Below are 72,089 nucleotides of genomic sequence, written 5' to 3' on the forward strand. Positions count from 1 at the left end.
GCAGAGAAATGCTGTTTTTTGGCCCCTCAGGTCTTGTTTTTGGGTTACTTGGTCTCTGAAAAGGGCGCTCGGATGGACGAGTCCAAGGTGGCAACAGTGATGTCATGGCTTATTCTAACTACTGTTCAGGAGGTGAGAAGCTTTATGGGTTTAGCTTCATTTTATCGACGGTTCATTAGAAATTCCAGTACAATAGCATCCCCAATCAAAGATTGCTTGAAAGTAATATTATTTTGTTGGACTCCCAAGACCACAATAGCCTTTGAGGAGTTGAAACGGTGCATCACTAGTGCCCCGGTGTTGGCACTACCGAGTTTCCAAAAGACTTTCCAAGTTGAATGCGACGCCTCAGGCCTTGGAATTGGAGGCGTCCTCAGCCAAGAAGGATGACCCATTGCGTTTTTCAGTGAGAAGTTGTGTGAAGCAAAACAGAAATATAGCACATATGACAAGGAATTCTACGCGATCATTTGGAGCTTGGAGTTTTGGCGCCACTATCTCCTACACATATAATTCATGTTGTTTTTTGACCAGCAGGCGCTTCGTTTCATTTAGGGGTAGCATAAATTCAACCCGTGACACACTAAGTTGGTCGAGTTTTTGCAGGATTGTTCTTTTGCAATCAAACATAAGGCGGGAGTTACGAATATTGTGGGGGATGCCCTCAGCCGCCGGCGAGGCTTGCTTACTTCTCTCAACATACGAGTAGATTCATATGAATTATTCTCCATGCTATACCCAGTTGACCCAGATTTCTCGAATTTGTGGGAGGCTTGTCGCCTAGAGCCTTCTCAAGAATATTCACCAAATGAAGGTTTCTTGTTTAAGGGAACCCGATTGTGTGTGCCTCAATGCTCACTACGAGAATCCATCGTATTGGAAAGACATCAAGGGGCTCTCACTGGGCATTTTGGGCGAGACAAGACACTCTAGCTGGTTAAAGAACGTTTTTTGGGCCAAAAATGAGCTTGTCTGTTACTCGGGTGGTGGACCGATGTCAGGTGTGTCATGTTGCAAAGATGCAACGGACCAATGCCGACTTATACACACCCTTACCTGTGTCGAAGGGCCCATGGGAAGACGTTAGTCTTGATTTTATGGCGGGCTTGCCGCAAACTCAGCGACAAAAGGACTCCATAATGGTGGTGGTGGACCGGTTCTCTAAGATCAGCCACTTTATCCCATGTGCAAAGACATACGATGCCAGCCAAATTGCCCGTTTATACTTTGTTGAGATATTCCGCTTGCATGTGATGGGTTTTGAGCATTCTAACACTTCCTAAGTGTACATGCAACCCTAATAACCTTGGATCTATGTTTGTCTAATAATCATGCAAAGTTGTTTTCTAAGGTTATGAACCTATCTAGCATACATGGGGTACAATTTTCTTTGTATAAAAGATAGAACTACATACCATGTTGTTGAAAGTGTTCCTTGAAACCTTGTGAACCTAGCACCTCAAGTGTGATGCCTCAAATGCTTCACACAACACCAAATGCAAAGAATAAACTTGAGAGAATACTCTAACACATGCAAAATCGGCCAAGCCCTCTTATTTCTTAGTGTAGCCGATTTTGGGGAGAGTTACATTGCTTATATAGTGTGTTGCATTAGGTAAACCCTAATGTTCCATGACTCTTCATTTCTTGATCCATGGGTTAACTCCATGGAGCATCTTATGGGTGGAACCCAACTTGATAATCCATGGAGCATCTTAGTCCACTATATAAGATATGGAAGATTTACTTAATCTACCCATATATCTAATTAGTTATCTTTTGATCACTTAATTAATTCTTGATCAAAACTAATTAAGTAATATTATTAATATATTAGAACTTATAATATATTAATAAACCATATGTGTTATTTCTCTCATTTAGTTTATCCAATTGCATGGTGCCATGCAACCCAAATAGACCATGCCGGGTCGGGTCAAGTACTTACCAGAAATAGTTATGGACTTAGACACCTTATCCAACAGTCTCCCACTTGGATAAGTCTAATAACTATAGCTGCAATACTTCAGGAACCGATCGGCAATCGTAGCTCTTTCAAGGTCTCTCGGAACTGAGAAGATGTTGATACGCCATTTAAAATAAGTGATCATATAATCCTCTGTTCTAGATATCAGTCGGACAATTACATGGAACAATGTCTTACTTATTGTCCAGCAGTTTGTTTCCCGATTCCCGATTTGTTTGACAAAGAACTTAATTGAACACATCAACTTAGTTCTGACCGGGCCCGGTACATAGGTCAAAACAAAATCATCGAGGGGCCCAGATATCAGCTTCTAATCCAAGAAGGAACAGATAGACTTCGACTCATATGTTTATTCTACTACTAGTTGAATTATACACAAAAGCACGTTTTATAACATCGAGTTACCAATGCGTTTTTGTACAATCAATGCATAATCAATTCATAGGCAACAAATCATATCTCTAGGTTTGAAGACTTATATGATATTACCATCTCACGATCACTCGAGATAAAATTCCATGAAGTGATTCCAGTGAGCATGGGTTGATTCCAATACTCAGAACTTATGAGCACTCATGAAGTGTTGTCTTATATCCTGACACCTACAACCAACTTCATGACAATCTTACTTCATATCTACTCCCAACATATGACTGATTGTGGAAAAATTTGATTAATATGTGAAACCACAACATACTATTCTGGAAGTCAAAACATGCAAAAGAAATTATAGTAAACGATTGACAAAAGATAGTAACACTTTACTCATAAATAAACACAACTTTTATTCATTATCAAATGTCAATTACACTTTACAAATTTCATGATTTATCTAACTACTAAAACTTATATCATCCTTTAGCCCTATGCTCTGAGCATGCTGGAGATGCTTAAACCTACTCAGTCCCTTCGTGACGGGATCTGTTGGGTTCTCATCTGATGATACCCTCTTTGCCACGAGGATTCCTTCTTCTATGCGATGTCTAATAAAATGATATTTTCTGTCGATGTGTCTGGATCTCCCATGATCCCTTGGTTCCTTGGCTAAGGCAACAGTACTTTCACTATCACAGAAAATTTCCATGGCCTCCTTTATAGCTGGTACTACTCCAAGGTCTCCTATGAATTTCTTCAGCCATATAGCCTCCTTTGCTGCCTCGCTTGCTACTATATACTCTGATTCACAAGTGGAATCAGCCACTGTCTCCTGCTTGGAACTCTTCCAAGTGATTGCTCCTCCGTTTAGGGTGAAGACCCAGCCTGACTGAGAGCGGAAATTATCCCTATCAGTCTGGAATCCAGCATCACAATACCCTACAACTCTCAAGTCATCACTCCCACCGAGGGTAAGGACCCAGTCCTTAGTCCTCCGCAGGTACTTGAGAATATTCTTTACCGCAGTCCAGTGAGCCTTGCTAGGGTTCCCCTGATACCTGCTAACCATGCTCAAGGCAAAGGCGACTTCAGGTCGAGTACAAGTCATAGCATACATGATCGAGCCTACTGCCGAAGCATAAGGTACTCGACTCATTTATGCTATCTCAGCCTCAGTACTAGGGCTTTGTGTCTTACTCAATCTGGCATTACTCTGGATGGGTAACTCTCCTTTCTTGGAGTTCTGCATGCTAAATCTCTTCAACACCTTGTCCAAGTAGGTACTTTGACTAAATCCAATTAGTCTTTTACTCCGGTCTCTCAAAATCCTTATCCCTAGAATATAGGCAGCTTCTCCTAGGTCCTTCATAGAGAAACACTTCCCAAGCCAGGACTTAACTTCCTGCAGAGTTGGGATGTCATTTCCTATGAGTAGTATGTCATCCACATACAATACCAAAAAGCTAACTTTACTCCCACTAGCCTTGACATACACACAAGATTCATCTTCATTCCTAGAAAAGCCAAATTCCTTGACTTTCTCATCAAAGCAAAGATTCCATCTGCGAGGTGCTTGCTTTAATCCATAAATGGATTTCTCAAGCTTACACACTCTATTAGGGTACTAGTTACTGATAAAACCTTCTGGTTGACTCATGTAAACATCTTCAGTCAACTTTCCATTAAGGAAAGCGGTTTTGACATCCATTTGCCATATTTCATAGTCATGAAATGCAGCTATGGCTAACATAACCCTAATAGACTTAATCTTGTCTACTGGAGAAAAAGTCTCATCATAATCCACTCCAGGAGTTTGAGAGAAGCCCTTTGCAACCAGTCAAGCCTTATAAGTGTGTACATTACCATCCATGTCGGTCTTTTTCTTGAAGATCCATTTGCACCCAACAGCCTTACGACCTGGTACATTCTCAACCAAGTTCCAAACTTGATTGTCATACATGGATTGTATCTCGCTATCCATAGCCTCTTTCAATTAAGTAGACTTAGGGCCTGCCATGGCTTCCGTGTAGCTATTAGGTTCATCCAGACCTACTAGTGTCACATCACTAATAAGTGTCTCACCTTCCGCAGTAATATGGAAACCATAGTAACGCTCAGGTGCATTCCTAACTCTCGTGGAACGCCTCAGAGGTACAGACTCGTCAATTGGCTCAACAGGAGTTTCCTCCTCAAGTTGAGGGATAGGGTTTGAAGTTCCTTCACCACTTGACTCTTGAAGTTCTTCAAGGTTAATTTTCCTCCCACTGTCTCCTTGGCTTATAAACTCTCTCTCTCTCTCTCGAAAGACTCCTCTTCTTGCTACAAAGAACACATTATCACTAAGTCTGTAGAAGAGGTAACCAAAGGATCTTTGTGGGTAGCCAATGAAAATACACCTCTCGCTTCGGGGTTCCAGCTTATCATGAGACTCGTGCCTCACAAAAGCCTCGCAACCCCAAATCTTGATGTGGTCTAGTTTGGGTACTTTACCAGTCCACATCTCATGAGGAGTTTTGGCAACTTTCTTTGTAGGGACTAGATTAAGGATATGAGCGGCAGTCTCTAAGGCATACCCCCAGAATGAGATTGGTAGTGAAGCTCGACTCATCATGGATCGAAGCATATCCAACAAGGTTTGATTACGCCTCTCAGCCACACCATTCAACTGCGGTGTCCTGGGAGGTGTCAATTGTGAGACAATCCCACATTCCCTAAGATAGTCGAGGAACTATGAACTAAGATACTCACTGCCTTGATCGGATCGAAGCATCTTAATGTTCCTGCTCAATTGATTCTCGACTTCCTGTTTAAATTCCTTAAACCTTTCAAAAGTCTCTGACTTATGCTTGATTAAGTAGACTTATCCATATCTACTGTAATCATCAGTAAAAGTAAAATAATAACGATTAGCATCCCTTGTGGCATGCTTGAATGGTCCACACACATCCGTGTGTACAAGATACAACAAAACTTCACCCCTCTCACAAGAACCTGTGAAGGGTGACTTTGTCATTTTTCCATATAAGCATGATTCGCAACTATCATTTGACTTTAGGTCAAATGACTCCAAGACTCCATCCTTTTGAAGTTGGCCTATGCATTTCTTGCTTATATGTCCAAGACGACAATGCCATAATGATGCTTTATCCAAGTTATTATTATTAAGAGAATCAATACACAAAACATTATTTCCTAAGTTATCAACCACATATACAGTTTCATACACACCATCACAAGGTAATGCTTTAAAATAAAGAATATTATTAAAGAAAGCATTAATCGAACCAACTTCATTATCAAATGAAAAGGTAAAACCTTGTTTATACAATGCATGAAAGGAAATAATATTTCTTGCCATTTCTGGTGAATAACAACATTTATTCAAATCTAAACTAAACCCACTACTTAGCGATAAAGTATAAACTCCAATCTTGGTGATAGATGAAGCTTTCCTGTTTCCCATGATCAAGTTTATTCTTCCTTGCTCCACATTCTCACTTCTTCTTAGTCCCTGCAAATCAGAACAGATATGAATACCACAACTGGTATCAAGGACCCATGAGTTAGAATGGGGTGAGTTATTAGATAAGATAGTGTAAATACCTGCATGGTTGGGTTTGACTTTCCCATCCTTCACATTTTGCTGGTACTTTGGGTAGTTCCGCTTCCAATGTGCCTTTTCATGGCAATAGAAGCATTCAGCCTCTTTTGGGTCAGAAGAAGGAGTGATGAAACCTTTCTTGGTTCCACTTGAAGAAGAGCCATCAAGGGTCCTAGCCTTGGTACCCTTCGAAGAACTCTTTCTATTCTTCCCTCGTCCTTTCCCGATTGCCAAGACAGGGGCGGAGTTGGTAGGTGTAGGAGTAGTAACAACCGCCTTACCCTTAAGACCACTTTCCGCGGTCTTTAAGAGTCCTTGAAGTTTGCTGAGAGTGACCTCTTCCTTGTTCATGTGGTATGTCATGCGGAATTGATCATAACATGAAGGTAAGGAGTGCAAAATAATATCTATTGCAAGCTCCTCGGGGAAGTTCACATTAAGCTTCAGCAAACGGTCCACAAATCTTTTCATTTTCTGCATGTCGCCCATGATGGGTTCACCATCCTTCATTCGGGTTGTTATCATGGAGGAGATGATTTCATACCTCTCTTGTCTTGCACTTTGATGGTATCTTTCCATCAAATCTTCGTGCATTTCAAAAGGGTAAAAGTCCTCGTAGGACTTTTGGAGGTTGGGTGTCATAGTGGCCATCATGATGCATGCCACCTTGGTGGCATCCCTTTCATGTGCCCTAAAGTCAGCGATCTCTTGAGGAGTAGCAACTGTCTCATCAATATCCTTAAGCTCCTTATCGAGGACATATTCTTTGTCCTCATAGCGAGTAATCATTCGAATGTTTCTGATCCATTCATTAAAGTTGGATCCATCAAAAGTGACTTTCCCACACAAGTTCATAAGGGTAAAGGAGCCATTAGGATTAGAGCCAGAAGCAGCACTGTTTGCAGACATCTGAAAAGCAGAAAAGTTTAGTTTAGAAATAGAGATATTCCTTAATAAAACACCCAAATGTAGTATTAAGGCTAGGACCCAATCACAATATATTATAATTAGAAGAGGTATTCCGTAATCTAAGTAATAACATATTTGAGAGGTATGTGAATGACGATTCACCAATTTCCACCAAAGACAAAATATTAAAAAATATTTAATTTGGTTCTTAGAAACTCCTAGATTCTTTTGAGATTCAATGAACTTTTCAAAGGCATGTTTCAATCTCGAGTGTTCCCTCCAAGTTTTGTGACTGGGATGCCGAGGATCACAAAACGAGGTGTGAAGTAAACATACAAATTACTTGGTACCCTTAATGTATTACCCTTTAATCGATGTGCCGGTTAACCACACACACTCCATCGATACTATGATAAACATTAAGTCACCCTTTACCTACCTTGTTAAGTTCAAGTTAGTGTGTTGGTTAACCACACACGCTCCATTAACGACTTAAACAAAGTGTAAAGTGTAATTTCATGGATTAGCACCTTATTCACATTTTTCCTAAAGTAACTAAGATTGGGAATTTAATAAAACATTTAGTTACTTTATAATTATCATTATACTTTTAATAAGAATTTATAAGTCCTTGTCCGACCCGTTCGGCTAACGACCCTCCACGAGTCACGCAAGCGGTGGGTGAGAGTGGACACCCATTAAGATGCCATTTTATAGGCAACAACCTTATACCCACCTTATAGACTGGCTTCGTCAATGAGGCATACTAGCGGTAAGACGACTTTGATCTTATACATATATATATATATATATATATATATATATATATATATATATATATATATATATATATATATTATGAACTTATAATATTATAAGTATAAGGGATGAATTTTAACTTTTAAAATTCTAAGGGTTGGAACTAAAGTTTTAAAATGCACCTATAAGGACTTCACGAATGCCAAACCCCGATCTTCAATGGTACTGGTGGGGTTATGGTGTTAAGGCAATGGATTGAAAAGATGGAATCTGTCTTTGAAATCTGCGCTTGCCAAGAGGGCAACAAGGTCAAGTTTGCAGCTTTTACCTTCTCTGACAGAGCACTAACATGGTGGAACGGCCATGTTAAGTATCTGACTTTAGTGGTGGCTTATACCATCAGCTGGGAACACTTGAAGGTCATACTGATGAAAGAGTACTGTCCTCGAGGTGAAGTACAAAAACTCAAGCAGGAATTATGGGCTCTACAAATGGTTGGATCTGACATCACAACCTACACAAATAGGTTCTGTGATCTGGAAATCCTATGCCTTGATATGGTTGCTCTCGAGAGCAAGAAGATAGAGAGACATATTTGGGGACTGTAGCCCCAGATCCAGGCAAGTGTGTTAGCTTCCAGGCCTATCACTTTCGATAGCGCCAAGGAACTAGCACAATCTGTCATAGATCACAGGAAACCTCAGAACCCAACAAACCCTGCACCAGTGCCACAAAAGGTCAACAACAACAAGAAGGGGTGGAACAAGAGGAAAAGAGGGGCTTCGCAAGAATCCTCCAAGAGACAACAACTTGTGGCAATCAATGCTGCCACGGTAACTCCAGTTGTCCCTGCGAACCCCTTACCAGCAAAAACATATGTTGGAACCCTCCCGAAGTGCACCAAGTGCAATTTCCACCACCACGGACCTTTCAAGGAGATGCAGTGCTCTAACTGCAACAGGAAGGGGCACAAGTCCGTTTCTGCAAGACTCCAACAACTCAGGCCGCCTGAGTCCCTAATGTCGGTATGGGCCAAGCTTGCTATGGTTGTGGCGAAGTGGGCCACTACAAGAGGAACTGCCCTAAAGCAGGAATGGCTGGAGGAGTATGAAGAGTTATGGCCCTAGGCCACGAGGAAGCGGTAGCTGATCCCACAATAGTTACTGGTACGTTTCTCCTCGATAACTCATATGCTTGCATACTTTTCGACAGTGGAGCAGAGAAAAGTTTCGTAAGTCACAAATTTGCACACCTGCTTAAACAAAAACCATGTGCATTAGATAATTCATTCACGGTAGAAATGGCTAATGGGAAAACGGAGAGTACTAACTGCATATACGTAGGTTGTACTTTAACTTTAGATGGCCATACTTTCAACATAGACCTCATGCCGGTCCCAATTAAATGTTTCGACGTTATCATCGGTATGGATTGGTTGAGTCTTCTTCGTGCCGACATCTTATGCTTTGAAAAATCAGTTCGTCTTAACCTTCCTAACAACGAAACTTTAGTTATCTATGGCGACAAACCTAGTACGAGCCTTCGCATCATTTCGTGCATTCAAGCCCAGAAGTGCTTGCGGAAGGAATACCATGCATTTCTCGCACACGTCGTCGATACGAGTCAAGAAATGAAAGACATTCAGAACATCCCAGAAATACGCGACTTTCCCAACATCTTCCCAGAAGAACTTCCCGGTTTACCATCACCACGCCAAGTCGAGTTCAGAATCGACTTAGTGCCAGGAGCTACCCCTGTAGCCAAATCTCCTTATCATCTGGCACCGGCCGAGATGCAGGAACTTTCCAATCAGCTTAACAAACTTCATAAGAAGGGACTCATTCGACCAAGCTTCTCACCTTGGGGAGCACCGGTCTTGTTCGTCAAGAAGAAAGATGGATCGTTTCGCATGTGCATCGACTATAGAGGACTCAACAAGCTTACCATTAAAAATCGTTATCCGTTGCCCCACATTGACGATTTATTTGATCAACTTCAAGGATCCAACTACTTCTCGAAGATAGATCTATGATCCAGATATCACCAACTACGAGTGCTAGAGGAGGATGTTCCCAAGACAGCCTTCCGCACTCGTTATGGACACTACGAGTTTGTAGTGATGCCGTTCGGATTAACTAACGCGCCCACAGTATTCATGGATCTGACAAATAGGGTGTGTCGTCCTTACTTGGATCAGTTCATCATCGTCTTCATTGATGACATACTCATCTACTCTCGAAGTAAGGAGGAACATAGTCAACATCTTCGTAGAGTCTTAGAAACATTACGATCAGAGAAGCTCTATGTGAAGTTCTCCAAGTGCGAATTTTGGATCCGACGAGTCAAATTTTTGGGCCATGTTTTCAGCGAAGAGGGAATACACGTGGACCCTTCCAAAATCAAGGCCATTGAGAACTGGTCAGCACCGAAGACACCTACAGAAATTCGTCAATTTCTAGGTCTAGCTGGCTACTATCGCAGGTTCATTCAGAACTTCTCCCGCATAGCGAAACCTCTTACAACACTGACCCAAAAGGGCGTAGCCTTTGACTGGGAAGAGAAACAAGAAAGAGCGTTTCAAACGCTCAAGCGAGCGTTATGCACCGCACCAATACTATCCCTCCCCGAAGGGATAGAAGACTTCGTTGTCTATTGCGATGCATCAAATCAAGGACTCGGATGTGTTCTGATGTAGCGAGGTAAAGTCATAGCCTATACCTCGAGACACCTGAAGACACATGAGGTTAACTACACCACCTACAATCTTGAGCTAGGAGCAGTTATGTTTGCTCTGAAGATCTGGAGACACTACCTGTATGGTACAAAAAGCACGATCTTTACAGACCACAAGAGTCTACAACACATTTTCGACCAGAAGGAGCTCAACATGAGACAACGACGGTGGGTCGAGCTACTCAGTGATTACGAGTGCGATATTCGTTATCATCCGAGTAAAGCCAATGTAGGAGCCGACGCCCTAAGTCAGAAAGAATATGCTGGTCGTAGAGTCAAATCTTTGACTCTAACTATCCATTCACACTTGTCCATGCAAATTAAGGAGGCTCAGCTCGACGCTTTGAAACCTGAAAACGTGGCTGGTGAATCCCTTAGAGGAATGTATAAGAACTTGGAAGTCAAGGGTGGCGGAGCCTTATACCTCATGGATCGGATCTGGACACCGAAACACGGTGGCTTCAGAGACTTGGTCATGACCGAAGCTCACAACACTCGATATTCCGTCCACCCGGGTTCAGATAAGATGTATCTGGATCTTAAAAAGTTGTACTGGTGGCCTAACATGAAAGCAGATATTGCTACCTTCGTAGGTAAGTGCCTTACTTGCGCGAAGGTGAAGGTCGAATACCAGAAACCCTCCGTTCTTCTACAGCAACCGGAGATACCAGAATGGAAGTGGGAGCGGATCACTATAGACTTCATAACCAAGTTGCCCAAGATGATGGGTGGACTTGATTCCATATGGGTCATCGTCGATAAACTGACCAAGTCTGCACACTTCTTGCCAATCAAAGAAACAGACAAGATGGAGAAACTTACAAGAACTTACATTAGGGAGATTGTAAGACTGCACGGTGTTCCATTATCTATTATCTCGGATAGAGATAGTAGATTCACTTCGAGGTTCTGGCAGTCATTACAAAGTTCCCTAGGAACTAGGCTGGACATGAGTACAGCCTATCATCCACAGACCGACGGGCAAAGTGAGAGAACTATTCAGACCTTAGAAGATATGTTGTGCACCTGTGTGATTGACTTTGGGAAAGCTTGGGATACCCATTTACCCCTCGTCGAATTTTCTTACAACAATAGTTATCACACGAGCATAAAGGCAGCTCCATTCGAGGCCCACTATGGCCGAAAGTGCAGATCCCCTCTGTGTTGGGCTGAGGTGGGTGATACCCAGTTAGCTAAGGGACGAGTTCCCGAAAGCACTCTCACGGGTCCGGAGATCATTCGGGAAACGACAAAGAAGATCGTTCAAATTCATGAATGATTGAAAGCCTCTAGAGACTGACAGAAAAGCTACGCTGACAAGCGAAGGAAACCATTGGAATTCCAGGTGGGTGACCGAGTCCTACTGAAGGTCTCACACTGGAAGGGCTTGATACGCTTCGGAAAGCATGGGAAACTCAATCCAAGATACGTAGGGCCTTTTGAGATCCTTGCCCGAATCAGCCCCGTAACTTACAAACTCAATCTACCGCACGAACTCAGTAACGTACATCCTACCTTCCACGTCTCGAACTTGAAAAAGTGTCTGTCCGACGAGACTCTTGTTATTCCACTCGATGAGATCGAGATCAACGAGAGCCTCAACTTCGTAGAGGAACCAGTAGAGATCATGGACCGAGAGGTCAAGCAAACAAAGCAGAGCCGTATCCCGATAGTGAAGGTTCGCCGGAACGCAAAGCGTGGACCTGAATTCACTTGGGAACAAGAGGAGCAGATGAAACTGAAATACCCTTATCTTTTCGCTTAGTTATTTGTAACTTTTAATTGCTTAATTTCTAATTTCGGGACGAAATTCCTTCTAATGGGGGGATGATGTGACAACCCGAAATTTCCATTCTGTACAAACAATATCACTTCAATAGAAGTTATAACAATCACAGTAAATTTTCAGACTTTTTCGTATAAGTTTGAGTAATTCAGGGTTTACACTTCAGGAAATATCAAGAGAGTGGATGCACTAGGGTTTTGTGCAACACTGTTATTCCAACACTCTATTATATTAGAGATCATTTCGGGAATAAAATATTTTCTGCCAAAAATCTCAGGACTATAAATAGAATTCTGAACCAATTTCATTCATTATTCACATTTTCAACTAGAGAAAAGCCATTTTCTCTCTCACGGATCTTCGGGTTTCCATCCCAAATCATGAGTACATCTCTCTAGTAGTGTTATATATCTCTTAATGTGTTTATAACATAGATTAGATAGCTAAACAACTAGATTTAGGAGTTTACTCCCCAAGGTGTTCTTGGGCGGTAAACTCCCGGAATGATGCCTAGCCTTTCCCCATGATATGTTACTACCTTAGGCTTGTATATAGGTGTAATTGGGACAAGAAAACAACAAAGAAACACCAAAGTTTGGGTGTTCACGGCCCAAGAAGATCTTGGACCGTGAACTCCAAAAACTTGGACCAAAGTGTGCTTTTAATGCACCTAAAGCCTTGGACATTTACATAGAATTACTTCCACTTAAATCAAGGACTTTAACACCTCAAAAACCCCTCTCAAAGAGAGATTACGGCCCTAAGATGGTGCTTGGGCCGTGAACATCAATTAAGGGCACCAAAGTGTGCCTAAGGCCTTTATTTGCCTTAGAAAAATATCTAGAACCTATCCTACATGTGCATGGGACTTGAAAGCATCAAAAACACCCCTTCCATATGAGTTTACGGCAGTAAACTCAAAGGGAATTGGCCTTGGGGCCGTAAACTCCTTAAAGGAGTGTATTAGTGCCCTAAACCCTTCCATGAATTAATCCACCAAGTTGGAATGCTTCTAGGGATCATTTAGAACCTCAAAACACCAAAAGACATTAAGCCTAGGAGTTCACGGCCGTAAACTCAAGGGTTTACGACCGTAAACTCCTTTTGTGAGGTTATTGGAGAGTAAACTCATGTATAGGGTCCTTTGGAACCCTAAACCCAATTGCCATGTCCCACAACAACTTAGATGCAACCCTTAGGGCTTATAACACTTATATAAAGTGTTTATCATGTTCTAGGATGCCTTAACATTTACAATTAGTAATTTAAGACTAATTGGGTGCATATATGTGTGATTATATGTTCAATAGGATCATAGTGTGTGTACAAGTCCTCACTTGACACCTAATAATCCTACACAGTCCAGTTCATCCACACCACCATCTATAGGTGAGTTCATACCCCTTAATCAATGTTTTAAATTATTTTAAATGATTTAATAGGGGGAATACAAGTAGAAAACAATATGTTATTAAATCACTCTTATGTATATTATAACTGTGTTTTCACCCAGTGGATTTCACTTACTTCAAAATATGATACAAGCAATGGTTTTCTATCTTAAAATACCTTGATAACAAAAGTATTAGTTTTGAAATGTTTATTAAAATGACATCAAGTCACTCTTAATTATTGTTCAAAACTCTTAGATATCTTACAAAACCATTATTTTTACCTTCTTGAACAAAACTATACTTATACACTTATGTTCTTATATATATTGATGTTATAGTTTTCATCTTTCATTCAGTTTCCCATACTCTTGTGTAGTAAGGGTGTATAAACCTACTTGAACAACCAATTACCTTTCAGTTAATTATCATAGGGATAGTTAGAAGATACAAAACATTATTCCTATTACAAGGAATCACACAAGAGTCAGTTCATTCATGAGTCTATACCAGTACATTACCTGATACATGAGTACATTTACATATACTCACATGATACATGAGTACGTTTACATATGCTTACATGATACATGAACACGCTTACATGAATACATTACATGAGTACCATTACATAGATACATTTTCCTGTATTCACTTACCTAGATATTTGTACCTAGAGTTACGAGGAAGATTTATTCGTACCTTCTGTGTAAATTTTCCTGCCTATCCCAGTTCAACAGGATGTCTAGACGGGACTAACCATTCCAGAGCCCAGCTATTAGCACCAGTGGGTGATGAGCATCTACGGATGCCTACGGTTACTACGTATATTAGGAGCCAATTACGGGACTAACCCTTCCTCCACCCTGCTGCTGCTACAGAGGACAATTGGACAATCTTCGGATGTTCATTAGGTTATACATTTTGCTTACTGCGATGTTGTGTTAGTCCTGGTACCCAAGGATAACACTTACATTAGTACTTTTTCCTATTTACTTTATTTTGTGATACAATCACATAAACGAGGAGTTAGACTAAGTACTTTTAGTACTAGTCAATAGAAAGGAAAAACTATCATTTTACTTACTAAACATTCGGGTCTTGGTAGAAGACTACAACTCATACTAATAGGAAATAAGGGATTTTCTAGGGTTTTTCATACTTACATCAGCTTCTTCATTTAAAGATTTACATGGCATTCATAACAGCTTTTCAAAACAAGACAATGACACTTACATACTTATGAATTCACCAGCTTAAGCTGATACTCTCTTTCAAAATAACTTGTATTCTCAGGTCACCAATAGATAGGTACGATGGCCAGGTTTTTGAGAAGACGGAGCACAGACAAGTCTCGTCTTTTATTTTGATTGTATATTTTTGGTGTCTTATTACAATGAAAGAACACACATGTATTAAACAGTTACTTATAATGCAATGGATGATGTTGTTGCTTATTTACTACTTTACACTGTTGTGATACAGTACATGACGTCCTCCACCCCGGAACGTTTCCGTCGTTCTTGGTTTTAGGGTGTGACATAGTTCCCTCGAATACAGACACTACCAATGAAGATTACAGGCAAGAAACAATTTATGAATGGATGGACTTGTATTTTTTAAGTGTGCAAACCAACTAGTTTAAATGTACAAACATTATCAAATGTAAAGAAACAATAGAAATTTGGAAAACAAATATACCACCCATCCAATAGCCAAAAAACAAGATTGGAAATGATCCATCAAATCTGTTTTGATGTGAGTGTGAGTATGCGGGTTGGTTCGCCATAGGTTATGAAGGTAAACAGACAAGTTGTTAAAGCTTTCTTCATGCTCACTGTCAGAGAAACTCATTTTGAATTAGTTATAAGAGACAATTACCAATTACTTAGTGTGCCTAAGGTTGTGGAGGTAAGGGGCTTACCACATGAGGACACATATGTATGTAGGAGCTGGAAAGGCAAGGTCCATAATGTATTGTCTTTTCGAACAATATATTTGTCGTTTCAAACAATATCTCCGTGTAAGGTATCTGACAATTGGACTACTCTTTGACATTTTTTTACTATGGTTTCATAGACTTTGACTACTGCTTTGTAGCCTGCATAATGTATTGTCTTTTCCAACAGTAGATTTGTCGTTTCAAACAATATCTCTGTGTAAGGTATCTGACAATTAGACTACTCGTTGACATTTTTTGACTACGGTTTCATAGACTTTGAGTACTGCTTTGTACCCTGCATAATGTATTGTCTTTTCCAATAGTAGATTTGTCGTTTCAAACAGTATCTCCATCTAAGGTATATGACAATTGGACTACTCTTTGACAATTATTTAACTACGGTTTTATAGACTTTGACTACTGCTTTGTAGCCTGCATAATGTATTGTCATTTCCAAAGTCTATTTGTCGTTTCAAACAATATCTTCGTGTAAGGTATCTGACAATTCGACTACTCTTTTACAATTATTTGACTACAGTTTTATAGACTTTGACTACTGCTCTGTAGCCCGCATAATGTAGTTTCAAACAATACTTATGAGAATCCACCTAATTGTTTGTCAGTCTTTTTTCTTATTTAAGTACTCCTATAAAATTAAAACAAAATAACAAACAAATTTACAAAAAATGGCCTCCAATCAAACAACTTCTTCCTATACAGTTGCTTCGTCCAATACTCCACATCCATGGATAATAAGAGTGGTAATGGTGGTAACACAATGTTGGATGAACGTTTACGAGGATGTAAAAACCATGGTTAACTCTGATTGCTTTGAAGGTGATGAATGGACCCGCATAACAGCTATGTTTAACCTCTCGTTGGGAGAAGGAAAACACCGAACACAAGAAGGTATTGTTGGTAAGTGGATGGATTTAAAGGAAAAAATCACATGGTTCAATCGATGATATCCTCATCTTAAAATTAGGTATCGTTATCCAAACAACAACGAAGATCTTTTAGAAATGGTTAAAGATCATTACATTTTGGAGCACGAGGGAAGTGACTTCGAGTATAAGGATGCATGGATTCTAGTTAAAAATAACAAATATTTCATGTAGAAGGCTCTTATATGTGAAATGTCTTATGTAATGTTAGCTACTGGTGTATCTCGCTTTCTATAATGTTTTATGTTTGTGTTTTATTTTTCATGGAATAAAGTAGATAAAAAGTGGGGTACTAGATTTAATTAATAATGTCAGAAGTGCAGTTTAATACAAGCAATACAAATTACAAATACGGGAATTCATTTCTTTCGTACATTAATCTAAGGACAATTTAAATCAAATGTGCTATTGAAATCAAAAGTAGGGTACACGCTTTCGTTCTGTGACCCGCTTTCAGATGCGAATTCATCAGTCATTATGCCCTTTTGTGTCGATTCCCCCCCAAATTCGCTTCCCGATCCCCTACATGTACAATCATTCCTTGTGTGTCCAAAATGACCACATGTAGAACATTCATGTCGTATGGGACGCTCACCTTGCGACGGAATACGATCAATGTTTCTTGGCCTACCAGGCCGACGTCTTTCCATTATGGGTGGCTTTATTATCATCAAATCATCGGGGATCTCCCACTCAGATGGACTTCGTAAGGGGTTCACAGATTCCTCGTAAGTTTTCCTCAGTGTCTTTATAAAGTAAGCTTTTAAAGCAAATTACGAAAAATCTTCGTAACGGTTCATTGTGAGCACTTTTATGACATGGCCATAAGGTAAGCCATCTATTTGCCACCACCTACATGTACAGGTTCTTTGTTGGAAATCAACAATGACACTTTTGTGAGTAGAGCTTTTCACTTCAAATCTAGTATTTGAGATAGGATACACCATCCAATTATTACAAGCATTATTATTTGCTTGTATAATCGTTTCAGCCCATGGGGTGAGTGTTGTTTTTTCTTCAGCTAAAAAAATAGACATAATTTCATAATATCATATGAGTAGTAAAATTACATTTCAAGTACTATTATATATAAAATATTAGTACTTGCAACATCACGTTTTTGAAAACTCCATTGTTGTATTGTTGCACGAAAATACGCAATCAACATCAATATTGGCATCTTACTTGCAAATCTTGACATTGAATTTATCGACTCCGCACTATTTGATGTCATAAGAAAATACTGATTCCCAGGAAAATGTGCCTTGGCCCATCTTTCTGGATTGATGTTTTGTAGGTATTCCTATACACGATCATTTACCTTTTTAATTGTTTTCATCCCATTACAGAATTTTTTAATAGTATAGGCTTTGCATGTCTCCCAAAATCATGCATGTATTGTATCGCTGCTTCCAAATTTTACTGAAATGTTGAAATACAAATGGATACCACATATTCCATGATAGGCGTGAGGAAATATATTTTCAATTGACGTCGCTATGGATGGAGCCCTATCAGATATGAATGTAAGGTCTTCCACGTTGCCTATACATTCACGTAGTTTTCGAAAGAACCAAGACCATGTCTCCGTACATTCATTTTTGCATATGGCATAAGCAACATGCATGATTTGGTTTTGACCGTACATTGTCACTGCGAGCAACATCGTACCCTTGAATTCACCGTTTAGGTGACCACCATCAATTATTAGGGTCGGCCTACAATATTTGATGAATGCTTGTACCTACAATTATTTTTTATGGCATTAACAAACACTAATTAGGATTCATATGTTATATTTGTTTTAAAACATTATCACTGCTTACCGAGGAACCTAGCGTGATATACACGAACTTAAACCGATCATCATCATCTATTCTATCTGAGTAACAGTTCCTGGATTATGCTTGACCAAGTTGTGCAGATACGTTGATAATTTGGTGAATGAATCCTCCTTGGTACCTCTTAACATCAACAACGCATATTGTTTTTGCCCGTCATGCCTGTTGGTATGAGATATTGATTGGAAATTTCGAATTGATGTCCCTCACAATTTCATTACCCCGATAAACTCTATTATAATCTTCGGCCAATACTTCAGCGATAATGTGGCCGAGTACCTTTTCTTTGATTGTCGATGATTAGACTCCAAGTTTGTTGCACAACATGTGTGTTGGTCAACAACTTTTGTGACTTGGAAAACAGTAGTCGATTTGATTCTTGTTGCCCTAACCTACCAAGAACAATTTTCTACCAAACAAACCACCTCAAACCTTTCTTTGCTCGATCTGGGAGTCTTATACTGCTTACATTGTTACATGCATTGTCTTCTAATTGCAAGCTTGAGCAACTCTTTGTCATCAAAAATGTCTAGAACCTTAATCTCTTCATTTATATCCACCCTCTGACATGGAATGTTCACATCATCGTTTACAAGACACGAATGCAAAGGGGGCATACCATGAAACATGGTATCTGAATAAATAAGTTTAGGTTCATCATCAAATTCTTCTCCGTTAGAATCACTCTGTAGGCCGGATATATCCAACTTGTCACAATCCGCAAACTCGTCATATCCTTTTAGTTCACCATCATGCAAAAATGGAACTTCTTGTTTTCCAGATTCATTACCAACCTTATTCCCCACGTCTAGTGCTTTTTTTGGTCAAAGTAATGATTTACACCAACATCATTAACATATGTACCAACATCATTATCACCGATATACTTATAATTTTCCGATGTAACATACATAATCGGTTCTAGCACTACATTTACATTTTCAGCGACACTATGATATTAACTTTTATTTGGACTTTTAAAATTACCTATTGGGTTGTTGCTCCCTTATCCACTTGATAAATTAGCTGCAGATGCCTTTCCTCTATCATCCACTTTGTTACGCCAAATGCCTTCTTCAACCACCACACACACAGACACATATTTATCTCCAATGACATTTATTACCTTGATCAGCTTTCTAATATCACGATTATCAACAATACCACAATAATAGAGTTGTCATGGATTTTGATAACTCAGACTGACTTTTGATTCTTCGTGAAGACTCATCTTGCACTTCACCAAATGAACAAATTCGGTGAACGTGGTGGTTTCGTAAAATTCAACACCTAAATAAAAAATTCTCGGATTGTATCCCAGTGGCCAACCATATGATAATTAGGAATTAACAAACTCTCATCTTTCATCCATAATGAGCAATACGAAATACTCGTTACAACTCATTATCTTAATTTTGAGAATAAAAAGCTAGAAAGAAGAAAATTACCCAAATATGAAATAATTCCAAAAATATGAAATACTTAACATATATAGGGTAGGTTCAAAACAATAATCAACTCTAACAAAAAAGTAGTCAAGTTTAACAAAAAAAAAAAAAAAAAAAAGTAGTCAAATTTAGCAAAAAAAGTAGTGAAATTTACATATATATATATATATATATATATATATATATATATATATATATATATATATATATATATATCAATTTTTTTATTTGTTAAAAAACTATTTCATATTTTACAAATCTCAAAAAAATTTAACGAAATAATTGTCAAAATAATTCTATATTTTATAAACATCTTTATAATGAAAATAATTCTCAAAAAAATACTCTCTACTTAAAAAAAAAAATTAAAATTAAAACCGTAGTTTTTTTTTTGACAAAACCGTAGATTATACCCCGAAACCGTAGATTAAAAAAAACCATAGAATTTCCAAAATCCGTAGCCTACGGTTTGGGAAACAGTAGGTTTTAGAGAGTAAACCGTAGATTTTACAATACCTACGGTTTATATATTGAAAATGAAAAAAAAAAATTATACAAAACACGAAACAATAGACGATTTTGCAAAACAGTAAACGAATAAAAATACCTATGGTTTCGTGGGCTATTTTGGGACATTTTCTAATTTTTGGCTAAAAATTGCTAATCACTTCCTTAATTTGGCTAGATTAGTAATTATGTCATAATTATTGAGGCAAAGGCAAGTTATTGCTCAATAATACATGTCTTACTATATGTTGCTCACTTAAACCCTTTATTGTTTGAAATGTAATGTGCATTTACTATGGGAATACTACACATATCTTGATGCATTCAAAAAATGAATTTCTAATGAGTTTCTACAAACGGGACAATATTATTGTTTTGGTTAAATCTTTTGGTCATAAGCATAAGCATTCACTTAGTAAAGGTTGATGACTTGTGTGATCAAATGTCATCGGGGTATCTAATTTTTTGGTGATGTGATGGCATTTCAGGTAGGACTCACTTGCATGTGAGGTAAGATACCTCTCGTGTGGTCATTTGTGATGGCACATGACCCTAACATTTAGAATCCATATGTGTATTGTGTGCTGTGTACTACCTTTACACATGTTATTTTTCATTTAACTTTGGTGAGGTGTTTTGGATGTAAGATTATTGGGAGTAGAGAGATATGTATTGCATTATTTTGAGGTTCTTGACTTATTATTGATGAGTTTGATGTTGTTTAGAAATGCTTAACATTGAAATTCTTTTTACTAAAATATTGAATCTACATAAATATTTTGATGTTTTGAAAACTTTTTAAGGGGTTTGGCTTTTATGTTTGAATTGTCGGTTTATTTTGAACCCTTAATAGTTTACCTCGGTAATGCTCACTATAAGACTGAACCAACTTATTTTTTATATCATATCATATGATACTATATTATAAAGGAATCATTTTTCCTTTCACCACATTCATTTGAAACTCCATGCAATTTTCCTTTCACCACATTCATTTGAAACTCACATGACTTTTCAATTTCTTTCTAATAATAATTATAAGTTGGTTAATAAGGTTAAATAAATATCAAACCTAAAGTGTAATCATATATAAATTAAACTTCAATATTAAAATAATATCTTTACTTATACTTATAAAATTATGTTTTGTTAACTTTCAACATATTATACTTAATTTATTAGTTTTAATATATTGTTAGAGGTAAACCATTATCATTTTAAAGATACAATTTTGGAAAAATTTGTATAAAATTTAAATTATTAATTTGAATATAACATTACAGGTTCAATCTAAATATAAATTTTATTTTAACTTAAAAAACCCAACGAATATTTTGTAAACAGTTAAAAGTGATGAATTGTAGTGTCTTTTTAATAATGATCATAATTTGATTAATAATGTTAAATAAATATCAAACCTAAAGTGTAATCATAAATATATACTAAATTTCAATTTTAAAATAATCTTTGTTTCTACTTATAAAGTTATGTCTTTAATTTTTAATATATTATACTTAATTTATTAGATTTAATATATTGTTGTATGTAAAGTATTATCAGTTTAAAGCTACTACTTTTGAACAATTTGGACAAAATACTTAAATTTTTAATTTAAATTTAACATTACAATGTCAAATTAAATATAAATTTCAAATCCACTTAAAAAACCAAAAAATATTTTATAAATAGTTAAAAGTGATAAATTGTAGTGATAAATGCAAAAAACTAAATTGTAATCTCAATTTAACTAAAATATTTCATAAATATATTTTTATAATCGTTAAAAGTTTTCAAATAAGTAGCTTAAAATAAATTACAATCATAATAGTTAAAAATAACTCTATATAAATGATTATATTGTTACCTTTAAAATCAAAAAACAATGTTTGATGTTTTAAATAATTATAATGGTTGAAATTAAAACATTATGCAAATAAATTTTAAAAATTAATTAACAATAACAACTATAAATAATATTAAACCATATATTATATTTAATTTTATTCATGTGTAACTTGCGGATCGAAGTCATTCAAGCATTTGAGATTATACAGTTATAATAGACGTATACATTATCAAATAATTCAAAATAATCAATATATTATATTAGTTTAGTATATATGAATTATTATATCAAATTTAACAACAACGTTATATCTATATTTACAAAAAAAAAAAAAAAAAAAAAAAAAAAAAAAAAAAAAAATGTTTGTAAAGAATTCAATTATATATGTGTTTCTGTGCAACGCGCGAGCATTCGCCTAGTTTATTCGTATTGGAAGACTTGGGCAAAGATCAAAGATAAATTTAGGTTCTGGAAATTTAGAAGATGATGTAATTAAGATTTAAGATGGAAGAAAGTTGTTTACTTTACATTTGTCTCTGATTATCTTGTTACACTCTGTGTGCGTTGACAATTCAAAAAAATTTAAATGTTAATGACTTGATATTTTGAGACATCAGTAAGTTGATTTCTTAAATAAATAACATTTTTATAGTAAAAAAATATTTTAGATTTGTTTTAAATGACTATTTCAAACAACTAATAAATGTGTTTCAAAGATCCACCCACATCTAACCCAAGCATGCCACCACCTAAGTTTTCTTTTTTTTTTTTTTACAAATTTCGCACCAATTTTACTTTTGTTCAAACTTTTTCTATAAATTTCTTCAACTTATTCAGAACTTAGTTTTTATATGTTTTTTTAAACATTTTTATATCTATTTTAGAACTTCCCTTTTTACAATTTATTTTTGGCATATGCATTTAAAAAAATTGTTTTCCAAAGGTTTTTCGTACTCTAAATTATGTCTTGCGTATTACATATACATAAATTTTTCGAGGCATCATACGAGTTGCAACCACTTATTCATGATAAATAGCAACCTAATTTTTTTTTTCAATTGATACAAAAGGACATGTCTTTAATTATATATAAAATCAACTTGACATTTTATTGATCAATTTGTATTTTGCTATAAACAATGAAAATAATATAAGTTCATCATTGTTTCTAGTAGAAGAAACATAGTGCCTATACTTGTAAAATAAGACAAGTAAATTGTTATCTTTCATGGAGATTCAAAACTAATGGTTCAAGTTCTCTTTGAAACAAATATATAGATTCAAAAGTAAATTATAAGATTTTTGAGTCAATTGTTCGAATGATGAGTTTCCAACAAAACTAATTATACACACAATAATTTGATTAGAAAGATTATTATATTTGCTAGATTAAGCGATACATTCCAAAACATCTTTGAAAATACGCTTTTTCTTTTAGCTAATTCCAAAAACAAAAATCTTACCAATAATAGTTCACATTTCACATAAAACAATATAATAAATCCAAAATTCATAATTCTTTTTTTTTTTTTTTTTTTTTGTAAAAGATTTACTTCTTGTTCAATCGAGACTCTGGGGTGTTTTGTTTCAAAGGAGATAATGCTTGCCTTGGTGAACCCGATTCAATGAAGTCAATTTTCTTCTCAATTGGACTATTTTCTCTTGGACTACATTTCCTTTTATTATTATTCTGCACAAAAATTCATATAAAAAATCAGTTTTCTTTCTTTAAAATGAAAATATTTTTTTTTATAATTAGTTTTACCTTTAAGGATGCACTACTAGTCTTTCCACCAGAATCATTATTCACTTGTCTTTCTTTTTGGAGTCGCTTCATCAATCTCCTATTTTCTTTATCCAAAATGTCATTTTCTTCATACAAGACTTTAACCTATTATGCATACCCAAGTTTCATTAGTCAAAGAAAGTCAAACACACACACACACACATACACAAACATACACACACACACACACACACCTCTTCTTCTGCTGTTGTGAGATTATTCATTAAATGATCTTTTTCTTGCAGTAGTATCTTCACCTCAGAAGCAAGTGCTAAAACTTTTTGTGTTGAAGGCTTCAAGCTACAATTAAACAATACAAATTTTGGTAAATTTACTTGAAATTTCTCCAAGAAAAGTTTCAGATTTGAAAACATTACCTTTCCCAAATTTGTAGCATCTTTTGACACACTTCAACCCCACTATTTGCCTCTAAGAAAGAATGTGCAGTTGATGGAATGTTGTCTTTGGTAATCAAAGTTGATAGCAATGTATCAATAAGAAAATGTTCTGAAGATGCAGTTTTTGTCACTTCACTAACCTTAAATCAAGTAAAACAATGATATAAATGTTATTGATCCTTAAATAAATACTTATGTTCAGATGAAAAGATGAATTACTTGTTGGGTCTCTGATTGATGCTTATAGAACTGGAGTTCTTCAGACAATTTACTTAATTGATCTTCCAAATCATGAACACGAGACTCTGCCTCCTTAGCTCTGTTATCTGCCTCGTTCCCAAAGTCCATTAAAGCTTCTCGATCATGGTCATATAATGAACACTCCTTCTCCCATTTCTTACACTGATTTAACAAATTAGAACATTCTGCAGCCAATTTTTGATTCTCTTCTACGAATTTCTTTACAGCAAGTGCATTCAGACTCGATTCAACCTACATACAAATCAAAGGAAGAAAATCTAATAAATATCCAAAAAGTTTCTCTTTGGTTTCACTCTATGCCATGTTACTAAACTGAAGAATTCTACGCCGCGTAAATAATGAACATAAAAAGTGTAATTCAAACCCTAAATCCTAATTACGCAGTTCATAAGAAGCCGGTGAAATTGAAAGCAGCTTTTACAGTAAGGAATTTTCAGGTGTTAAATGTAAAGAAGAATACAAACCCTAACACGTTCGATGGTTTCATCTTTCTCTTTCAATTTGGATTTCAGATACAAGTACTGATCGCGAAGCTGCCTTTGTGTTTCTTCTGAAAATCGAAGCTTTAACTCAAGAGTATGTGTAGATACAGGAAGACCGAGTGAATATTCTATAGATTCACGAATGTAGTCATCAGTTTCTTGTGGAAGATCCATTCTCGAGTTCCCCGTCAGTGAAATCGTGTTTGTGTTAGTGCCTTGAACACCCCTGATTTAATGAAACAGAAGAAACAAACCCTAGATCGCTTTTTCGTGTATAGATCCGCACACACACACACAACACACAATTAGGGAGAGATTGAGAGGATTTGGTCTGAAGGGAGAGTGGGAGAATAGGGTTTATTTGAAATTGGGGGAGAGCCGTTAGAAAAAGGGGCAGATGTCGAAGTGGGTGTGAGCACTTTAAGCGTTTTGAAAATATTTACTATTCCTTCCCTTCTCTTTGACAACAGTTGTAAATCTTTCGCTTTTTAGGAAAACATCTACAAATGCTCCCACACAAGTTTACAAGTTTAGGAAAAGGAAAATGACTTGCTAAGTTAATTAACTTTTCGTATGTTCACATCTGGGTAAGTATCTTTTTTTTGTACACATCTAGGTAACAAACTTGTTGGAAGTGTTCATATATGACTATTATGACCTGCTATAGCAGGTTACATCCTAGATGTGAATACTTTCAACAAGTTCGTTACCTAGATGTGTACAAAAAAAATAGTTACCCAAATATGAACAAAACAAAAAGTAAGAATAAATGACACGAATGGTCCCTGTGGTTTGGGGGAATTTATGTTTTTGGTCCCTAACTTATTTTTTTTAACTCGGATGGTCCCTACTGTTTATTTTTGTTGCGTGTTTGGTCATGTCTTACCTAAAAAGACTATTGTGCCCTTATTAATTTATTTTTTAATTAACTTTCTTATTTATGTATTTATTTTTTATATATTTAAAAAAAATTAATAGACCTCACATATCTGTATCCACTCACCATCTCATCTCTTATCCTCCTCAACTTCTTTTTATTTTTCATCTTTAGTAATATCGACATCTTCACCATCTCTTTTTTTTTGGTCCTTCTACTGTTTCTTCATCTTTAGTGGGTTGTGGTTAGGGTTGTTCACTATTTGGATAAAATCGAATTGTCCAACTGGACAATTTGGATTGGACTATTTGATTCGGATATTCGGATTTTTTGATAGGTTTTCAATAAAACCGAATTATTATTTTGGATTTCAGATTGATTTTCAATAAAACCGAATTGTCCAAAAAAACCGAATAACAATTTGTTATGTGTTTATTTTCAATATATCTATAATTATTTATTAATTATATAATTTTTTTTAAATAAGTTCAAAAAGTTTTACCTAATAAAAGACAATAATATGTACTTTCTCTCAAAAGTTTTTTATCTATTAAATAATAAACTATAATATGCCTTTTTAGTAGTTGTTTATAAATTTTAAATCACAAATAAATAATTTGTTTTTGCTTCTTCTGTAAAATTAGATTATATTATAATTCTCTGTCCTTTTAAAATGTTATGGTTTTTGAAAACCGAATTATAAAAACCGATCCAACTGAATTGTAATTGGATCGGATCAGATCAGATTTGAATTTAGTTTTGACTATTTGGATCCATATTTTGAAAACCGAAATCAATTTGGATTTACTTAATTGGATCGGATCGAACCGATCTATCCAAACGAACACCCTTAGTTGTGGTGTTGATTCGACGGAGATGAATGAACGAAAAAAAAGAGATTGTGAAGATGTCGATATCACTAGAGATGAAAAATAAATAGAAGTTGATGAGGATGGAAAATGGAATGGTGAGGAGATACAAATATGTGGGGTCTATTAATTTTTTTAATATGTAAAAAAATAAATACATAAATATGAAAGTTAATTAAAAAATAAATTAATAAGGGCACAATAGTCTTTTTAGATAAGACAGTGACCAAACGCGCAACAAAAATAAACAGTAAAGACAATTCGAGTTAAAAAAAATAAATTAGGGACCAAAAACACAAATTCCCCCAATCCATAGGGACCACTCGTGTAATTTACTCTTACTTTTCGTTATGTTCATATTTAGGTAACTATCTTTTTTTTGTACACATCTAGGTAACGAACTTGTTGAAAGTGTTCATATCTAGGATATAACCTGCTACAGCAGGTCATAATGGTCATATGTGAACACTTCCAACAAGTTTGTTATCTAGATTTGTACAAAAAAAAGATAGTTATCCAGATATGAACATACGGAAAAGTTAATTACCTTAGTAAGTCATTTTTCCCATTAGGAAAAAGCTTGTATAGTTTATCAATGACAAAATTACAGAAATGGTCCTAATGATTTACAAATTTCTTTAGGTAAGGCTCAAAAAATAGTTTACTCACAAAAATAATCATTTTTATGTAGTTTGAGTGTGGAATTAATCTATAAAACTAACATTCGTTAGTTTGCTCAGTTAAATATGTTTAAATGACTCTTTTGCCCTCTAATTTTATAATTCTATTAATTATATTATATTAGTAATATTAATTAAAAAAATATTCTTATAAATTATCAACCTAATAAATCCCTAGCCCCAATACATACTCTCTTCCCCTATCTACTTCGTCGAGTAAAGCCTCCTAACCTTTATTTTGTATTCCTCCTACAGTGACCCGACAATACTTTTGGACTTCATCATCTCTGCTGAACACATTTCTCCTACCCATCCTACCACACGTCCCCACTATTGAAGGAGGACCTTTGAAGTTGTGGTGCTGATCTAAAGCTTTTGGATCTAGATTCTTTTCATCCTTGTGCATCTTCTGGAGGTATAAAGTTTAAATCTTGATGCTTGTCTTGCTAGATCTTGTTAGGTTGCAAGTTATGACCTTTTTGTCCCAAATGAAAAAAATAATAATTTAAATTTTGATTTATTATTATATTTAATTATTATGGTTAAGTAATTTAGATAAATATATTTTAAATCATATGATCTCAATAACATTTGTCGTGCGCTACTGTAACATCCCAAAAACAGTGGAATTTTTTCGAACAACCAAAATATCATCAATTTGCTCCAAACAACCATAATACAAAGTATTCCCAGCATTATAGTGAAATCAAAAGTCAATGCAGAATTAAAACAAGCGGATGTTGTGCGATCACGTCGAGCCCTTCCCTTTCAAATCGGAATTACCTGAAACATAAACATGAAACTGTAAGCACAAAGCTTAGTGCGTTCCCCAAAATACCACATGTCATACAAGTAGTGGGTCCAACCCTAGGGTATATTCCAACCCAACATACAATCATGGGTCCAGCCCTAGGGTATATTTCAACCCAAACATGTAATCAAGGTTCTAAATGGCGTGAGGCGTGGCGTGGTGGCAAGACCAAGCCTCAAGCTTAACGAGCCACGGCGTTTTTCAAGGCGTGATGTAAGGCGGCGATTTTGTATTAATTTAAATTTATATTACCACATAAATATAAATTTATATTAAATATAACTACTTTTTAGAAGTGTTAAATCAATAACTAATAACAAAAAGTTAACAAAAACCACAATACTTGTATCTCCGGTTTGAAAAGACATAACAAAGAGAAAAAAACTGTGTCTCAAACGAAAAAACACGCGCCATAACACGCCATAACGCGCCATGGCGCGCCATATCACGCCTTGCCACGCGTTACGCCTAACAGCAACGTTATGAAGCTTTTCGTAACGGCGAAGCCACGCCTCACGCCATGGCGCGCCTTTTAGAACACTGCATGTAATAATGGGCCCAACCCTGGGTTTATGTCAACCCAAAAATACAATAATATGCCCAAACTTGAGGTGCATTTCAACCCAATAATACATGCAAGAGTCACAAATACAACTAGTATTCTACATAACACAATCTAGTGGACCGATATTAGTGCCTTCGACCGACAAGTATAATGAGAAGACTCACCTCAATTTAAAGTCAGACAAACCAATCACACACCCGAGCCGCCCAGACTGGAACTCCCAACACTAAACAACACGTCATAAAACCCTAATTAAAATTAGGTAACAACCCCAATTAAAAGTATTGGCTTCTGATTGACCTACTAGGGTAAAAGACCATTTTATCCTTCCATGGTTAGGACCCACCCCTCTTGACCTAGCATCCACCTTGACCAAAAGTTTGTCTTTTGGAGCTATGCCATGCATACTCATGCTCTACGCACCGCGCAGAGTCTTCCGATGAAAAAACAGGATGAAACTAGGCTACGCGATGCGTAACTAGGATTACGCCCAGCGTAATCATGCTGCTTGCCAACTTTCATATTAAGACTTTAATACCTTAAGATCAAACGTACAACTCTCAGATCTGAACCTAAAGGATGTCTTAAATGATAAAGTCAAAAACTTTATGCCTTTGCATGGCTCAAAAGGGAACAAAACCAAACCATACGTACAAAAACCACTCAAAAGCTCAAGAGTTCATGCATGGATGGATGGGAGTGCCCAAGCTCCCATTTTTATGACTTCTCAAACTCAAAAGTAGCAAAACATGATGCTCATAGGTTATGAAGTAGTTCCTACTCTATAAAACCAAGGTTTTGGGACCAAAAGTATAACAAATCATGAGCTAACTTAATATCTATCAAAAAGGAAACATAAAGGTTCAAGCTTTATATATTCTGGAGCAGAATAATGCAAGGTAGACGCTGGATCTAAAGCTTGAGCTTCCCCAAGCTTTAAATATGGGCTCTGCATTCTTTAAAATGTACCAAAAACATATAAGAGGCTCAAATCTTAGCTCAAGAGAATTAGGGTTTCAAGATTACTGATTGGGATAGTGGAGGCTGATGATAAGGAGGGCTTATAGGGGTTAGAGCCCTTAAATAGGGATCAAAACCCCGAAAGTAGGGTTTCCTCATTATGCGTCCACGTAGAGTGTACCTTGCCCTACGTACGGCGTAGGGCGCTAAGTTCCCGTTTTGATTTTGTTGACCTACGCCACACGTAGGTGATTACCTAACCTTTAGCTTGACTTACGCCAGGGGAGAGCTGAGGTACCTGGGGATGAAGAAGGATCCTACCAACTTGTTGTAGAGGATTTAAGGGTGGCGACTATATGGCCTGTGGGTATGCTTCTAATTATTTATTTGCATTTATGAGTTGTGTTTTGCTTCTGGAAGGTTTCCTTTGAGTTGATTATAGTCTAGTATAAGAATTTTCAGTCAATGTAGTACTAGGTTCTAAGTAGACTATAGTGTTGGGGTGACATAGACTCAAAACTTACAAATTGACATTTCTTCCTGTTCTTGTTTGATGAAGGTTTTGGGATGAGTTAAATGGTTTGAAGGACTATCTTACTCAAATTCCTAGTTATTTCTTAGGGGTAGGAATGGTTAGTTCTCAAGGTAGTTCAATTTGGAGTTTCAGTTTTGTTTGGGTTGCATTCAAACAATTTATATATCCCAAGTGGGGGAGAGTGGAGATGTTGTAGTATGAGAACTTTGGACTAGGTTCCAGTCTTCAGCCAAACTACTCAAGTTTAAGATGTTCGCACATGGGTGCTTGATTTTCAGAGATATGTGATGAGATAATTATCCCAGTAGGGATACCCTTTCATGTGGTTTTGGTTGAAGGTTGCGTAGGTAGTCCCATAGGACCTTGTAGTGTTAGAGATTCTAGGATGATAGAAGCTCAGATCGAGGCTGTGAGGAGGATTTCCTTTTCTGTTCTTGTTTTATTGGGATCTGGAAGTCCGAGTCATGACCCAAAGTCCTGATAGGGATAGATAAGTTTTGCAGGATCGATGTGTGTTAATATTAGGCTATGAGAGCTGTTAGTGGTTAGCGAATCGGAGATAAGCTCACGAGCTGTTAGCTGTTAGCAGATCGGAGGTAAGCCCAAGAGCTGATAGTGGTTAGCAGATCGAGGGTAAGCCCGAGAGCTGTTAGTGGTTAGTGGATTGGGGGTTATCCCGAGAGCTGTTAGTGGTTAGTGGATCGGGGGTAAGCCTGAGAGCTATTAACAGTTAGCGGATTAGGGGTAAGCCTAAGAGCTATTAGCGATTAGCAAATTGGGGGTAAGCCCAAGAGTTGTTACTAGTTAGTGGATCATAGGTAAGCCTTAAAACTGTTAGTTGTTAGTAGATCGGGGGTAGGCCCGAGAGGTGTTAGTCGTAAGTGGATTAAGGCTACTAGAGCCGAGTGGTTACATAGTGGGTATATAGTCTAGTTGGGTATATTTTCGGTTGGATTCTATTCAGGTTTTCGCTAGTGCAACGTATGCAAGGTTATAGACAATGGTCAACCATGGGTTTTGTAATTCAGTTTATCAATAGGATGGCATGAGGCCAGGGAGATATTGGTCAGATCGAATTTGTGAAATTTTAGTCATCATGGTTAATTTAAAGGATGAAATGGTCTTCCAAATTTTCGGGAATGTAACGCCCCATTTTCATAAGAAGGCTTTTCAATTTTAAATAAGGTAAAAGCATCATTTACATAAAATCCAAGTCATGAAAGCCCATTTGTTCCAAAATACACTTGTTTAAAAGATAGAGTAATATAAATAATGCAGAATACCCACAACTGATAATGTATGTGTACAATCACGCCTTTGCCTTCTGACGATCACCAATGGAACCTGAGAAACATTTAATTCACAAATGTAAGCCAAAGGTTAGTGGGTTCCCCAAAACATCACATACAACACAACATAATAAACAACTACGGGTTATAAGCAACCCTAGGGACTATCAGTAGTCGTAATGCACTAACAACACGCCATGTGGGTAATCATCAACCCTGGGGACTATCAGCAATCACAATGGGCTAACAACATGTCCTCTGGGTTATCAGCAACCCTAGGGACTATCTGCAGTCCCAATGGACTAAGATCATGCCCTGTGGGTTATCAACAACTCTGGAGACAATCAGCAGTCCCAATGGGCTAACAACATGCCCTATAGCTATAATCAGCTCAGTAACACATAATAATAATCAACAAATAATAAAAAAACACATGGAACACCTATACTAGTCTACTGAACTAACAACTCACAACCACTTGCTGAGCCTCACACGGTACTCTACATCACCACTAGCAAACCACTATTGAATTCATAACCATATATAATCAGAGGTGAGATATACAGTCGAACATGTGATCCCATTCTAGATCCACAACCAAATAAGGAACATGTAGGAAAGCCTAGATCAAGAGTTCCTAGGATATCCTACATGACTGCATACAACCTCTAAGGCATTCAAGTAGATAATCACTAACCTCCTGGTACTCTAACAAACATACCACTATTCCTATGTTAATATAAACAACTATATATTATCTGCAACCTTGGGAATATCAACATCCTTGGAGTTATCAACAACTCGGTAAATACTCATAAAATCAATCAGATACCAAGGCTCGGCTAGTTTATCATGCACCCTACTATGGCATGGGTAATATAATGAGAACTTACCTAACTCAAAGACCCAAGGAAACATAACAACACACTCACTCCCTATACTAATCGATCCCGCAAACCGACTAGCACCAAACCAAGGTGGAACCTTAATAAATACACAGTTGCTTCAAGTTTGAAACTGATCAAAATCTCAACACTTAGCGGTCAACAAAAGTCAACAATCAACCCTCACCACGACATGGATGACTCTTCGTCATGTTGTGCGAACATCCAGACAAAACACACGTGAGGACCTCAAACATCACAACATTATATGCATATTGTCAGATCATGGGATCTGACCTTGGACAACTTACTGGATTAAACCCTTAATCCATTAAGCCACACGCTCATCCCTTCCAAAAGGGTTCCTTACACTCAAAGAGTCATAAAAATTGTTGCTTTATAGAAATGCATTCCCTATGCAAGTCTTGAGCTCAAACTAGGTCACAAATGTTGAAAAAGACGACAAAACCTCATTCATGAGTTAAAAACTCTACCAAATTGCAGATCCAACACATCTAACCACAAAGGGACTATAAGGATCCATAAAGTTGCCAAATTTATGGAATCCCAAAAATCCAACTAGTATAAACATGGAGAATAATGCATAAAAGTCTAGATCTATTAACATAGAATCATAAAGCTTGGAGTTTAAATACTCACCAATGTCCAGATTAAGTGTTAGAAGATTGTGATGCAACTTGCACGTTGGATATATTCATGAAGGATGATCCATTCTCCTTTAAGATACCAATGAACATTTAGATCGACTGCATACACTCAAGTATGAGAAACAATGAACAAAGAAAGAAAGTAAAGATTAAACAGAAAAAGTAAAGAACACAATGAATTCTCCAAATTGCCTTTCACCAAGAAAGGATTTGTTTTCACCAAGAAAACGAGTCGTCACAAAGACGATCACCAAGACACAAAGACTCGAAGCCGTAAACGTTAAGGTTCCACCCTAATGTTGTATATATACTAATCTAGTGAATCGTTTCTTTTATGAGATTGTATCTAATATATATATATATATATATATATATATATATATATATATATATATATATATATATATATATATATATATATATATATAAATAGATCCTTAGCATCATGATATCAGATCTGTTATCTATTCTATATTTACAAAATATAACTACCTAATATACAAAGATATCTTCCTAATATATATAGATCACTTAATTCATGGGATCAAGCTGACGCTGATCGTTCTTGAGCTGGCGCTCGCGGTCAACGTGTAATGTGTTTGACTCATTAGATCATAAGGTGTGACCTTACAATCTCCTCTATCTAATGATGTCAAAAACAATCTTAAAATAATTCTTTATCTTTAATGAGTGTCCCCCCCTAAGAAAGTGTATGACTTCCCAATTTTGGTTATCAGCAGTAAAAGTGGTAAGAGCAACAGAAAAAATCAGCGTATCATGAGTTGTAGCGAACTGATAGAGGATGAGATAATAGAATGTTGATATCAGCTCCCCTTTAGATTTTGCTTCCCCTCAGATAAATAACATCTAAGTTCTGATCCTCCTTAGATAAATAATCTTCTTCTTTTAGGAGTGTCTGTTATTCAATGAATGATTAAGTGACAACATAGCAGAAGTAAGCTTTCCTCCCCCTTTTTGACAACATCAATAGGATTGCCTCTTTTTATTAAACAATAGGTAACCTAAAATAAAAAGAAAACATTAAAGTTAGAGGATAAGATAGGTGTATCACACTATTGTGTTGTTGCAATAGTAGATCATTTACATAGAATTGCAAAGTGTCATCAGTGTATGGCTTTATACACTAAATCATTAACTTCTTTTATTAGAAGAATAAAGGGTGAGAGTGGGTAGGTGTGTGTAATACATCACGATACATGATATACCCTTCAGCACAGAGTTTTTAAGTTCTCATCATTGTTTGGTATTTGACACGAATCATAAAACTTTTAAGAAGAATGATAAGGCACAAATAGGTTGGTGCGTGTGATAACCTATGGTGCATAGACTAACCATCGACACAACGTTTCAAACTTTTCTCAGTGTGTGGTATATCAAAGTGAATTGTCAAGTTCTATAAAGAAGACTTGTGGAAGAGAAGTAGGATGTCTCAATCATGCTGAGGTGAAATCAGCGTGAATCATTGATAGTAATAAGCCATCAGCAAGAAGTGGTTTAATCCTTGCACCATAGAGTTTGTTGTAGTCTAGAATCAAAGATTAACTGTTAATTTGTAATGGTACCATGCCATACCTCAGTCTAGGAGGTTAAGGACATGAATAACCCTTTGTTATGTAAAGGACCAGACAAGTATCTGTAACACTGATGACTATGCAATAAATGTAAGCCACTAGGTTATGCTCGATGTTTTAGCAGGACATAAGACTTGATGCATACGGCAAGCATGCTTCCAGGGACGGAGTCAAGAAAGAAACAATTAACCAAGAAAATAAACACCCAATATTTTTTTGGATCAGGACTAGGCAATCTCATTTTGAAAGTTTAGACAATGCTAGACAATTAGCGTGAGTGGATGCCTCAATGTCATCTCAATAGATGGTCTCGCTAATAAGATACTTTAAGAGATTTAGGCACATACAACAACATGCTTCTTGGGACAAGGATTGTCAATAGTTACATACTTGGCTTACAAAATGCCACGGTCAAATCATGAAAGGTACAATGATATTTTAGAAAGAATGACCATACCTGATGAAGCTTGTAAGAACCAACTCCAAAAATCAATCAGCTTCAAAGATTATTATGACCAACTAGTCAATTTTCAGCTTGGTTGCCTTTCTCAAACTTGAGTTCTCCCCCTACGCTTGTGATTCAATTGTTTGAGACACTTTGTAAGCATAGTGCATGATCATAAATCTTGACATTTCTCATTAGTTTCTATAAAATGGTGCAATGAAATTGCAAATCTTGAACCAAATATGTATTGACACATTAGGTAGACCGTCACCAAGACCCATTTGAAACTATCTAAAAACATCACATGATCAAACATTCATGCTATCTCTCGTTTAACTTCAAACTTTGAACACACAATAAATGCATAACTGTTAGGAGCTTTAGAGGGTAAATAAGTTCTAATGTTCATATATATTTGATCATCAGACAAGTCGTTAAATTTATCACACATAGTTGTAGATTTGACTCCATTTCATTACTACATGCATTCTCCCCCTTATATTTCTATCAAGCTGATAGAAATTATACACTTGAAACACTTTGCTACGATGACCAGCACAACATTCATATATATATATATATATATATATATATATATATATATATATATATATATATTAAGATTTAAAGAGAAACAAAACTAAATATAAGAGACACACTTTTAATAAACTAAATAAAGTCAACTAAAAATAGCAAAAAACAGTTTAACAAAACTAACTAGTGATTTTAAAAAATATGATTATATTTTTTTATATTTAAACTATAACTAAAAAATTTAAATATACGAGATAAAAGTTAAACGAATGAATAATTTAAAAAAAAAAACGATTTATTTAATATATTAACTAAAAGGAAAACTAATTAAAACCTGAAAAACTAATTAAACAAAATTAAACATAAATATTTTATAAAAAAAAAAAATAAATAGATAAAGAAATAAAGTAATTTACAACATATACAAGTTACCAAACTTCCCTCATCTCCTTTTATGGAGACTTTGTGATGACGAATGAAGCAAGACATGTCAAACCAAAACAATTTCATATGACACAATGGTTTCCTTGAGCAGTCACCAGCAAATAAATAAATGAAAAATCCATTCATTTATAAATCCACGTGACCTTTTCTTATTTTAAAAGTAAATCCTATGCTTTTGACTCCATGTTGTGGGCTCCTTTTCTTATTTTACCTGAAGCTGCATTAGAATACATTTTTTCTTTTCACATCTTAACATCAAATTGTCATTTTCCTGCAACTTAATCTCTCTTAGTCATGATAATGCATACACAAGAAACAACAGAGATTTATGACATCACCCTTGTTGGCAACCTTTTCCTTTTCTCCCATATTGTCCAGCTACATTAGAAGTCCATTGACTTGTTTGACAATCCCTTGAAGCCAAAGTCACGTAAATAGCTCAAAATTACAACATTCGTCCAATCACTTCCATCTTCTCACTGTTATACATCTCAACCTTTTTCTTAGATGCCCACGTACCTTTTTACCCCTCAAAACCAGCTTTACATCATTTGTTTTGATGTATTTACAAACATAGCAACAATACCCCTGTGATGACCTTGCCAACTTCATCATCTACTCTTATTTGATACGAAAGAGCATGCTCTGTATGAAACTGCTATATGAAAGCAATAGTTTTACATCATCTACATTTTCACTTAAAACGTTTATGTTACTGTTAGCATAAAAATTAAACTGCATGACATATAGCTTTTGACTTTCCCTTTTGAAACCTATATTTGCTGGAATAGAGATAATAAAACCCACACCATGCTTTGACTTTTAGTTTCCTTTTCAGACCCATGCTATGTGATAGTACTTGAATTTGAGTCATCTTTTTCAGTCTACCTTTTTAATAATGCATCTTGAATGCTCACATGAACATCGAATATATTTAAAGAAAATACCCAATTCATGCTTATCTCGAGAGTTTGCTGCAAGCTGCATTCTAAAGCTTCTTTCTGACATTGCTTTTCAGACTTTGTCTCACAATCTCACTGGTCTTTATTCAAACAACACCTGTCATTCTTTTCATATGCCAAGTTAGAAAATTACCCTTGTTTATTTTGGAAATAAACACACGAACAAATGATATTTGCTTTTGTCTTCCTTCCTTTCTTCCTGACAGTTGTTCTTCATTTTCTCGAGAGCCTTTTGACTTTGAAACACCCCTGTTATGCATTGAATTTTTTTATTGGTCTGATAAAATCAGATTGTAGCTTTCATTCCGTCTTTTCAGCCCCCATTGAACATGTTGTCTTTCTTGATGTTCTTGCAATTCATACTTGTACCCTTTGAAGCAAGTCTAAAGCTTTAAGGTTTTCAACATTTGTAGATGGACTCAAAGAAAACATCAGAGACAAATAACAAAGATAACAAATAATTTTGATACAAAGCAAAGGAGAATCTGTCATAATCCTTTAGATCAGCTTACAAAAAAATATCAATCCTCAAGATAACAGATAGAAGTTGGTCTCCCATTAACATGACGAAAATACCCTTGATACACGAAATATGTTCCTGTACTTCATTTGACTCAAGGAAGATGCAGCTTAAAGTACACATGTGAGTGCCTCCTTTAGAACCGAGAATACCTGCACCTCAATAGCTATAAAAAGTATTTGGCAACAAGATACCTTTCCAAAGTATCATTTGTGTAGTTTTTCTTTATTGAATATATCACTTGTTTAGCACAGGTCCTTGAAAACACACACACACAACACACACTAGTCACATAAATATGTATGTGAAAGTAAATTTGCAAAATGGAACCTGATTACAAAGCGTCTACATCTTCCTATATGTTAAACAAAAACAAAGTAGAGCTATTTATACTAAATAAAGAGCTGAATAATAGCTATCATCTAGCCCACGATATTATGCTAAAATGTAGCCACTCACTTTTATCTTCCATAAAACCCGGTCAAAGATAAAGACCAAATCATTTGTTGCATGTTTGGATTACAACAAACCCGATTAATCCAACATCACTTCCCTTTTGAGACCCTTAATGATCGAAATACATATGCACAAAATCTTTTGTTTAAAGAATCAAAGACATAAATACTTTACCATGTGAGAATGATCAAAATACTCCTCTTTTTTTTTTTTTTTTTTTTTTTTTTTTTATATGAAATCAATACACAATGATTTCAATATATCCAAAATTAAAAAGAAAAATCAATTGAAAGACATTAAAGAAACTTTATACAAACAATTGTATAGAGAATCTTACATTTTCCCTTTCTCACATCTTCATATTTTAGCAAATGAATTTTAGAAACCAAAAAGAGATTTGGTTTAGAAACACTTGCATGGTAGTATCTCTGAACAGTAGAATAACGAACACCATGTTTCTTCCGAAGATTTCTGATCTCACGTTTTTTTCTTTTTGTGTTTGACTCTGTAAAAGATTTATTTAAACAACAATATACATTACAGAAATTACCTTATTGAGCTCTTCCTCTTCTTTTCCTTCTGACTTATTGAAGTTCTAATAGGGTTTGAACTTTTGCATCTTCAACAGATATTTGAACGAAAGTTATAACAAACTATGATAACTTCAATGTATCAGAAAACCCGCTATGATACCAATGGAATGCTTGTATCGATCGGATACAATCAAGTATAAGAAACAACGAAAAAACAAACAAAGTAAAGATTAAATAGAAAAAGTAAAGAACATGAAAAATTCTCTAAACTATCTATCACCAAGAAAGGATTTGTTTTCACCAAGAAAACATGTTGTCATAAAGAAGGTCACCAAGACATGACGACTCAAAGCCATAAACGTTAGGGTTTCACCATAATGCTGTATATATACTAATCTAGTAAATCCCTTCTTTTATGGGATTGTTATATAATCTATATATAAAGAGATCCTTATCACCAAGATATCATATCTGTTATCTATTCTATATTTATAGAATATAACTACCTAATATACAAAGATATCATCCTAATATATATAGATAACTTAAATCATGGGATCACGTGGAAATTGATCGTTCTGGAGCTGGCGTTAGCGCGGACGCTGGAGTTGGCGCTGGCAGTCAGCGTGTAATGTGTTTGACTCATTAGATCATAAGGTGTGACCTTACAACTAATACACAACCAAAATTTTAAGAATTCTTCAATGGAAGCTAGGGTTTCATTGAAAGGGTTGGAGGCTGAAGAGGATGACCTAAACCTTGAGTTTAGGGGCTTAAATATTGAAGAAAACCTATAAGATCATGGGCTTGGGATGCAGCTGAGGTCATTTCGTCACCTTCCTTTCGGGACGTCGTGACGGTCATCCCGGATGCATGTTCATCCAATTCGCATGTCACACAGTGATGCTCCATTCATAACATGGTGGCATAAGGGTTTTCCCCCAAATCTTACCTTTGTTCATTTTAAACCCTCATCCGATCTAATCTAGAAATGGGTGTTACGATTTCCCCACTTAAATTAGACTTCGTCCTCGTAATCTGGTCTCACATTTTACTCTCATAAGACCCTTCGAACCCCTTATGGGTTCGCCAAACTCGATTACTTCAACACGAGTTGAGATCGCTTCGAAAACCAACATTTATAGTCATTGACAAAAAGGGTCCAAAACTTGGCTTATTAGCCAATCTAAGAAAAACTCCAAGGATCTGAATCACATTTAATGCAACATCTCTTAAGCAGTCGACCAACATATGACAGTTATGCCAACACCATTCTTAGCAAGAAATCTACGACCTGCCGAATAACGAGTTCCAACATAACACCACAAACACACAATGAGCATAACTAACACCTTTGCCTACAATGTGTAGACTTCAAAGTTCATACCTAACATCCTGGTAGACAGAGCCACCCCATACCTCACTTATGTTGACCAAAAGCTCTCCGACTTGATTCGACTAAGACCTCTTGTCCTTGCGTCGACTACCAACAACCGAAGAAGGAACTTGCAACCAACACAAAAGCTGACAACATCGCACACTGAAGTACTCGCGAAAACCAAAAAAACCCAACGGAGAAAGACTACACTAGCCTATACATTCATCCTATTAACCGAATTCCAAGATCTTTCCAACCACGAGCTGTCCCACCGGGAATCCAAAAATAGAATTCACGGCCAACCGTCGTCGCTGATAACCTCGCTTATATAAATGCACTAACAAAACTTGAACAAAAACCAATTGATTGCATACTAAGCTAGACGATATTCTTACTTGGCTCTAACAACCTTACTCTAGTATCTACTAGCAATACTCAAGCTTACCCTCGACCTACTAACCACTAACAACTCTTGATCTCACCCCCAATCCACTAACCACTAACAGCTCTCGAGCTCACCGCCGATCTACTAACCACTAACAACTTTGGGGCTCCTAACACCCTAGGGCCTTATGTCACACCTCGGAACCAGACGACAGAAACGTCCGGGGGCTAGTACGTGACTTCATCTTGCAATATCATCACAATGTATATAATTGAAATAAGACAACACCATCATCATACATATCAAAATACAACCATCATTGTTTACATCAAGTATAGTATCGTAGATTACATGCCAAAATATTCAATGTATGATGATAACAAAATACAACAAATTCCACATGTTCTTGTAGACCTTTCCACTTAACGATCCCCTGAGAATACATGTTATTTTGAAAATGTCAACATATATAATGTTGGTGATTTCATAAGCATGTTCAAATGAAAAGTTTTATATTGTTCGGCAAAATGCCAGAAAATCCGATATTTTCTGAAAAATGGTTTGAAAAGGATGTGCCAAGATCAAGCACTAATGCATGTGTGTTTTCTGTTTTTGGAATGTATATAAAAAAAATGTAATCCGGTAAATGATCATGTATTTTCTGTTGTAAGTAGAAGGTATTGTTTAACTGTATATTTCCCCAGAAAATTCGATATTTTCTGTTTACAAAAGCGTTGCGGTCTCAAACCCTAAGACCGAATATTAGTGTATGTATATTTTTAATATCGACAAGATTTCTTATATGTTTCATAAGATTACGTTGGAGAGAATCTCTATGTGAGTCATTTTAACCATACTTGATTATGACAAATTCGCATGTCGTGGCGTTTTCAGGCGCCGACTTGTTTAAGGTAAGGTTTGTCACCCTAGATTTGCCTAATCTAACTGTAGCGAACAGCTCATGTGTGGGGTGTCACCCCGTATAGATCTATACACAAACTCTCGCTCTACCTCCAAGAGATTCTGGTTATAACTACAGACTACAATCATACACTCTAGAGGTGTCGACCGACATGTCTCACTAGATCCTTAACTAAGTTTACACGAATATGGTATCATGTTATGTATAATGTTTTTCCGTATACGTTTTATGTTTGAAAAGTCCAACGAGTACGTATGTGAATGTACGAGGCCCAATAGACAGGTAGGAGGACCACTAAGGCCCAGTAAACATGTAATGTATAGTCTAGGCCCAGTAAGCATGTAAATGGGCCACAAAGGCCCAATAAAGATGTGATGTACATTCTAGACCCAATAAGCATGTAAATAGACCTTTAAGGCCCAATAAACTTGTAAGGTAAGTATTAGGCCCAATAAACGTATATTTAGTCCGTTTGTTATTACATTGTTTGTTTTTGTTCGATTGTTTACCAAAATAACATAAAAGGCCTAATTTTTGTAATAGTGATATTTTTGGCCCATTAAGTCGAAAGTTTACAATTTAGGCACATTTTTGGTAAGGTTGACACTTTAGGTCCCTTAAGATTGAAAGTTTTTTTTTTATGGGCTTATCTAAATAAAATGACATTTTTATCCCAGTTTGATTAAAAATAACATTTTTGGCCCAATATCGTGAAAATTGACATCTTCGGCCCAATTGTATATAAGTTGACATTTTTGGCCCAAGTATATATAAATTGTTGTTTTCGGCCCATTATTATAAAAATTTACATTTTCGGCCTTTTTATATATATAATTTACATTTTCAGCCCATTTTAGATAAAAATGACATTTTAGGCCCAAGTTTTGTAAAAATAACAGTTAGGCCCAAATCCAAATAAAGTGACATTTTCTGCCCATAAAACCGTAAATTTACATTTTTGGCTCAAATTTGTGTTAAATGACAATTTAATCCATAAAAATCATAAATTTACAAATTAAGCCCAATGAAACCGTGAAGGCCCATATTAAGGCCCATTATGTGAAATTTAACACTTTTGGCCCTTTTAAAACTATGATTATCATAAAGAGCCATATATATATATATATATATATATATATATATATATGATTCTTTTAGTCCATGTAAAACCGTAAGTATCATAAAACTCCATTCTTATTGTTTATTTGTCAAAAATGGTCCCTTTACAAGATTTTATTCAGTTTTTCAACATCCTTAACATGTTTAACACTTTCATCTTTATGGTAAGTTGCATAAAGTGTTTTAGTTAACAAATATTGTCGAGATTTGATAGGATTTCCGAGATCTATGAAGTTCTCCACATAATCACAACATATAACTTAGAGAACACACATAAACATGCACAAATTCATAGATCTAGCACATAAGCAACTTGTATTCTCCCCTAAAACATAGTAAAACCGAAAAACAAGGGGTATGAACTCACATTGCTTTGATGTTTTCGGTTTTTGGTGATGAGATGAGGAGATCTTGGCCCTAGGTGTGTTCTTGAGATGATTTTTGAGCTCTAAGGTGTTCTAAGAGCATAGATCATAAAATAATGTGGGTTGAGAAGAGATTTAAGGTGTAAACTTGAAGTTAAACTATGGAGTCTAACCAAAAACTTACCAAATGTGATGAACTTTGATGAAGAGTTATTGGTGTGCTCTTGAAATTCTCGAAACCTAGGAGGATGGGAGGGGAGAGTTTCTTGTGCTAGAGAGGAAAAAGAGAGAGAGTTCTTGAGTTAGAAGATGAAAAGTGAGGGTGGGGATGATGGCCCTATGGTCGAGAGTTAAAATGAAGAGAGAAGAGAGAGGGAAAATGTTGAGGTGATGTTGCATGGGTGCATGAGACATCCTTGTTATTTGGTGTGTTATAGCATTGAAGTCCACCATGCAAAGATTAGGCGGCACTTGAAAGTTGAATCTTCTTCTTTTTGTTTTTAATTGGGCTGAGAATGGGCTAGGAGAAAAGGAAATAAGCTAGTTTGACCCTCTCTTGTCTTATTTCGAGTTTATGGGGCCCAAAAGAAAGATTTTTCGGCCTGTTGGGCATTTATTAGGGTTCACGACCCAAAGAAGCCCAATAATGTAGCTTATGGCCCATTAGGGCTATTGAAACTAGTTATGGCCCATCATGGCCCATTAGAAAATAAGATAGATTATTCTAGGCCCATATGACCCAAATACTTTGATTTCATGAATGTGGGTCTAATTAGGGTCCAAATGGAGTTTCTTGGCCCAAAATAGTCAAAATGAAAGTTTATTGGTCCATTAGGCCCAATAAGGGAATCCTAGTCCATATTAACTTGAACCGGGATTTCTAGGGTTTTCAACCCATAGTTGACTATATGAAACGTATTGTATTAGGTTTTGAACTTAAATCAAGAGTTTGGATTCAAATGGACAGTTTCATGTTAGCATATAGCATGATGTTCACTTAGAGTACGAGTCTTACAATAGTTGATGTTTACAATGGAAACAGAATTTCCTAGCTAAAATGCTAGTTGTGACACCTTAAAGCACAGTGATGCCCTACAAAACACAACCACAAATAAGATAGTTCAAAAGGAATTCAACTATTGACGGTCATCCCAACGTGGAAATCAGAAGATTGAGCAATTGCGCGAAAATATTAAACTCTAAGCAATCTGGCTGGAAACCACATTTTGGCATGCAGTCTTCCCGATATGAAATGTCCACTCTCCCCCACTTGGAATATACGAACCATTCAAATGCGGCCAACAACGAAACTAGAATTCAAACTAGAAATAACTGGAGCTCTACTTATTCTCCCCCTTAATGCATAACCCGAAATGGAATAAGACATTCCTAAGTATAAGACACCCCAGTAATGCAATCCACTGAGGACATCGAAATACTACCAACACAATGCATACACATGACAACTTTCACCCAGAAGGAAATTTCTAGAAGAAAACCCAATTTATAAATGCAATATATAATTAAAATAAATGGAAAACATACCCACAGTCGATAAAGTCGCCACACTTGGATCCTCTGCAACATACTGGTAGGCTCCATCTTAAACCCCAGGCACCCCATCTCTCCCTGGATATCCATCTGGTATATGTCATGCTAAAGGTATGGGATTCTTCACTTCATCGAAAACGAGAAAGGGACAATGGGCTCTGATGTGGCCGTCCTGGTCATAGTGGAAACATACTCGCACACTCTACCCGTAATCCATGCTTAAATGCTCCTACTTGCCACATTTGCGACATGTAAAGGATTGAAACCTTCCCTTATGAAATTTTCCATACTTAACACACATGGAACTCCTTTACTCTACTGGTACTATTCTTGAGTCGGTAGACTTGAACCCCTTGGTCGTTGACTGCAACCGTACTACAACTAGCATCTCATCCTTCTTCTATGTATCTAACTCAATCTTACTACTCTTGGAATTAGGATGCAACACCAAGGTCTAGTATGGCTTATTCACTACAAACTATCGAATCTTCATCTAGAACATACTCAAGTATCGTGACATTTATAATTGCTCTGAAGTGGAATACTCTGGGTAGAGAATAGCTCTCTATGTGAACATCTTGGTAACTTTTTCCACTTAATCGGTCGTCTACTTGAGCAATAGGTATTCTTGTGCTATTCGCTCTCTCTCCACGAGTGGAAAATACTCCGCATGAAAAATCTCCAGAAACTACTCCTAAGTCACTGTAGCTCACTCTGTATGCGAAAATCTCTGGGTCACAAATTCCCACCAATCCTTTACACCCTAGAGAAGAAGATTCAGCGCAAATTTTCACTTTCTAGTCCTGAGTACACAAACACATGTAGAAACATCCCTCCATGTCAGATATTCATATCAAGTGACAATTGGGTCCTTGTCACCTCCAAACGTTAGAGGCATCGTATTACTAAACTCCCGGTATTGCATCCTCTTGCCTCTTGAAGTCCTGCAACAATGATGATTGTAGTGGTTTTGGAAGCGAAAGCCTGCGTGACAGAGTCATAGAGCCCGTCAAACTCCTCAATCAGCACGGTCTTAACCAAACCAAAAAACTATGGAATTGCCTCCCTAATCGCCAAGGCCACCTCGGAGACAATGATCCCGTGGATCCCCTCATCACTCTGACCAGCCCTCTCAGTGTAACTAGAACCAGATCTTGAACCTCTGATAGCCTCCATACTGAAACACACAACGGAAAGGTCAAACATCAGGTCACATTTATCAACACACGATGTATTCACCTATTAGTTCCTTAGTCACCTCAAGATTCTTTCTGACTCTCATACGGATCCTGTGCTTTTAGCACTTTCGGGCCAAACTACCTTTCACACCTAACCGTAGTCGAATCAGAATTCACCTCAAGGTCCTAAGTCATTATAGTATACCACCCTAGGTGTACTGATACCCACATGCTCCTAAGATTTGCAACTAACTTCCTATACACTCCTCCTAGGATTCTCCTCAATCATGATCCTGTATTGTTGGTTGCCTTATGCATGCTAGTTGTATACAATACATGATTAGATAGATTGTCGAATAAATAAGTCTTCCCTAAGAACACAACCAAACAAGGAACATGGAATAAGGTAAGCCACTTATTTCATAACTATAAAACGTACACTTATAAATTCACATAATCAAATAGCACATAAGAAGAAATTTACTAGGCTATAAGGTGTCACAAAAATCAGGCAATACTATCACATATTTTCCGAAAGAATCCTTAGCCTAGTCACTAGCATGTATCTCTAACGGCTCATATTGTGACAAATCAATCACAACATATATAACAAATATGGATATTTTGGGAAATCACTTCTCTGGAGCTCTGGCTGACTGTACACATCGCATTTTCCCCTTCCTCCTTTATAATTAATCTTTTTCGAAAAAGGTGTTTATGAAAACATATCTCAGCTCCTTAGTTTGAGTCTAGAATCACACGAGTGTTCATCTAGATCCCTCAAGCCAGAGCTCTGATACTAACTTGTAACATCCTATTTTCACGAGAAAATTTTTCAATTTCAAATAAGTTAAAATCATTATTTACATAAAATCCAAGTCTTGAAAGCCCATTTGTTCTAAAACACAATTCTTCTAAAATCAGAGTAATATAAATAATTTGGAATCCCCACTGCTACTAATGTGTGTGTACAGTCATGCCTGCACCTTCCCAAGATCACCAATGCTACATGAAAAGCATTTAATCCAGAAATGTAAGCCAAAGCTTAGTGAGTTCCCCTAAAATATCACATACAACGCAACATAATAAACAACTATAGGTTATCAGCAACCCTAGGGGACTATCTGCAGTCTGAATGGGCTAACACCATTCCTAGTGGGATAAAAGCATGCCTTGTGAGTATCAGCTTTCGAAATGCGCTAACAATACATCTATGGCTTATCAGTAACCCTGGGGACTATCAACAGTCCCAGTGGGTTAACAACACACCTTGTGGGTTATCAGAAACTCTGGGGACTATCACCAGTCCCAATGGGCTAACAACATGCCTTCGAGCAATCAGTAACTTAGTAACACATAACAATAGTCAGCAAATAAGTATGAAACATAGACAACACCTACACTATTCTACTGGACTAACAACTCACTACCCCATGTCGAGCCTCACACCGTTCTCTACATCACCAGTAGCATACCACTATTGAATGCATAGCCATATGTAATTAGTTGTGAGATAGACAGTCAGATAATTGAGCCGACTCTAGAAACACAACCAAACAAGGAATATACCATAAATCCTAGATCACGAGTTCTCAGGCTTTCCTACATGACTACATGCAACCCCTAAGGCATTAAACTAGATGATCACTAACCTATTGGTACTCTAACCAACATACCACTACCCCTATGTCATTAGTTGTGAGATAGACAGTCGGACAATTGATCCCAATCTAGAGCCACAACCAAACAAGGAATATACAGTAAAGCCTAGATCATGAGTTCTCAGGTTATCCTATATGACTGCATGCAACCCCTAAGGGATTAAACTAGATGATCACTAACCTATTGGTACTCTAACCAACATACCACTACCCCTATGTTAATATAAACAACTATGGGTTATCCACAACGCTGGGACTATTAGCAGTCCCAGAGTTATCAGTAACTCAGTAGATACTCATAAAAACAATCAGATACTAAGACTCAACTAGTCTAGCATGCACCCTTCTATTACATAGGTGTGACTTCCAATCCAAGTATGAATCAACTTTTATGTATTTACTTTAGATGGTGTGGCCACGACGTGGAGGAACATATTGGATTCACGGGATTTAAAAGACCCACCACAACATGGTTTTGGGGTGCCACAACTTGGCAGGCGTTTTAGTGGAAACCCTAATTTTTGCCTTTGGACCCTATATAAAGAACATTAAGGCTAGGGTTTCAGCGTCCATCTTCCTCCCAACCTCAAAAATCCTAAACCTAGTCTTCATTGAAGTTGTGAGCTCAATCTTAGTTCTTTTTGGTAATTTTAGAAGCAGAAGGAAGTTCTTGGTGAGGTGATTACTTAGAAAGCATCATTTTCTCCAGTTAGCATATCTTTTAGATCTTAGTGAGTGTCCAAGACTCAACCTTTTCTTAACTTCTTGCTAGATCTCTTGTTTCTTTTTTCCATGTTTTGATGGATTTAAGTAATGGGATCTCATAAAGTTTGCAACTTTATGAATCTCCAGATCAAATAGAGCATTTATTGTTTTTGATTTGAATTATAATCAAGTTTTGACAGCATGCATGGGGTTTTGGCCATTAAACCCTATTTTTTCACCTATAATGGAAAAGGCATGTTTTGTACATGCAATTCCATAAAGCCACGATTTTTAAGTTCCTTTAGGAGTATGAAATACTTTTGGAAACTTTAGAGGTGCAACTCTAAGGATTTGGTGCTTAATGAGAGTCTTGATGCATTGAGTTGCCATCAGTGGTTAGGGATGGGACTTTGGCTTATGGAGGGGTTTGAGGGATAAAGTTGGAAACTTTACCCATCAAGACCATGGGAAGGACCAGATCTGAGCCTTGGAGCTCTTGTAGTTGAAGGAAATGACTTAATTGTTTTAGTTGTCCTTACTCATCACCATGGTGTAGTTGAGGTTGCCACGACGTGGTGACTTGGCCAAGACCCACATGTTTTGTTGGCTTGTGGCCAAGGAGGCTATAATGTGGCGACTAAAAGGGTTGACTTTTACCGTTGACTTTGACTAACCACTACAAGAAAAAGAGCCTTTTACGATGCACAAACCACGACACTCGTTGATTTATGTTACGCAAAAGAGAGTGACATTAAAAAAGTGTCATCTCTTCAAACAAATTAAGGATTTAGGTCACGCATTATTGTGTGCCCTTAAATTAGTGTCTCATGTAAAAAAAAAACACGGAGGGCACAAGAGCGTCCTATGTCAATGTCGTTTTATATTTTTTTTAAGAAACGCGGTTCTCTTAAAGGGAAAATGAAATCCAAAATTTTTTAAACCCTCGCCTTCTTTTCCCTCGTCTCCACCCCGACCCTCACCTACATCCGCCACCTCCAATCATCGTTGCATCCTCTAGCCTCAGACTGCACGTAATGTTCATCTTATAACAAAATCGTAAGGGATCTAGGGTTTTTTCAAAAGGATGCTCTCTACAAAGTTCGTTACATCTGCCACTTTCGCTCACCTCTTACCTCCGGAGACCTCTGCTCAACTCTTCCCACTGGCGACCTCGAGCTCATCTCACCTCACTGAGACTGAGGTGACTTATCAATTTTACAAGCCTTCATTTAAGAGCAAACCATTTACGACTCCTCACACTGACAATAATATGATTTAGGGATTGTTACATTATGCCTATGTCAAACTTACAAGGAGATTAAGGGCTTTGCGATTTATCTATGTCGCCATCTATGAACTAGTGAAGCCCTATATAGGTCCGATTCAAGCATCGTTTAAGGTATAGGTAGCCTTTCCTCCTCCACAAATCAATGTGCAAGTTGTCTTCGTTATTCCTCCCATCAGGTAAGTTGATGGTCGCTCATTCTCGACCATCTGTATTCTCTCTCTCTCTCTCTCTCTCTCTCGATATTTCATCTCCATTCTCCCTTTTCTGTTGAATAATGTTTCTCTGTTGAGAAAACTTCAAATGATTCCATAAATTAGAGGTCCACTGGAATTCGATCTTATTTCCAAGAGATATGATGACAGGTTTCAAGAAAAAAGATGGGACGAACCCTAAATCTTCAATCAATGCCCATTGATTCCAAAAGCTACCGCCAAGTTTGTTCGAGAAATAGAAAACCATTTGAAATTTCCCATTACTCTTCCGCAATTCCTCTCCTCGTCCTCCCACCCCCGCTGCAAGGTAAACCGAACCCTAAATCTTCAATCAATCATCCAACATTTAATGCTCATCCAGACCTTCTTCTATGACTTTTTCACTTTAGTTCAAGGTGGGATAGATTTCCATGTTCTTGTGCCACCTACAAATGTTTTGCTGGGGCATCATCACCTGTTGTTGCCACTAATGCTGGTAGTACAGATTGGTTAGGTCATGGTCAAGGGCAGGGGTCAAAAGTAGGTTCCCTATCTCGAATTGGTTCACAGCCCATGTGGATTTCATTGAGTGTAAGTGCCTGTGGTTCAGTTCTTGGCTCATCTCAGCCTTCATGTAGACCATGGGAAAGGGGTGATCTTTTAAGGCGATTGTCTACATTTCAGCCTGCAAATTGGTTTGGAAAGCCTAAGGTTTGTGTAAAATTCCCTTTCTGTCCTTTATTAACATGTTCTACAACCATTTCATTGATCAAATGACTCTCATACAGTTTGCTAGTTCTCTTGCCTGTGCAAGAAGAGGCTGGGTAAATGTGGATATTGATAAGATTGAATGTGACTCTTGTGGTGCCACCTTGAAATACATTGCACCAGATTTATGGACTCCTACAGAAGGTGAAGTTTGCTATAATTTGGATTACATGTATTGTGTTTTTGTTTGTAGGACTTGAGTATTGTTTTTGTTAATGTTATGAGTTATCAGATCTTGGAGAAGAATTTGACAATCAGCTTGATGAAGGGCATAAAGTAATTTGCCCTTGGAGAGGAAATAGTTGTGCTGAAAGCTTAGTTCAATTCCATCCTACACCTCTATCACGGTTTACATTAACTGTTAGGTGGTAAGGGTTATTCCTTATATGTGTAGCTAGTACCTAAAATAGAGTCTCATCAGGTTCTTAAACCCACAACAGTCCACTCCAAGACCCCCATCAATGTGGATCAGCTTGTAGGTTTATCCAAACTCAGTTTAGGGGACTCAATCGGTGACAAGCCATAGCCGTCAGTAGCAGGTTACTTTTTTTATCCGACTTCACTGGGTAATGTAGTTTCATATACTTCATAAAATGTTTGTATTAGATTTAGTGTATATGGTTACATACTTATATTTTTGTTTTTTTCTCATTTAAGCCATAAAATTTTACTATTTTGGTTTTATTTCCAGCCATTGACCATATATCAAGCAATTCAAATTGCTTCTATGAAATGATATCTGCTATAGAGGTTGTTGCTGAAATGGCAGCAATTGGTTCCACTGAGGTCACTTTTTATCTTGGACATGTGACACATAAGTAAATGGTTAAGGTCATAGAAAAGTAATATTCGTTAATTTTCACTTATCCTAACCAAACTTTGTTTCGTACTTATTATACTCTGGTTTTGATTTTATGTGGCATGTTATCTAACAGTCCAAGAGCTACCCCAGTTTGTTGATGTTTGAATTATATGTTTCCGCATCTTCTTGCTCCAATAGGGAGTAACCTTGAACGCCACGAGAAAGAGGGTATTGTGTCTGTAGGATAAAATCATGACCATTCATGGAAGAAGTAGATTCCCTGGTCTAAGTATTTGGCAGAAATTTTGAGAAGATAGCATGGGATGCTACAGGGGAGCGTTTGGCTGTGTCATATAAAGATGGAAACAAGGTGTACAAGGGTCTCATCGCCATATATGATGTTAAAAGGGCTACCATCATAACCCCCTCATTAATGTATGTCACTCATTTTCATTCTTCGCATAATAACTAACTAATAAAAGACTTATCATATCCTGTCAATATAACATATACCTCATCCTCATCATTGAAAGTAGAGCTTGTTTTTTTTTTTTTTGAATTGATTGATGCAGTGGGTTCATCAGAGGGCCTGGAGAGGACCCGAAGCCTTTCATTCCATGACAAGTACAAACAGGGCCCCTTTATCGGTTGTAAGTATTGTATTTCTAGCATCCATTTTATCAATTTATCCACTCAAACTCAACTGCTATTAAAATAAATCATAATTAATTAATTAATAATGTTTGTAATTATGCAATGCAATGCAAGTATGGAGCACTGGAAGTTGTGTCACCTACCCCCTACTAATTCATTCCCATCTCATTGCTTAGCTTAAGCCCAGCCCACCTATTTTCAATTTTCTTCACTTGTACACTTTCTCTCTAGTTTTGCAGCAATCACGGGCATTTGATTTGTAGAATATTATCAGAAGGAATGGAATCTGTGTCAAAGGATTTGATTATATATATGATGGGGTATTTTGGTAATTTAACAAATAATGGAATTGAATTGAATGGTTCAGGTATGCGATCATTAATTGTGGATTATTTTCTAAAAGTTTGAGAAATATTTTTTTCCTATATCAGCAATGTGCTTATTTTCTTCTGTTTTTAATGGAAATATATTTATAATTTGTAAATGATTATATTTCAGGGAAGGGGAAATAACAATTGTGCTTTTATTTTGGTTTTACTTTATTTGTTTTACGTGAAGGCACAACCTGTGTCGGTTGTATTTTGGTGAACATAATATTGAGGGAATGCTTAAGGTTTTATATCTCTATACATACATGTTTATATATCTGGTTAGTCACATTATTCTTGAAATATCCGTTACAACAATGGGATTCATCCAAGTTGATAAGACTACAGATTATATTTTGGATCCCCTTCAAAGGTGTCTCAAGGTAACATAACATATCTATTTATTGTTGGAGTCTTTATATATTAAGTACATGTAATCAGAATATTGACACTTTTATATGTAGTGTGTATTTAAATAGTGATTTGTATGATCTTGTAGGACCTAGATGCATTCACTACAGCTATTGTTGTGAGTATTGCCTTCTCTTTCATTCCTGCTTCGTTAGTTGTTGCTATTATGAAGGTAGGCCACTCTCCGGTTGTATTTTTCACATAGTTGACAAGAAGCTGCTCTATCTATTGAGACTAGGCTTAGAGCAATGGTTGCAAGAGATGAGTTCAGAAGAAGAAGAAACAAGGCTGCAACTATAGTTCAGGTACTATGGATGAATTATGTTTGTAAAGTATTTAAGAAAATTATTAGAAACAAGGGTGAATTTGTACAGATTAGTTAGCTACTTGCAGGTTGATCTTGAATAAGCAAAGGGGCAATGGATTGTATTTTTTGTATCTAATTCGTTTGTAAATTTTTGTTACAACTTCTATTGATTTGTTTTATCTTTCCATGGAACGATTATTTGTATAACATTAAATTTATGCAATGGATTCTATTTTTTGTATATGATATTTTATTTTCTATTATGAAACATTAAATACAAATTTAATTTGAAAATAAGTAAATCTATAAATAATATTTTTTTTAAGCATTTAAAATTATGATACGCAAAAATGTGTGTCGTCTTCATTTATGACATGGCCTTTCTTGATACGCATTGCATGTCATTAACACGCGCATCCTAAGGTTACGACACGCGAATGCGTGTCGTCTTCCTTTATGACAAGGCCTTCCTTGATACGCATTGCATGTCATAAACGCACGTCGTAATTGCGCGTCGTAAATGCGCGTCGTCTCTCTTTATGACAGGGCCTTTCTTGACGCGCATTTGCACGTCGTCTGAGCCTTTTACGACGCACAATGAGCGTCATAAAAGGCTATTTTTCTAGTAGTGAACTTTGACATAAGGGTATTGTGGGTATTTTGAGCTGTACTTTGAGGCTATAGGTCATTGTTTTTCGTATAGGTGACATATAGAGTGACATTTGGAGCAATGTTCTTTTCTATTATCATTAAGACTGAGAGTTGAGTTTTCCTTAGTTTACTTATGGTTTGAAGGCACCAAGGTTGGCCTACTAAATTTATATTCTAGTATAATGACTGATGCTATGCTGAGTACGTGGTAGATCTGTATGGTTACCTGTTGACTATTGATATGTGTTTGATTAGTAGATCTGTATGATTACCTGTATTGCTGGTTATTGATTATTATTGTATATGTCGACATGTTATGGCTGTTGGGTTGAGGCGGTCCAACTTTGTGATGAAGGCCAAGATACTCGAGGCGGTCTGGATAGACTGAAGACTCGAGAGGCGGACCAGTCTGGCCGAAGGCTTAGAGAGTGGTCCAGAAAGGTTGAAGGCCCAGTGAGGTGATCCAATCATGCTGAAGGCTCTGAGAGGAGTCCAGATAGCTTGTATGCATGTAAGGCGGTCCAGTCATGCTGAAGGCTCATGTGTGCATGTTGTTATCTATATTGATTATGTATGGTACTTTGGGGGAACTTATTACGCTTTGGCTTACAATTTCAGTTTTATGTTTCAGGTACTTTTGATGATCGTGGGAAAGCAAAATTGTTGGGTCCAGAAGTATTGCGTCTTTCGGCTCGGTCCTTAGCCCAATTTTATTATCCAGTTTGGGCTTGTCCAACCGTGTTTATTTTATTAGGGTTTAGTATTTAAGGTGCATGCATGCATCCTTTGTAATTATCGCTTTCATTTATTATTCTCAGTATTGTACTACAAACCCTAGCTCACCTCTACAGTGGAAGTTCTTCATCGAGCTCTACTGAGGCATGACTATATTTGAATCATTAAGCATTATTTGATTCTATATCGTGTTTATTGTGTTTGTTTGTTTTATTGTTTAACCTGTTGAAGATCTAATTGATCTAAGAGTTTTTCAACTCATCAATTGGTATCAGAGCAGGAGACTATGTAATCCATACACATCTCTTCTGTTGAAGGATATCTTAGGGTTTTCCGCTTTGATCGATATTGTTAGAGCCGTCATCTGCTATTGACGTAGTTCTTTAATAGTTGATCTTACCCTAATGTTATTTACAAGTCTGATCTTAAGCAGGTTTTTGAACAAACATCATCATGTCCATGGAAGATTCCCAAACAAACCCAATCAATATCTCCAACAGTATAGGATCAACGACAAGGATTCATATATTATACACTCAAGATTATAAGGTCTGGACGCATCACTTCGAAGACTACGTGATTGGTTCAGAAGATAATGGATACTTGATCTGGGAGGCAATTACTGTAGGTCCATTCACTCACTCAAGCACTTCAAGAATTGTTAAAACTCAAAAGGAATACAATCAACTCGCTAATGATGTGAAAGACATACCCTAAGACGAGAAAGAAAAGTTTTAGTGCAACATCAAAGATTTAAGGATGATAAGGTTTGCTTTACAATCGGACACGTTTCGGTTGGTAAGATCATGCACAACAGCGAAAGAAAATTTGGATAGGTTGAAGGAATTATACTCTACGGATGAAGATCTTGAGCATTCCATCCAAACTTTATTGCTCTCAGAATTTGGTGACTTCAAGAAGAAGCCTAAAGAGAAGCTTATCCAAGCCTTCGATTGCTTTAATCAACTTCTTAATAAGATGATAAAGCATGGGATTGAAAGGAAAGTCATTGAACAGAAGGTCACATTCATGTATGGCCTTAGATCTGAATAGATGGTTGTAGTGTCTACTGTGAAGGCACACGAACAATTCAAGGCTTATTCTCTGGCAAAACTAGTGGGAATATTAAAGTCACATGAGAGTGCAGTGACTAAAGAAATGAATGTGGTTTCTAGCATGGGGTCCTTGGCTCTAATCTCCAAAGGAAAGAATGTTGTTGAAGAAGATGACGATTTAGATCTTTCTAAATATGATCTAACAAGTGAAGATTATGCTTTAATGATGTCAAATCCCAAGAAGTTCATCAGAAGAAGGTTCCCAGCTAATAAGAATCAAAAATCGCAGGGAAGCTACAGTGCCGTGAAAGTGAAGGAGGAACCGAAGAGTGTTTCTTAGACCGAAGAACCAAAGAAGCAAGCAAAACTTGGTGGTGACTCAGGTTTTAATTGTCACTACTGTGGAGGCAAAAATCACTTTGCCAAAGATTGTATGTTGAGAAAGAAGTTAGAAAAGAATGATGATGACGACGAGGAAGCGAACCTCATACGACGATTGGAGGAAATCAAGAAGAAGAAAGATGGATCTAATAACACTATGAATTCTCTTATTGTGCAGGGAAATAATGTTGATTATGAGTTCGGTGGTGTTGAAGTTTGGTTTACAGATTCTGAAGATGAAAAAGCGAGGAAGCCCACTCATGGCAGGGCTTTGTTGGTGAAAGAAGAGAACGTTGCCGGAAAGTGTCTGATGGTGACCTCTGAGGTGTCACAAATGAGATGCTATACCACTGATGGAGGGCTAGACGAAGCGAAAGAGCGAGAAGACAAGTGTTTTGCAGCGAAACCTATCAGTGAGCAGATCAACGAATGCGATGAGTTGATCAAGAAGGTACAATACATTCTTCTTTCTTTACATATCCCCATCATAAACTATGAAAAAGAACTTAATGGATTAAAATCTAAATTTTCTAGTATAAGTGGCAGTCTAACTCAAACTCGCGTCATAAATTCTAATCTATCTGATCAAATCAGCAGGATATCGTCGAAGAGTGAGGAGAGGTGTATATGGATTGAGCAGAAGGAGAAAGAGTTAATTAGGTATAGGGAAGAAACAATTTATTTGAAAAGAGATAATTTAAAGCTTTTAAAACAACGAAATGTTTTTTGTTTGATTGCTAAATGATTATACTGCAACATTACTCAATTGCATCTTGATTGTGATACAGGGAAGAAGATAGATCGTATGATTTTACCCTTCCTTGAGTTAAAGGAGGATGAAACCGATGCTGATGCATATAACTGTGAAAATGTTGTTTCTTCTGATGATATCTCTCCTGCTTACAAAATTGGTCTTAACAAAATTGAGTCCTTCATATAGTCAAAAGACCATAAGGACATGCTCAAAAATTTGTTGGATGAAAATGAAAAATTAAAAATAAAAACTGAAACTGTACAGAAATTTGACTCTTTGAATGCCAAGTTGAATTCAGAAAATAAAACTGATATTGAAAGCAATTCTGAATTCAATGAGGATGATGATATGAGTGTAATATATGTAGAAGATGAGGTGGACTGTTCTGAATTTGTCAAGAGCGAACCCGAAACCAATATTATTGAGTTCGCTCGTTTATCCAAAAACAAGACTAAGGTCCTCAAGGAAAAGGCTGTTGTATATCAAAAGGTCCAAACAAATCCAAATCAAGTTTATACTGTTAAAGGATTTACTCAGCAACAGACAGCCGAACTGACAACTTTAGTAGAAGAAGATAATGCTGATGGCTGTGATGAGTTTTTCTGGTCAACACCGGTTGATAACGCCGATGAAAAAGAAGGTCTATCTAAGAAAACATCATGGAGAGTGAAAGGTATATATGTGGCAGAACCACTTAATGAACCTACACGCTTTGATGTGCCAAGCACAAGTGGTACCAAAAGTCCTTCAGGCGAACCAATCATGATATCAAGCGAAACCTCTTTACTAAAGAGCAAAACTCATGCTCAAAGACCTAAGAAAAAGGCCAACATCCACAAAATTCCAAAATAGGTGTTAGAAAGAAAGCGTCAACGTAATTTGAGATACAAGACGAATCTCACTGTAAGAAAACAATTTTGGCAATCTCAAAACCCTAATTACGTTCGCTATGAAAAGTCTTTTAAATCAAAGGAAGAAGCAAAAGCAAACTAAACTTCTCGCGCTCAACATAATGAAAACAACCGACAGAAGAGTTTCAGTCCCCAGAAACAAGACAACAGAAAACAGAGTTTCGGTCCACAAAGGCATAGCAACCAAAAGAGAAGTTTCTTGTCTCAGATGGACGACAACTAAAAGAGAAGTTTCGGTCCTCGAGATGAGAGAAACCAAAAGGAGGGTTTCGGTCCAAGACCAACCAATAAGAGGAACCGAAGGTAAAGCATTTTCGGTTCTCAACCAAGCCAGAGCAATGATCAAAAGCTTAACTCTGCTCCCATGTCCCATCTCTCTCATTCTCATTCTCACTCACAGAATGATCGAAAGGTAAAAGGAAAGCTTTTTCCAGAAAATGAAAGGAAGACGTCATTTAAACCCGATTTAGAGAACCGAAAGTCTGCCAATGTCAAATTCTCAAATTCAAAAACTAAATCTAAAGTACTCAAGTCTGATAAAATCAAAGTTTTCACCATAAAAAGAAAAGATGAAACAACCTTAATAAAAAGAACCTTTTTAGTTGATGTTTCTCTTACAATTCCCTGTTCTGTAAAAGGCTCACAAGGACCCAAGAAAATTTGGGTTCCTAAATTTGCTTATGTTTTTGCAGGTTATGCGTGACGAGCAGTTCGACGATGAATGGTACATAGACAGTGGCTTCTCGTGTCACATGATAGGGAGAAAGGAAGAGCTAAGGGAATTTCGGTCCCTTCAAGATGGTGACAGTGTCAAGTATGGTAATAATTCTTATGGCACGATCAAAGGTTATAGTATGATCACCAATGGTGATTTCTCGATACGAAAAGTGATGTATGTTGAAGGTCTACAACACAACCTTATCAGTGTTTCTCAGCTGGTGGTTGGTACCGAGTTAAAAGTTTCATTCGATGACGATGGATTAGAGATTATTGAAAAGAAGACGAACAATATCTTGCTGATATCAATGCGATAAGGAGAGATGTACCCTCTGAATCTCAATCCCATACGAGGGAAACCAGCAGTTTGCTTGCTAACGAAGGCTCATTCAGACGAAAGCTGGCTCTTGCACCGAAGACTCTCACATCTCAATTTCAAAGACATCAACAAGTTAGTGCTTGGGGATCATGTTCGAGGTCTTCCTGTTCTGAAGTTTGATAAAGATTACTTGTGTGCAGTGTGTAAATGGGAAAACAAAGTCGACACAGTCATCCTTCTTGGGTCAATACAAAAATTATTGAACCACTAGAATTACTTCACGTTGATCTATGTGGTCCATCTTCAATCAAAAACATTGGTGGTAACAGGTATATACTTGTAATTATGGATGACTTATCTCGATTTACCTAGGTGTTCTTTTTGAGACAGAAATCAGAGGCCACTCCCAAGCTTAGGCTCTTTATCAAGCAGGTAGAAGTTCAACTGAGAAAGGTAGTTCGAAACATAAGAAGCGACAACGGTTTGGAGTTCAAGAACAAAGACTTTGAAGATTTTCTTGCAGAGAAGGGGACAACTCACAACTTCTCAGCTCCATATACTCGATAACATAATGGAATTGTCGAAAGGCGAAACCGATCTTTATGTGAAGCAGCCCGGACCATGCTGAGCTTCGCTTCTCTACCTCTATATTTCTGGGTTGATGCCATTGCTGCTGCTTGTTTCATGCAGAATAGATCTTATCTCAACAAACGTTTCTCCGTCACTCCTTATGAGATCTTGAACAACCGAAAGCCTAATGTAAATTTCTTCCATGTGTTCGGTTCAAGATGTTTTATCTTCAATTCAAAAGAGCATCAAAACAAGTTTGACATCAAAGCAGATGAAGGAATCTTTCTGGGTTACTCGTTAACCTCCAAATCATACAGAGTCTTGAACAAGCATTCATAGAAGATTAAAGAGACATGTTATGTCACCTTCGATGACAACTACGTCAAGAAACTAAAGACAACTGAAGGCTCTGTGGAGGAAATATTTCCAATCTCTGGTCAAGCTACGATACCGATCTCAAACCTCTTTGAGCAATACATGCTGCTGTTTGATGAACCAGAAATGGCTATTCACTCTGAATCCAAAGCGGCAGACAACAAGGTAGATAACCTGAAGAAGATAATCGATAATGCTACAAAGAAAATGGAAGATGAACAACCAACAGGAACCAAACAACCTGATTGAAGCGAACCTCCAAAAGATAGTTCTTATGTTCAGGGGGAGGGTCTGGTTAACTTTTTCCTTGGCTTGAATATTAGACAGGGACCCGAATACATTTTCATTAATCAAGAGGCTTACACGAAGACCTTGCTTGCCAAGTTTGGAATGTTGGGAGATTCGAAAGTAAAGGTTCCTATGGCGTTTGGCACAAAGTTAACACCTCTTCTGGACAAACCGGCTGCTGACATGGCCCTCTATCGTCAGATGATAGGGTCCCTAATGTATCTAACAGCAAGTCGACCAAACATAATGTTCTTTGTTTGCTACTGTGCTAGGTTTCAAGCTAATCCACGCGAACCTCACCTGCTAGCTGTGAAGAATATCTTTCGATACCTGAAGCGAACCTCTTCGCTTGGTCTATGGTACCCAGCCAAGTTAGGGTTCTTTGTCCAAGCATTATCATATTCTGATCTTGGAGGATGTGGACTGGACCAAAAGAGTACCACTGGAGGATGCCAATTTCTGGATGTCAAAACTTGTTAGCTGGCAGTCAAAGAAACAAACATGTGTCTCTCTCTCCACTGCTGAAGCAGAATATATAGCCGCAACATCGTGCACATCTCAAGTTATTTGGATATAAAGTCAACTTCAAGACTACGGCCTGAACATGAAGAAAATCCCACTATATTGTGACTCAGAGGGTGCAATTAGGATTTTTCATAACCCGGTGCAACACTCAAAGACGAAACACATAGCACTAACGTATCACTTTATCAAGGATCATGTGGAAGATGGTAATGTAGAAATTCATTTCGTAAGGACCACTGATCAATTGGCTGACATCTTTACTAAGGCCTTTCCTGAAACAAGTTTTAATAAAATCCTACAAGTCATAGGAATGATGGAGGTGATGGTTTTGAGCAATACATCATTCCTATGGTGTACATGCAAACCCTAATAGCTTTTGGATCTAGTTTGTCTAATGAACATGCAATTGAATATCCAAAGCTATAAACCCTAGATCTAATAAACTATAACTGAAATTACGGTTTAGAGCTTACCTTTGATTGTTATATAGCAATAAAAATCAATCCTTGGCTTTAGAAAGCTTAGTGCCTCAAGTGTTGCACCTCTAATGGAGTCACAAACACCACTAAGCAATTGGATGAAGGAGAGAAGAGAGGGGAGGCACCAAAACGCCTGGAAACCCTAATCCAAGTGTTAGCCACATTTTTGGTGCTTAGGGGATCCTTAAATAGGTAGGAAATTTGTGACAACCCGAAATTTCTATGCTGTACAACATTTCAATTCAATAGAAGTCAGAACAGTTTCTGCTAACTTTCAAGCTTTTTGGAATAGGTTTGAGTCTTTATAAGTTAGTACTTCGGGAGATTTTAGGAGAGAGGATGCCCTAGGGTTTATTGTACAACATTAAAGTTCCAAAAACTTCAAGAGTTTGTAGTTTACAGCCCAAATGGTATTTGGACCGTAAACCTTAGTGGTATATATATGGCACTTAGCCATTTAGATCACTTTTTCGCCATTTCAAAGCTAGAACTCAAATCCTCTCAAGTAGCATCCGACTTTTCCTCCTAGATATTCAACTTGTAAGTGTTTCTAGCCTTATTAAGTTGATATACTACTTAATCTAGTGATCTAACACATTTTCATCCGTGAAATCATTCCAAAAGGTTAGATCTTCAAGTTTCACCAAGAACACACACTAATGTTCTTGGACTTTTAACACCTTTTCAAGCCTCTATATTGTAAGTAATTATATCCTAGAGTATGTTAAGGCTTGATACACTTCTTTACATCAAGAAAACACCATTGAAACCCAAGATCAAAGATTTTTACGGTCCAAGAACACCTTGGACCGTAAACCCTAAAAAGTGTGCCAAAGTGGCCCTAGTCCCTTCTTAAGCTTTGGAAACTAGTTTAGACCCCTTCCCTGATGTGTTTAGGACTTGAAAACGTCAAGAGACCTTAGATAATATGTGTTTACGACCGTAAACACATGGAATAGTAGTCCATGGGCCATAAACTACATATAGGAGTGTTTTGATGCCACAAACACTTCCATAGACTTATGCTTCAAGTAGAATTGCTTCTAAGGACTTATAAGGCTTCAAAACTCAAAGTGATCAAAGAATCATGAGTTTACGACCGTAAACTCATGGGTTTACGACCGTAAACTCAATGAGTTATGGTTATAAAACCGTAAACTCATGTAAAGGGTCCTCTTGAACCTTAAACTCAATAGCCAAGTCCTACAACCCTTAGATACAATCCTTAGGACTTATAGCACTTAGATCAAGTGTTTTACATGTCTTAGGATGTCTAATCTTGGTTAATTAGTTGTTTAAAGACTAATTGGATACATATATGTGTTAATATATGTTAATTAGGATCCCTGTGTGTGCTCAAGTCTTCACTTGACACTTAGCATCCTATACAGTCAGTTCAGCCAAACCACTCACTACAGGTGAGTTCATACCCCCTTAATCAATATTTTAAATGTTTTTAAATGCTTTTATGGGGGGATACAAGTTGAATCATGCTAGTTATTATATCAATCACATGTGATTAATAACTAACATACAAATGGATTTACTACACTTTTAGCTGTTTTACCAAACAGATTACTTCAAATGGCTTTCCAAAACATTTTTACTCATTTAAAACTCTTTGTTAAACTGTCTTACATATTGAATGTTTCTTTTCAAACCCTGTTACAATTGTGTTTCAAAACAAAGGTTTTCCTTATACTTTAAATTGTTCTTATCAAACAAACTGCTTTCAAATCATTTTGCAAACTGACATCAAGTCATCCTTTCTTAGTTACTAAACGTTTCAATGGTTTTACAAAACTTTTTTTATGCTTTTATATTGTCAATTGCATGCCTATATATGTATAGTTATATAAGTAATGTTTAAAGGAATTAGGAAGGTTAGTTCGCTTTATCTCCTTTTCCTCGTTGGGATGTGGCTTTAGGGCATAGGTTATCCGTCCGAAGGTCGTCTAAATATTAGTTATATATTATGTATACATATATAGACATAAAAGTTTTATCTGTCAATTCAATACCCTTGGGTAGCAAGGGTATACGTTCATGTTTATACGTACAGGTCATATTACTAGTAAACTACAATAGGCATAGTTTAGGAAGTTACTAATACTATTACTAGAGAAATGAATCATACAATGAGTCAGTTCATTCACGAGTCAATACTTGATAGATAGAGAGGGAACACACATTACAGCTAGTAGACACAGTACATTTCAATACTTGCTAGATAAAGAGAGAACACACAATACAACTAGTACACGCAGAACATTACAATACATACAGGCTAGACAGAGGGAGAACATACAATACATCTAGCACTTTCATTACATATACATTCATGTAATTATGCGATCCACTATACGGGGCATGGCACTACCTGCCATGGCTGTTTTTGTATCCAGGATCTCCTTAATTTGGGAGCGTATGAGTTTGCGTATAGATCTATACTGGATTGACTATCCTACACCTTGCTGCTCGCTACAGTGGGACTTGCAAGTCTACAGGTGCCAAATGTCATTTTTATCCGACATTGTACATTGTCGTGTTCTATAGTCGGTAGCAGGATACAGGCCGATCACATGGTACTTTAAATTATGATTAGTTTAAGGTAGTTAGTATAGTAGTAGTTACTTATTGCAATACTACAATACTATATTATTTTCCCCGTTACATTCACTTTGTGAACATTCACACGATGCGCAGTAATGTAAAAGCTATATTTTTGGTTAATGATAGTCGGACTTGTGAAAATACACACTCTTACAAGAGACACATAGATACTAGATGCCTTGGTAGAAGACTACTTTTAGTAGGAAACATAGGGTTTCTAGGAGGTTCAAAACTTTTACATACTTAAACTTTACATACTTACAAATACTTTCTTACAAATTCGGACACTAAAATACTTATGATCTCACCAGCTTTAAAGCTGATACTCTCTTTCAAAATAACATGTATCCTCAGGTCAACAGTAGACAGGTACCGATGCAAGGTTTAGAGAAGATGGAACTCGTTCAAGACTCATCTTTCATTTTGATTTATACTTTAGTGTCTATTAGACATATCAGAACACTTGTATTAAAATTATATTATTAATGCAATGGATGATGTTGTTGCTTGTTTATTACTATTCATTGTTGTGATATTGTACATGACGTCCTCCGCCCCAGAACGTTTCCGCCATTCCTGTTTTTGGGGTGTGACAGATTGGTATCAGAGCATTATTTATAGTGAATTAAGTATATCAACCCAGAAAAGATATATAGACTATAAATACAATGGGATTAAAAATACTCTGACCAAGTGTTTATACTTTAAATAATAAAATATTTAATTAAGTATACGTTCCTGCATTCATACTAAAATCAGTGTCACTAGGACAGTACAAAAGAATTACGATTGTTGGGCAGCACAAGTAGACTTAGAGACATATAGTCAAAACTGGGAAGATATAGCATGATCAACTATATTATCCAAGGGTTGACTAGCATGTGCCTAAGTGTAGTTGTGAGGTTGCAACAAGTCTAAAATCTTACCAACAATACCACAATGAGAACAATAGAACATAAACCTAAAATACTATAGGAGTATTTTGTGTTACTATCATTACTTACTTGAGAACTAAAAAGATCTTCATTACTAGGTCGATAGTTGCTATGTGGATACACCAAGGTTATATGTAACTAGGATGTCATAGACTTAGAATCGGTGAAATTTTTGCTTTACCCCTATTCCTTGTGAATTTGGGTTAAAGTCACTTATTCGAAGGCCTATCCTGTTTTGCTTACATATAACTGGTATGCACTTTACAAATAGTGATGTAACTAATGAAGATTATCTAATAATTACCTAGATAGTTCGTCTAATAATTATTTTCTTACCCCAATTCTCGCATAGATAACATGGCTGGACTCCATCCCCACGGCAACCCATACCTTCCGAATGAAGGCAACGCTGGATGGTTTAGAGAAGAACCCGAGAATGATCATCCAATCCCTTTGAATGATCACCAGGCTGAAGGCCTTTCGAATGATGATAACTCCAAACCCGAGGTTGAGAACCTACATCCGGTAGCTCCCATTCCAAATCCTAACCCTTGTCCGGCTTTTCATGGCCCGACGCCTCCTTGGGTAGAATGCTTGGAAGCATGGAGCGAAGACCAAAATCAACCTATGCCGTTTAATGGAGACCGAAGCTTCTACAACGTAAACGAAGGGAGCTCAGCAAACAGAGTTCTACCAATCCTGATCCGTAGAGTTTCCCGAAACGAAATTCAAGGCATGACGGCTCTCCAACGTATCGAAGAGGTTAATGCCAATGCAAGAATGCATACCATTCGCACCAATCGCCTTGATCACACAAGTGAGAGATCTAAGAGAAACCATGAGACCCTGCTACAAGCACTAGCTGAAACTCGAGCCGAAGTCATAGAACTCTGAGTACGCCAGAGGGTGTACGAAAGACACCTACTTGATGTGGAACATCAATTGGCTGAACTAAGGGTTCACCAGAGGGATGACCGTCACCAGTAGTAGATGCCTTACTTTCTTTCCCTGTTAAAAGGAATCGTTTTTCCTATCTATGTCTTATGTGGCATTTTTCTATGAAACTACCTTGTACTGTAAGTACTTTTAGTTAGGTCTTTATGCTGTCAAGGACTTTCTACTCCATATATGATGTAAGACCTACTACAAGGTCAATTTTCCCAGACTTATTACATCTTAAACATCGATGATATTGGCAGTCGGCTAACTTGTGTGTCACTCTTTGTTCAAATACTCGCATCATACTTTCATTTGATTCTATCTGAAACTTGCTTTAGTCAAGTCATTGGACTATAGTAATTTAACTCCAGAGACATTTCCAAGTCTCTTTCAGTGGTTGGATCTTGTTATTTACCAACCGATGGCACCCTGTTTTAGACGTCAAGCATCTTGTGACCATTCTGCGAACATACTTCTATTCCGTACTAGGACTACATCATAGGGATGTAGGTCAAACCTTCGAGGACATACTCTTACTCTTTACTTGAGTGATCGAAGTACATCTAGGGTCAACCAAAATCGGTCATAAAATCCTTATCTTTCGTGTTACAGAATCATGTCGTCGTCCGGAAACAGTCAGCCAAGTGACGAAACCCCTGCCTTTCCTATGGACACCGCTACTTTCCATGTCATAGTTACAGCTGCCGTGATGGCTGTCGTGACAGCTGTCCTTGTAAACCGTAGCGCTATCAATGCAAGTAATGCTGATGAAGGGGTTCCAAATCCCAATCGTAGTATCAATCCACGAAACCATCAAATGATAACAGTTGCAGACTCGGAAAACCGAAAAACAGAGAATAGAAAACGAAAGCGCCAAGCCCAGAAGGAATGCAAGCGATCCCAAAGACTTGCCATGCAACAGCAACAAGTGACAACTCCTGCCACCTCAGCACCTGTCAGGCCATACGAGGGAAAACTTCCGAAGTGTGATAAGTGTAGTTTTGATCATCATGGGGCTTGCCATGAAATGCAATGTTGCAATTGCCTAAAAATAGGGCACCATGCTCGTAGCTGTGGAGCACTGACACGACCCATCACTCAAGCCCCTGACATCGGAGTCAACAAGGCTTGCGATGGTGGTGTTAAAACTAGACCCTATGAAAGGAAAGTTTCAAAGTGGATGAACAAGGAGAACACTCGTGTCCACATAACTCTAACTCGACACATCACTTCCACCACCAATGTTGGTGCTATCCAAATATGTCACCAATGCGGTGAAATTGGGCACCTCAAGAAGGATTGCCCGATAACGATGAACTCTGGCGCAGACGGAAGGATACTAAGGATCACTGCCGCAGGAGAGTCTACTCCGGACCCTCTTTAAAGTATCTAAGGCGTTTGTGTAACATACTCATAAACTGTTTAAAACTAGTGCAACTAGAGTCTTATCTTTTGCGAGATCCCGCCAGTAAAGGGATGCTCGTGCTGCGTATACTTGTCTTTTGTAGTATACCTAGTTCGCAGCAATAGTCTTATAGTGAGTCTATAGTACTGTAACTCTGTTAAAGGTTGCACTGTTGTGTTTTGTCTGTAACACCTTATGTTCAAATCTGATGTCTTTACTTCCAAGTAAGTTCGACATTATCGTACAAACTAGAGTCCATTCAATCCTCACGATACCAGTTCGTGCGTACATCTCTTTCTCCGTAAACGTCTTTCTAGCGAAGCCGTCATTTCAGAACTCTGAAGTACTCATGCATAGAGTACCTCATGCTTCTTACCATTTCCGAAGAAACCTCGGCAAACCTCCCCAGAGTACCACTCGTACAGTACGTCAAGTTCAATCCAAAGATCCATACGATTGATCTATCGCGGAAGGATATATACACAAGGGTGGTATATAATCAAGGTTCTATAGGTTTAGAATTGATGATTCCACTTTAACTTCTTTTTCTCGTTGGGATGTGAGCTTAAAGAAGAATCATTTATTCGACTACCTTTTCAATCTTAACTATATACGACTCGTATACATGAGACTGTGCTTGATTAACCATGTATGAATTCTAATATGAACTTCACGACGGAGACTACCCAAGACTACGAGTAATCGCATTGTCATGCGAACAAACTTAGAACCTAATATGACTCCTGTAACCAGATCGCTCTATAGCCTAACACCTATGGAGATACAAGAACCGTCCGGACAACTTAACGACTACTCAGCAACAGGATTGAAGACCAAGCTCCTCAACCTAGAGAGCTCAGGTCTTATTCTTCAAGAAGATAGACAGATTGTTTTGTAAGTCCATCGACTTCAGAGACCTCGACAAGATTTCCATTAGAAATCATTACCCACTGCCTCGCATAGATGAGTCGGTTGACCAACAACAAGGAACTATTTATCTTTCAAAAACAGACCTGAGATCCGAATATCACCGGTTACGAGTGTTAGTGAAGGATGTCCCGAGGATAATCTTCCAAACTCGATGCGGACGCTATGAGTCCGTAGTGATACCCCTCGGATAAGACCAAGACGCCCGTAGTATCCATAAACTTAATGGATAGGGTACGCCGTCCTTACTTGGATCAGTTAGTCATTGTCCTTGTAAATGACTTACTTATCTACTCACGTGGTAAGCGAGGGCAAAGAAACATCCACAACTTAACCTACCCCGCGAACTCAGTAACATACGTTTTACCATCCACGTCTCGACGAGACTCTTGTAATCCCACTCGATGAGATTGGTTCCAACGAGAGCCTCACCTTCGTGGAAGAACCGTAGTGACCATGGACCCAGAGGTCATGCGATCGAATCAGATCCGCTTCCTATTAGTGAAGGTTCACCGGAATGCCAACCAAGGACCTTACTTCACTTGGCAGCGCGAGAATCAATCGATTTGTAAGTATCCCCACTTCTTGGCTCGATTATTCATGCCTACTTCCTTACCTAAATTCTAATTTTGGGACAAAATTCCTTCTAACGAGGGGATGATGTGACAACCTGAAATTTCTATTATGTACAACATTTCAATTCAATAGAAGTCAGAACAGTTTCTGCTAACTTTCAAGCTTTTTGGAATAAGTTTGAGTCTTTGTAAGTTAGTACTTTGGGAGATTTCAAGAGAGAGGATACCCTAGGGTCTATTGTACAACATTAGAGTTCCAAAAACTTCAAGAGTTTGGAGTTTACGGCCCAAATGGTATTTGGACCGTAAACCCTAGTGGTATATATATGGCGCTTAGCCATTTAAATCAATTTTTCGCCATTTCAAAGTTAGAACTCAAATCCTCTCAAGTAGCATCCGACTTTTCCTCCTAGATCTTCAACTTGTAACTGTTTCTAGCCTTATTAAGTTGATATACTACTTAATCTAGTGATCTAGCACATTTTCATCCGTGAAATCATTCCAAAAGGTTAGATCTTCAAGTTTCACCAAGAACACCAATAACACACACTAGTGTTCTTGGACTTTTAACACCTTTTCAAGCCTCTATCTTGTAATTACTTCTATCCTAGAGTATTTTAAGGCTTGATACACTTCTTTACATCAAGAAAACACCATTGAAACCCAAGATCAAAGGTGTTTACGGTCCAAGAACACCTTGGACCATAAACCCTAAAAAGTGTGCCAAAGTGGCCCTAGTCCCTTCTCAAGCTTTGGAAACTAGTTTAGACCCCTTCCATGATGTGTTTAGGACTTGAAAACGTCAAACGACCTTAGATCATATGTGTTTACGACCGTAAACACATGGATTAGTGGTCCATGGGTCGTAAACTACATATAGGAGTGTTTTGATGCCACAAACACTTCCATAGACTTATGCTTCAAGTAGAATTGCTTCTAAGGACTTATAAGGCTTCAAAACTCAAACTAGTCAAAGAAGCATGAGTTTACGGCCGTCAACTCATGGGTTTACGACTATAAACTCAATGAGTTATGGTCATAAAACCGTAAACTCATGTAGAGGGTCCTCTTGAACCCTAAACTCAATAGCCAAGTCCTACAATCCTTAGGACCTATAGAACTGAGATCAAGTGTTTTACATGTCTTAGGATGTCTAATCTTTGTTAATTAGTTGTTTAAAGACTAATTGGATACATATATGTGTTAATATATGTTAATTAGGATCCTTGTGTGTGCTCAAGTCTTCACTTGACACTTAGCATCCTATACAGTCAGTTCAGCCAAACCACTCACTACAGGTGAGTTCATACCCCCTTAATCAATATTTTAAATGTTTTTAAATGCTTTTATGGGGGGATACAAGTTGAATCATGCTAGTTATTATATCAATCACATGTGATTAATAACTAACATACAAATGGATTTACTACACTTTTAGCTGTTTTACCAAACAGATTAATTCAAATGGCTTTCCAAAACATTTTTACTTGTTTAAAACTCTTTGTTAAACTGTCTTACATATTGAATGTTTCTTTTCAAACCCTGTTACAATTGTGTTTCAAAACAAAGGTTTTCCTTATACTTTAAATTGTTCTTATCAAACAAACTGCTTTCAAATCATTTTGCAAACTGACATCATGTCATCCTTTCTTAGTTACTAAACGTTTCAATGGGTTTACAAAACTGTTTTTATGCTTTTATATTGTCAATTGCATGCCTATATATGTATAGTTATATAAGTAATGTTTAAAGGAATTAGGAAGGTTAGTTCGCTTTATCTCCTTTTCCTCGTTGGGATGTGGCTTTAGGGCATAGGTTATCCGTCCGAAGGTCGTCTAAATATTAGTTATATATTATGTATACATATATAGACATAAAAGTTTTATCTGTCAATTCAATACCCTTGGGTAGCAAGGGTATACGTTCATGTTTATACGTACAGGTCATATTACTAGTAAACTACAATAGGCATAGTTTAGGAAGTTACTAATACTATTACTATAGCAATGAATCATACAATGAGTCAGTTCATTCATGAGTCAATACTTGCTAGATAGAGAGGGAACACACATTACAGCTAGTACACACAGTACATTTCAATACTTGCTAGATAGAGAGAGAACACACAATACAACTAGTACACGCAGAACATTACAATACATACAGGCTAGACAGAGGGAGAACATACAATACAACAAGCACATTCATTACATATACTTTCATGTAGTTATGTGAGCCACTAAAAGGGGCATGGCACTACCTGCCATGGCCGTTTTTGTATCCAGAATCTCCTTAATTGGGGAGCGTATGAGTTTGCATATAGATCTATACTGGATTGACTATCCTACACCTTGCTGCTCGCTACAGTGGGACTTGCAAGTCTATGGGTGCCAAATGTCATTTTTATCCGACATTGTACATTGTCGTGTTCTATAGTCGGTAGCAGGATACAGGCCGATCACATGGTACTTTAATATATGATTAGTTTAAGGTAGTTAGTATAATAGTAGTTACTTATTGCAATACTACAATACTATATTATTTTCCCCATTACATTCACTTCGTGAACATTCACACGATGCACAGTAATGTAAAAGCTATATTTTTGGTTAATGATAGTCGGACTTGTGAAAATACACACTCTTAAAAGAGACACACATAGATACTAGATGCCTTGGTAGAAGGCTACTTTTAGTAGGAAACATAGGGTTTCTAGGAGGTTCAAAACTTTTACATACTTACACTTCACATACTTACAAATACTTTCTTAAAAATTCAGACACTAAAATACTTATGATCTCACCAGCTTTAAAGCTGATACTCTCTTTCAAAATAACTTGTATCCTCAGGTCAACAGTAGACAGGTACCGATGCAAAGTTTAGAGAAGATGGAACTCGTTCAAGACTCATCTTTCATTTTGATTTATACTTTAGTGTCTATTAGACATATCAGAACACTTGTATTAAAATTATATTATTAATGCAAAGGATGATGTTGTTGCTTGTTTACTACTATTCATTGTTGTGATACTGTACATGACGTCCTCCGCCCCAGAACGTTTCCGTCGTCCCTGGTTTTGGGGTGTGACACAATTAGGGTTATGTAACAAGGAAACCCTAATTTGACTGCTTAAGCCCTAAGCAGTCCATGGACCCCTTCTTTAGAAGCCTTGGACGAATTCGTATGGGCTTCCCCATATAATTCGTCCACTCCACCTTCTATGGAGTCCATTAGCCCATCTACGTAATTATCTTATAATTACACAATCAGTCCCTTAAGTTTAATTAATCTCTTTTAGCCACAAAATTGATTCTTAATTAATTCATGACTAATATTAATTAACCAATATGATTTCTCCTTTAATATATTATTCTCATAATATATTAATAAATCATAATTAAACCTTTCTCTCCTTAATTCATCCTACAAGTTGCTATGGTGAAGGCAACCCAAAAGGACCATGCTCATAATCGGGTCAAGTACATACCAAAATATTTATGGACTTAGACACTAATCCAACAGGAAGCTGAGTCTGTACCGAAATCACTTTCGCCTCAATAAAAGTTGGAAGCGAAATAGAGCGAACGCTCGGTCCATTTCGGGTTCGGTTCTTTTGGGAACCGAAATGAACCGAACGCTCGGTCCATTTCGGGTTCAGTCTTACTAGGCTTGGTTCGCTTTTCATCTTCAAATGATGGTTTCGCTTGTATAGTATGTACATACTCTTTTCTCGTAATTTATTATGTTTTTCCTTTTATTTTCATAAAATCCAAAAATATTTTTCTTTCTGTTTTTAATTCTTTTTCAGAAAATCTAATAAAATCCAAAAATATTTTTCTTTCTGTTTTTAATTCTTTTTCAGAAAATCTAACAAAATTCAAAAATATCTTATTTCTGTTTTTATATCTTTTCAGAAAACTCAAATCATAATTCAAAAACATTTTCTTTCATTTTATTTCAATTTGCTTCTGTCTTAATCTAATTAGTGTATAAGCTCTATTCACAATGATGGAGCTGGGGCAGGTATAATTCTTTTTCTATGTACTAGCTATGTGTCCCTAGAAGCATGCTGCTATATGTTGACCGAAGCCTCCAAAGATTTTGAGTGAAGCCTTAATGACTTGATATATACAAATCATGTCTTCCCAATCAGGCTATCAAATTCACTCTAATCAAGAGCTACCTTACTCTTCTCTAAATTGAGTTAAGAGTTTTTCTGCTTGGTCCAACTTTATAGCAGAGGTACATTCGTTCTTTAACC

At 36.9% G+C, this 72,089-nt stretch overlaps 1 protein-coding gene across 1 annotated transcript; it reads right to left on the reverse strand.

The window, feature by feature from the left end:
• Window positions 1–23,412: 23,412 nt before the first annotated feature.
• LOC111908928 (uncharacterized) lies at window positions 23,413–25,394 on the reverse strand. The gene is made up of 6 exons (XM_023904716.3): window positions 24,979–25,394; window positions 24,473–24,745; window positions 24,233–24,393; window positions 24,050–24,155; window positions 23,835–23,960; window positions 23,413–23,759 (listed from the first exon to the last, which is right to left on the reverse strand). The coding sequence occupies exons 1-6, from the start codon at window positions 25,168–25,170 to the stop codon at window positions 23,619–23,621; spliced, it is 999 nt and encodes a 332-aa protein (XP_023760484.1). The 5' UTR covers window positions 25,171–25,394; the 3' UTR covers window positions 23,413–23,618.
• Between the last annotated feature and the right edge of the window lie 46,695 nt (window positions 25,395–72,089).

This window comes from Lactuca sativa, chromosome 6 (assembly GCF_002870075.4).
Source record: "Lactuca sativa cultivar Salinas chromosome 6, Lsat_Salinas_v11, whole genome shotgun sequence".
Lineage (NCBI taxonomy): Eukaryota > Viridiplantae > Streptophyta > Magnoliopsida > Asterales > Asteraceae > Lactuca > Lactuca sativa.

Coding starts and splice junctions, on each gene's coding strand:
- LOC111908928 (XM_023904716.3), bottom strand. CDS start 25,170: ATGGATCTTCCACAAGAAACTGATGACTACATTCGTGAATCTATAGAA. Junction 24,394..24,472: donor ATCAATCAGAGACCCAACAA/GTAATTCATCTT, acceptor ACTTGATTTAAG/GTTAGTGAAGTGACAAAAAC. Junction 23,760..23,834: donor CTAGTAGTGCATCCTTAAAG/GTAAAACTAATT, acceptor ATTTTTGTGCAG/AATAATAATAAAAGGAAATG.